Consider the following 72,089-nt stretch of genomic DNA (forward strand, 5'->3'; position numbering starts at 1 on the left):
TTAATTATTTATAGGAACTGTTAAAATTTTGTTGCATGAAACCAACTTTGGTATCTTATCTTGTTATGTGCCATATAATAGTGCAATTGCATAACCAAATTTTAAATTCTTATTAAATTCATTTTGTTGGATGACATCAAACTAACATTCTGTCACTTTTTTTTCTTTAGACAAAAAGTTTTATTACCAAACCCATCAACATCCTAAGAATGTTTTGAAATTTCATATGAATAAGATTCAATTATCAAATTATATTAGATTAACTATCACCATGATCTCAAAACAAAAACTCATCGTAAATTTTAGTCACCTTATTACTAATGAAATCTTTACAAATACAAAGTACAGCATTCTCTACTTACAACACACTGCATCTAATCACATTATATTAAACTTCTTCTTTTTTTGTTGTTGTATCAATTACCTTTCATTGTGTTACATTAGATAAATGAAGATCATCGATCCACACACGAAGAATGAGGCTGCAGGGAACATGCATGTTTTGCCAGCTCCATTTCCAATGAAAGGAGTTACAGGCTTTGGGCGAAATTAGTGGGGGTCTTGAGGTTTGACTGTTCTAAACGCATGTGAGGAGCATGATCCAATTAGGGTGTGGAAAGTGAATGCAGTTACACCATGACCTTTTACTTCATATGAATACTCAATAGGATAGCTCCACGTGTATGAAATGAAAGTACAAAGATAGGTTTATAATCTCTCAATTTTTTTATAATTTCAATAGTGGGAAGATTTGATTCTGAATGTTATGAAAACATTAGGAGGTAATAACCTGTTGAACTACAAAACTCTTGACATAATTATAATCTCACTTGTTACTAAGTAAAAAGGGTCTTTCGATGGTTTTTTTTTAATAGTCTTTTTGTTAAAATATGTTAAACAAAACTTAGGAATACTTAATACAGACCATAAACTAAGACAAGAATGGACTCCAACTACCAAGTAAAAGCAAACTATCCATATAAAACTAAAATCAAAATTGTACCTTTACATGGTAGTATCTAATTATCTATTATCCCCCAGCTCGAGTAAACAATGATCAGTGTAATTTTAATATTATTGTTATATTCACTTTTTTCTCACTTTTTTGAATAGCCAAGTTAGACCCCTTTATATGATTCCAAGATCCTAAAGTTCCGGGACATAATGCTCTAGTTATGAATGCCTTTTGCCTCATTATTATGTATGGTATGCTCTTTCCACCATCAAAAGCGCAATCTGCACTATTGTAGTCAACTATTTGCCCTTAACTTAAAAGAGTGATAGGATCTTAATCAAACCAATCATATTGGTGAATCCAATAATGCTATAAATTCTCCAATTAATTAAGCACCAAGAAGTTTCTCTAATCTAGATGCAAATAAAGAAGTCCAATTTGCTAAGGAAGACTCTGGTGATAAAGTTTCTCCAATATTCGAACAGCTCATAAAAATTTAATGAAGAAAGAGGTCTTAAAAGGACCCAATGTGGCAATGTGTAAAATGTGTGGTGATAAGGTTGAAGATGGTCCCTAAGTCCCTATGCTTTGTGGAATTTTGATATATACAACATGTGTGGGAAGAAACAACGATATTCTCAAAAGTCACAAGAGCTGGTGGAACAAATATGGCTAATTTTATTGATCTAGTATTAATGCCATCCAAATCACAACACTATTTGCTAGGGTTAAATAGTCGATCTTGTAGCCAAGAAACAAAATAGGCACACACAATCAGTGGATCTTGGATTGGATTGGATTGAATTAGATTGAGTGTGTATTGTGTAAGCGTGTGCCAAGTTTCACATCGGGTGTTATTAGATAATTATGAGGAGCTTCAATTATAACTTGACTAATCTTCTTAGGATATAAGCACAGATGTTACTATTTTTTTTTTTTTTTTCAAATCATTACACATACATAGGAAGATAGCCATTAAATTTATTAGAGATTAGAGAAAAGAAAAAATTAGGGGACAGATGGGGAGAATCGAGGGACACTTAACAACAACATAATTACTGTGGTGAGTGATGAATGTATATTATTATATAATTATCACTATATATTACATATACATACTATATGTGCTTTTTCATAAAAAAGTTGAAGAATGAGAATTAATCTCAAACTCCGATATACCCATTTGAGATGCTTCCCCAACCTGCCTACAACTCTGCTTGTTGTGAAGCTTTCTGCCTGGGGGTTGGGCATCACACATTTGATGGGTAGAAAGAGTGGGCAACCACTAAACTATTATTTGAGTCGAAATGGACATTGTGACATAGCAATGTTGGCAATGTAACTTGTGGTGATAGTTTATTAAGGGATTAAAGAAACAAAAATCAAATAAGAACTCCTGGACTTTGTGATTGATAGATCTGCATGTGGAGTTGGAAGTCTCTGTATTTGTTGTATTTTTAGCACGTAGGACCTGGATGTTTGCCATGTGTATGTATCATAGAACTTCGTGGTTAGCATTAGATTCCCCATTATTTCGGTGATATATAATACAATTACAACACACTTGAAAGAAAATGAAAACTTCGATCATTTAAACAATCAAAGGAAATGCATGATTGGTCCACTTTTTAAATATTAAATCTTTGAATCCAAGAAATTATTGGAGTTTAAATTAAATCAGGAAATAATTGTAAATTTGCTGAGTTTTTGACTTGGCCTACCATTGAACCAGTCTTCAATACAAGCCGAGTTTTTATATCAATGATAGCAACAAAAATAGTATGATAATCACAGATAAAAACTTTAAACAAAACCCAAGTCCAATCCCTAACGTATCATTGTACATTATTTTGTTGATAGTTTGAGATCTTCTACTCAACTTGACATCCCCAAAAGACAAGCTAACTCCTGGGTCTCTCATTCTGAGCGCACTCCCGTACAAAGTGGAATTGTTTGCACCTTGAACATTGTTGTTTATATAAATGTTAATGCAACAAGAATCATGGGACTCACCTCTAGGTCTACCGCGCATGAACATTGCTGCCCCAACGTTCCTTCCTTCCAAGCTGGGGTGTTCAAAGAAGTAGTCTTGGGCCTCTGGGCTGGCTTCTGGGTCCATGAGATATTTGATTGTTTCTGTTGGTGGTTCGAGATTTCTATTTTTTTTCCTTCATGTTTGAAGTGCATGAACATTTTAGTCGTTGATTTTCTCTCTCTCTCTCTCTCTTTATGATTCCTAACTTGTTTTATGAGTAAGGTTGTTTGCCTCTCCTACAAGGTAAGCCAATCCTATTGGAATATGGCTTAAGCCACTTTCCAACACAAAGAATCTAGTATTGCTTAAGATCCTTATTACCAATTGGCTTCTTTGGTATTGCTTTTTCTTTCTCTTCATTATCTTTTCTGTGACTATCTCAAACTCACCAGCACTTAGCACCAACAAAACCCAATGATCCAAAAATTAAGGAAAGAAAGGGTGCAGTCACATTTTTGGGCAAGAATGGGGACTAAAAAGTTAAAAAATAGTCAATAGAACTCTCACAAAAGTAGCTAATCTACCAAATTCTAAAAGGAATTTTCTTTTTTTTTAGAATACTAAGTATTTTATATTTTGTACTACATCTGACGTATTGTATATTTTACCCATACTCTAAAAATCTTAGACACTATAGTTTATTAAACTTGGTTGGTAAAGATAAATGGAAATTTCTACTTACATTTCAAAAACAGAAATATAGTTTGTCAAAGAAGCAATGTGAAATTGTTTAAAAGATCAAACAAGATGCATCCTTTTTTAATCTCTCTCTCTCTCTCTCTCTCTCTCTCTCTCTCTTAATGTTTCTTGATAAGTAATCCTAATCTCACTCTTTCAAAACTGTTGCAATAATTATTAGTTAGAAAATGAAGATAATTTTCAATCCTAATCCCAAAGCAAATTTTTACACAAGACTTCAACACAGACACCACCCTATTGAACTGTTCGATAATACTGGGACTCCTAGACATCTCTTGCACCTATCATGAGTGACAATAGCTTTAAATAACTATAAATTATTTTGGACAATTTTCCGACAATCGATAGGTACTTCTAGAAATATGATATATCACCATTTCAAAATGACATGTTAGAGCAGATAAAAATCATATAATAGTTGGTCTAGAAATTAGAAAAAATTTATAGGCCACAAGTAAAAATAGTACAAGTGAGACATACTAGTAATTGATTAAGTGGACTCTTTTATTTTTGTTCCCCTGAACTCTGAGTTGATTACTTGATTGAGGCCACAATGTTGCGACAGGAGGACAATATATTATTGCAACTATGGTTGACATAACTATTATTCATTACATGCCACAAACTCATGTTAATGGAAGTCACAATTGTTGCCGATCAATGGACAAAAAGTGTCACGATAAAATATTGTTGAGAACTGGGAAAAAAAATTGATGGCTTCTGAAACTTGAGGTGATAAATGACAGATAATAAAGAGTACCACCTTTGAGTGAAAATTTAGCCTCTTCGGTTAATTATAGTTGCTAAAATCCTGACTTATAGTCAGATTTACTAAGATTATCAAATATATATATATATATATATATATATACATATTTATATACCAAATATCTTTGATCCTTGATTAAACATAAACATCTTTTTGAGAAATAAAATATCCAATAAATTGTAATTGTTCATTAAGCTTCTTATAGTTGTTTAACATATGAGCTTTTCCTGTTTTATTCTCATTATGGTTTCTTACCATAAAAGTGGGACTAGAGTGAAGATTTTTTTGTTTCTTCTATCATTTTTTTTTTTTTAAATTTTTATAAAGTTTCTAAATTTGAAGGTCAAACTCATATCTTGTCTACTGTATATTATGGGTTTGACTATAATAATGACACTGGGATCTTTTAAATTACAAAATAGAGGGTTTCTTGACTGTAGTTTCTAAGAATTTTCACTGAAATTTTATTCAAGAATGATATAGATACAATGAGATGAATCTAAAACATTAATTGGATGAGACTCACCATGCTTTGTTGGTGCAAAGTCTTAAGTGCATCTATACTTGTGTTATTCAAGTAATTGAATAATAACAAACTCCTATTTTAGTGTTAATTGCCATTTGCCATATATTTCTAATGAATTTGCATCAAGTACAAAATTATTTAGGAAAGTACTGCATCATAAAAACTCTTCCAGCGTATTGGAACAGTATTTTTGGTAGGATAAATTTGTTCTTGTTCAACCAAATCAAAATATTCTTACTTTTAGTTTATAAGTCTACCATTAATTTCTTTGGACGGCAATAGAATTCTTCATAAGCATTCATTTTTCGGAAGAACATTCCACCTAAGCAAGTAAAACGTAGTGGCATTCTTCTTTTTAATGCTATTTTGAACTTGAATGCAACAATAAATTTCAATCACCAGGAATATTAACTATTATGTTCAACAGGCTTCACCAACATTTACCACACGTAAACTTTTGTAGTGAATAGTGATTGCCATTAGATATGAACAAGTATCCCAGCTTTTATTAATCATTGTTATTGAACATCATTGTGAATTCTACATATGAATGAAAAAGATACAACAGTCATGCGCTCAAAAATCTTTTTACCATTTGCTAAAAGAAATGGAGGCCTTACACGCCTGTTTCAAAGTCTTCAACTGGGTGAACTAAAAAACATTTGGGACCAAAAAATCCACAGAACCTCAAGCATAATCATCAGTAGAGACTTTTTCACTTACAGTAGAACCAAATTGGGGACCACCCTTACGAAATGCGATAAGAAACTCAATAGGGTATCCTTTCAGCTTATGAGGCACAAGCCCAAGATCACTGAAAGTCAAAGCTGCAAATTCCACCACCAAAATCAAGAGAAATGATAGAATAATATGACTGAAATGGAAGACTTATAGTTTACCAAAGCAAAGAAAAAGAGAGGAAAACTTCAGACAACAAACATGCAAAAAGAATAACAGGCCAAAGCTAAACTCACCATTCTCTGAAACGACTGTGTCTTTAGTTAATGCAAGGATCTGATCAAGGTTGAACATGAAGGGAACGGGTAATGGAAAGGGAACTTTATTAAGTAAAAATTCTCGTGGCATTGCAATAGCCTGAAAGCATTTACAAACATTTGTAATTAGGATTCACATAAAAAATAATAAAATAAAATAAACACATACACAAACATATAGTAATCCAATTGTTCAGCGTCTACCAGCTAACAAAGCAAGATACAATCATATACAGCAACATACATGCCAACAACTTAAAAAGACATGATAGCCAAAAGTAAGTCACAACACATATGAGAGCCTCATTAAGAAACAACTGTCAGGCACATATAAACACACACAATGCGTGCTGATTGTTGGAACATGTGACATCCTTCTATATTTTCAGAATTAGGGCTACAAAAAGAAATGTCATATAAGGAAACCAGTCTAATTTGACATGCAAGAACGCAGAATATGAGTTCCAGTATACATGTCTGATCGAGTTTTTGTTACGGCATCATTCATTAGTACATTTGAAGCAGACTTTACCCTGCTAGTCAATCATCAAATATATTTTTGGCTTCCAGAAAACAATAAGAAGTTAAACAAAACCTGAGAGTTACACAGGAAGTGCCATTTGAGCTAGAAGTCATTGGCAAAAATTCAGATTTTAGAGGAGGTATTTCAATGAAATTAAAATCAAGAAGCCTCCCCATACATCATGATCTATTAAGATGTGTGACACAAATTTCAGATGTCTGATAAATATTCACTTATAGATACTTCAAATAAGGTTTTCCTAAGGCAAATAAACCCAACCATCTAAAGTAACAGAAGCTAAAATGAGCTTATCAGTGGCACTAAAAACAGAAGATTCAAAAAGATTCGTTTCCATTGGCCCTAAAATATTGACACAGTCTATTTACCTTTGCAATAGGGAAAGGAACTTTGACATAGCGAGGCCATTCCCGGATCACATCATACATAATTTCTGCCTGGAGTTTGCAAAGATCTCAGTTAAAATCAGTACATATCAACAGGAAAACGGGAAAGATTAGAAAGAGATTTACCAATTCATGTATGGTATAGATATCTGGCCCACCAAGTTCATAAATTTTTCCCATGCTGGTGCCATCATCTTTCAAGGCCGCAACAATTGCACCAGCAACATCAATAACATATACTGGTTGGATTCTGCATATAAGCATTTATCAGAAAAATGTCCATAAAAATGGATGCTGTCATTTCTGCAGCATAATTTGTTGATTCTGCACCCTCATTAATGAGGGTGATATTAAGGTAAAAATATCAATTATATTACCGAAAATTCCCCAGACTAAAAACCCCATCCTGACATTGCTCAGCTTTACAAAAAAATATCTCTTGGGCTTAAATTGGCAAGTGCCCGTTAGTGAGCCCACAAGAAAGTTACACCTCTACAACTGGTGTGCGTTTGGGAATTGTTGAAAAAAGTTTAACCTTTTGCCTTTTGTTAGCTTTTTTGCAAATAATCTAGCTTTTAGCTTTTTGTAACAAATTTAACAAAAAAGTCCAAAAACTATATATTTTAATAAACACTATGCAAATAAGCTAACAAAAATAAGTAATTCCCAAACGAACACCTGGTATATTTTCATCAAGAAATTGTGGTTTGTTGTGGAGAGCCAAAGGAAGATTGGGGGACAATGAGATTGACCACCAGTGTTGGGTAAAGTCGGATCTCCTAGATGCCTGCGATCGAGTGGCACCAAACAAGGGGCATTAGTTTTTTTCATTTGTTCTCAATGTCACAATGGCTGTGGCTTCAAATTTGCATCCTTCTAATCTTACTATTTTATAGAAGATAGGACCAACGCACCAACCTCACATGAACCAATGGTCCCCACAACACCAATAACACAAATATATAAGATACACACCCCAAAAGATAACCCCAACTCCAGCAAGCTAGGGTTTTCTTTCCCTTTCCAATTAGGGTTTCCCACCACACTCCCAACCATCCAATTCCTCTCTCTCTCTCTTTCTGCACAATTGGATCAGATTTTGATGATGAATAGGTGAAGCCAGGAAAACACATGAAGGACATTGCAGCAATAACATACCAGTCAGGTCTTTCCTCAAGCAATGTCAATCTAACCATCTCTTCGAACAAAACCCAAATTGAATGTGCCACCAAGTTTTTGATCTTTACCCGCAAGTAGTAGCCAATTTAAACCCAAGAGATTATTTTTTAGGACCAAGCACTGTCAGGAAGGAGCTTATAGTCTCAGATTATTACGGTAATATAACAGCTATTTTGACAAAAAGCTGCTGCCCTCATCAATGAGGGTGGAGAAGCAGCAAATAATGGTTCACAATAACAGCACCCCCAAAAAATTAAAACTTAAAGAACTGCCATGAGTTACAATGAAAACTTTTGAAATTTAACCATTACATAATTTTATTACCAGACTGCAAATGATAGATTCAAGACATACTTGGTAGATCCACCACCAATGAGTGGAAGGAAGCCATAGTTTTTTGCAGAACGTGCCCAAGTATTCATAATCCTATCCTCTGTTCCAACCATTACAGCAGGTCTCATAATTGTGGCCTGCACAAGGAACTGCATGTCAGAAATTCTGTTCTCAAAGGCAGTGTGGTCAGATTTATAATTAAGAAAGCACATAATACAGACTTTTTTGCATCATCCAACCTCATATCAACAAGAAATATCAAATTTTAATGGATGAGTCCATAGCCGACTACATAATTAAACCACAAATACATTAACATTTCGCTTGAAGTTGATTTCATTTCATTTTTAAAAAATTACCTAGTGTTTGTCAAAATTTTCCTAAATAGTCATAAGCTTTGCTGCCCATTAAAGCTAAAATCATAAAGTCTCTTCTTTTCTTTTCTTTTTTATTTATCCTTGATAAGTTACAATAATCATGTAATTTTTTTTTTGGAAGCAAAAGAGAGAGAATGAGGGACCAAAAAAAATCATAAGTTTTACAAAGACTTTCACATCCTCCATCACAAAGAAAGACAGAGCATGTAAGAACTTTATAAAAGGCTAGCATATAACAAGACAAATGACATTATAATTCCACAAAAATGCCATATGTACAGTACATTTGTTAGGTGGGAAAAGTAAAGGAATATAAGAGGGTATAAAGAAAATGGAAGAAGGATTGATATTCTCTCATTTGTAGAGTAGAAGAGTTCTATTTGAACCCATCATTTTTAATCTTCCTAAACTAAGGGGAAATATGAGAAATAGTCTTACATAGGTGATTTGACAATATGATCCTTCTAGTTTATTAAAAAGGAGTCATACAAGGACATGATACAAAAATGCTTTGTTTTCTTTTTAAGTAGAAAGTGTTCCGTTTGTCCTTGTATAGCTTCTTTCAAAAGGGCTTCCGCTTCCACTTTTCTATTCCTTCAGACAAAGACTAATCATCAATCAATATATATATATATATATATATATATATAAGCAGAGACCTTATGTGGGAGAGCATGACGTTCTGCCATATAGTGCACTCTTTGAAAAGAAAATTGAATTACTCTTAAGCCACATTAGAGATAAGAACAAATTTAAAAATAGGGACTCTTTATTTCCTTTGGTTCAATATTTCAAGACTACTATTGGTTTCCTTTGATTCAATGTTTCAAGACTACTATTGATTTTCTTTGGTTCAATACTTCAAAACTTTTCCTCTCTCACATACACAAAACTCTTTGCATTTCCATTCACCCTTTTCACCCCTTGCACTTCTACTCCTTTATATACACATGCCCATAGCCCTTCATGCCATCCCATCTCAAATACACCCAGACCAAAAACGATGTCATTTACCTTCAACCTTTCAATGACATCTACATAACTCCAACATTGTCGTACCATTTGATTGTAACCTGTATGTATAGGATGTGACCAAGGAAGGGGGTTTGCATTTTTTATTCAATGACAATAGCTTACGGTTTTGATGTTGAAGTCGAATGTTGTGGATTTTGTGTTGATTTTGTGAAGGTTGTGATTGCCTTTTAAGTCTTTAGGTGTTTGGGATTTTGGTGTGAAAAAGTCATAACTGTATTTTATTTTAGAACTAAATAGAAAGAAAAAGAAACCTTCTAATTGTGATTATTTATGAATTTAGCTATTTTTTATTTTGTTTTAGAACACATAATTTGTATATTTTTCACTACTATTTTGTGCAGTATGAGCCATAGTGATAAAATAAAAATCAATGATGAAGTCAAAGAGTTTTTTGTGTTTTTAGCCAGTTTCTCTTTGTTTAATCACATTCTCTTTATGCTAATACTTATAAATGATTTTCTTAATTTCATTGAGATAATGAATTGGATGTTTGAGATTGGGATCTCCATATTTGGTTGTGAGAATAAAGCGGTCGAGGAATTGTTTAGGTTAGGGACAGAGCCACTCTCGAACAATGAGGCTACCACTTATATCACTTTTTTACATAACAATAACCACTGAACACATTAGCAAGTCATAAAAACGTTTTTAACTCTAGCATTTTCCTCCTTTTAAACGCTATAAAAAATTTATAGATCTAAAATCTAAAATAAAAAATAAAATATACAAGCCCAAAAAAAAGTAGCCCAGCAGCAAAAATTACCAATAGCAAAAATATTTAAAAATTAAGCTCAATCAACCAATTTTATCTAAAACAAACAACCTGGCCTTTTGAAAAAATTTAAACAAAATAATTTTGTCCTTACCCAGCAGTACACATCAAAGACACTAAAAAAAAAAAAAAAAATTCACAGTAAAGCCAGAGGCCAGAACCGCCACACCAGCAGCAAAGCCGCCCCCAAGTTCAAGTCCCGGCTCCATCTCTGGTTCATGTGGTTCCTTAAATTTATGTAATTTTAGGATATAAAAGTATTTTACTACTATCAATGTTATTTTTGGTCCTCCTAACCTTTTTTGTTCCCTCAACTTAAATCAAGTCACTCTGTTTCACTGGTGCATTAACCGCTCTCCTCTGAACATAAACTATCTCAAGTGATTCTCTCTCATCTTTTCATCAATAAGGGTCACTACTATCTTTAAACCACCCTCCCAAATGGATCTTAAATGTATTAGGTATTATTCTTTGGCTCAGCCATTGATTTAAACTAAGCATCTTGATCCTAGGTCCATTATCTCCTTTGTGCCCAAGACTGCAAATCAACCTTAGAGTAAAGGTGCAATATAAATTTTTATTTTAATGACATGGGACCTCACCAAGGCAGTACCCTTTAGACTCACCCCTGAGAATTAAACCATGGATACACAACCTCACTGACCAAAACTGTGTATAGGTAAGTTTAGGGAACTTCTAGTGGGGATCAAACCCAAGATGTCTAGATCTACAGCTCATCCCAAGCCTCCAACCACTAGGCTGCACCCTAACGGGTGGTGCAATATAAAGATAATAGTCCATCCTATGTGTAGCTAAACTAGTACATAGCTTTATTAGTTAAGATTGCTCTGGCTTGATTGATACTGTTTCAATCTTTTCTTTTATATACAAAAATGGGGATATAGCTAGCATTAAACCTGCAAGCATATTGGGTTAAGGTCACTAACCATATTCCTAGCAGTAATGTATGTAAAACTCACAAGAAGTGTCATTATCAGCTTAGGCTAAAGGAAAGAAAAGAGTTTACTTCAGGTATCTCTCTCAAAACAGCTTCCTCTGCAGCAGCTTTAGCCCTTAGCAGTCTGGACGGAGATGATGGAGATGCCCCCAAACAAGAAACTTGAATGAATCTTGCGATACCACCATGTTCTTTGGCAATCTGCACAAGTTAAAGACTAAAGAGTGAAATGACTACGAAGGAAAAGAAAACTACAAACTAAGTCTCCTGGAAAAACATATCATGAAACACCAATTCAGCAAAGTCTTTTGGTTATTTTGGTAAGAAAATTAAGTTACCTCTAGCTGGAATCCATTATATGTGGTATACCAGATAGTTCAGTTCCCACAGTGCAACTCTAAAGTAAATCACACTCAACTTACTTGCATTTAGTACTGAATTACTTGAGATGAGGTATCACCATGATATAAAGCATCACAAAGAGTTTATAGAGTAACATCCCCACCTCCCAAATAAATAAATAAAAAAAAAAAAAAAAAAAAAAAAAAAAAAAAAAAAGAAGAAGAAGAAGAAGACAATCTTCCTAATTTATATACATAAGGTAAGATTAAAATCCATAATAAAAGGTATCCCTCAACCCTATTTATCCCAAATTATATATTTTTCATGATATGAGTGATGAAATCATAGAAAAACAGTGAATAAGTTTGCATTTTTCTCATTTGTTATTGATGATGCTTCTTCAAGCCGATACAGAAGAGAAGAAGAGCAGCAATAGTTTTGGGAGCATACAGGAACTACAAAATAAAGACAATGTACACATAGGAACCTACCATTGCAAGTTGTTCAGCCATGGAAAAGTTCACTTCCTCAAAGCTATAGTTCCTTGTCTCATACTCCCTTCCTGTCAATGAGGGTAGTTACTCAGGTAAGTACATTCACAACCTCCAAGACTGAGAAAACAAGTGAAGAAAGTCTACCAATCAGATTGAGAACAACGTTAGCCTTCGCCATAACAGCCTTAATCGAGTTTTCATCTCTTGGGTCGTATTTCATTGGTACGATCTGAGCAATTGAACAATGAGACAAACAAGCAATGCAGTAGACTAAATAAATGAATGGTCAAAACAACCACAAATTGTATTTTCAAGCATATGAAAATATTACGAAATAATTTACCTGTCCCAAATCTCCCATCAACTTGAGATGGCGAGGATTATCCTCAGAACCTCGGAAAGGAACTAACACTTGAGTTCCTATTTTAGCTGTGGAAGAAAAGTAAAGTATCAGGCTATCAGCACAAATCACCATAAGAACTAACACTTGAGTTCCCATTTCATTGATTGCACTCAAGTTAATAACAGTTACATTCACCAACTGACCTAGCTGTTGAACCACATAACGACCAAGGAACCCTGTAGCTCCAAACACTGTAGCAACTATACCGCTGCAAAACACAGCATTATCCTTTTCAAATTTATATAAGCAATCACATCATGAACTCAACCATTTTCTGCAGAATCTAATCTGTTAATTTTATATTCAACCAGAAACAAAGACGTGACAAATTTTTCCCAGAAAAAAAAAAGCTTAATCTTTGTTTGGTTGCTGAGAAAATGATTTTTTTTTTTTTTAAATTTATTGAAATATTCTTCCTTAGGACCATGAATTACCAAAAAAAATCATTTGCTAGAAATCTCAGAATGACAATTTTTTCCTACATTTTCAGACCAACCAAACACTGTAGCAACTATACCACTGCAAAACACAGCATTCTTCGTTTCGAATTTATTTAAACAATCACATTACTAACTCAACAATTTACTAATTCAACCAAAAACAAAATACAAGACCAAAATTTCCCACAAGCTGCATTCCGAGGAGGGGAAAAAAAAAGATTAATAAGTTTAATCTTTGTTTGGTTACTGAGAAATGAAAGGAAAAAGAGCAAAAATTATTGAATTTTGTTTCCAAAGGTCCCCAAATTACCAAAAATAAAAAATGTTCATTAGGTAGAAATCTCAGAATGACAAACACAATATTTCTCTCAATGTTCCTACATTTTCCGATCAACCAAACACATTAAGAGGGAAAAGTGAAAAAAGCAAACCTAACGGAGGATCTTCCACCAGTGCCTTTGCGAACGAGGTGGCCGACGCCTTTGGTGGCCAAAGTAGATCCGTACCGTGGATGATCAGCTCCATAACCTGCAAGCAAGAAAGAAAAAAAATTGATAATGTCCAATTTGACCTTGTGAACGAGAGCAGAAATTACAATCGGAAAAGGGTAGAGAGGGAATGGGAAATTACGGTGATCGGAGCTGGAGATGGAGTAGAGGGACTTGAGGGATGAGATTGAAGCCGACGATGACTTCAGAGATTGCTGCTGCACTATACGCCTCGAAATGGCTTGCATCTTTGCTGCACCTCAGTTACAGAGAGAGAGAGTGTGGGTTGGGAAGAAGAAGTTTTGGAAGGTGCTAACTTGCGCATTCTGTGTGAAGTTTGGATTTCGGTCCATCGGTCTTGGGATTGGTTCCTAGTGGGCTTTGCTCTAAACTTTTTGGGATTTTGGGCTGACCCAATAAGATATATGATAATATGTTTGTATAAAAAATTATAAAATGATATTGATAATATCTTCTTCTTTTTTGGGAGGAACATAAAATGATAATATCTCTTGAAGGTTTTTGTTAATGCAATAATTAAATCAATGTCTTCTATCTTTTAATGAAGTATTCAATTTATATATATTTCTACATAAGCCATGGACAAAATAACCCTTTTTTTCTTGAGTTTGTACAAAGGACACTCTCATTTTAAGTTCCTACGAATGAGTAAAAATCTAACATTGTAAAATTGAATAGATTTATTTATTTGAGTTAATAGAAATCTTAATGGAAAGTGCAATTTATATAAATGAATAGGAAATCTCATTTCAATAAATCTTAATGAAAGTTGGTGTAATTTACCTGCAATTGAAGATAGGATAAATTACATAATTTTAATTAATTTTTAGATTTACAAACAAAATGTAATAAATCTTATAAGTTGTAATTATAATTTATAACCTACGTATACACCCAAAAAAAAAAAGCCTCCATGACACATAAAGAAAAAAGACTACAAAATAAATTTAAAAAATCTTTTTCTTTTTTTTTTTTTTTTGGAGAAGCAAATCTAAATAGATAAATATAGATTAATGAAGTTATGATCAGTTTGAGTGTTTATTTATTTTATTTTTTTTTGGTTAATAAAATACCACTTGTTGTTTATGTAACAGGTCTTTTAGTGCCACGATAGCCCTTATATGCAATTTACTTGATTTTTTGTAATAGCTTTTAATTAATATGAATTTCTGTTAGATGATGATTTAAATCTATGCTTAGAAATTTGGAGGAAAAAGATAGGAGAGGTTAAAAGGGAGATGCAGAGGAGACTAGAAGATTAGAAAAATGGGGAGTAGATAACTTTGTCTTTAGTTGAATGTTTTTAAAATTAGAAGGGAGGAGAGGATAGTAAGACGTTTCTTCACTTGTTCAATTGTTTGGTTGTTGGAGACTCGGATGGGAGTAATGTATTAAAAAAATTAACAATTATATCTTTAATTTATTAAACTCTATACTTTCTTTCTTTCTTTTTTTCTTTTTTGGATAAGATATTAAACTCTATACTTAAGAAAATATAAAGGGCAAATAATAAGTATATGAAGATTCATTAAACTTAAATCTCTCCTGTTCCAAATTCTCACAAATTGAAAATGAAAAATAAAAGGGATTTGGATTTGGAAGGTTACCTCAAATTTTTTTCCCATCCTTTTTTCAAAAACCATCTATATAATGAGAATTAAATCCATATCTCCTTCCCAATACTCTCCTCTCTTCTATCCCAATTATAGGATACTACAAAATTTATTATATATATCTTGCAAATTGTTACATACATATTTAAATACAATACAAAAAATAATTATTGAAGGGTCACATTTTTCAGCCCAAGCCCAAGATGTATGAGACCTTAGACCAGTGAGCCCGGTACAATGAATTTGTAGAGAGCGGACCAAAGAGCTAGGCTTTAGTGTATGGACAACGGTTAACACGGTGTTCTTCACGATCGAGCTGAGATGGACTGAGTTTACCAGAGAAGATTGGTCATCGGCATAGTTTGAGGAGCTTTTTCTGGTGCCTCTGGTGTGTTGGGGGGTCTTAGCCCCCTTTTTCTATCTTTCTCCCCCCCTTTTTATAGTAGTTTCCTTTCTACTGAATGGGGTTCCTAAGGTAGGTAATTGTCCCATCAGCCCTCCCCTCTAGTTGTTAGGAGTGGTTATAAAGGCAGAAAGGCATGGCTATGTCAGGCATAAGGCACTGAATGAAATCATGGCAACCTTTCCCTCTGACATTTCCATTTTCTCCGTTGTTCTTTTCTGCTTTAGTACTTTTTTTGTTCCGTGGAATGACCTGGAGTGTCACTACCAGTGGCAGGTTGTACCCTTTGTCCTCGACCACATCCATGCCTACGAAGGTTCTTTCCATGGCCGAGGAGGGGTATTTCCTTGGACTGGGCCCTTGGCCCAATGTGGAAATTGACATGGACCTCCTGGTCTTTTACCCCCCACAATAGCCCCTCAAAATCCTACTGTCTGGCTCCTCGGACGGAGAGGAGGGTTTTGGTGACATCGGGCCTATGTCATGGCCTGCCAAATCTTGCCCTCCATTAATGCTAGAGCCTTTTCGCTTGCCTGAGGCACGTTCTTGGCCGAGAGGCATTCTTTTAGTTTATCCAAGCCACGTTTCTGGCGTTTCGGTGCATGAGGCGCGCTTTCATTAGGATCTCTTCACAAGGCGACGCAAATCCAACGGTTGAAGACTACTTTGGAAATTGAGCGAGATTTATCTCGCTTGTAATTCCTTCTTGGAGATTTGGGCGAATTGATTGCCACCAGGCTTGCCCTCTATATTAGACACATGGGGGGAGATCATTCTCCTTTATTCGCAGACCCTTGAGTTTTTCAGGTTTCTAACTCCCTAAATGTTCCCAAAGTCCCCACTATGAGAGTGATTGAGATTTAGGGAGTGAAATGGTCAAGGATAGGGTGAGGGTGAAGGAACCAAACCCTCTTCAGAAGCCTCGGGTGTTTCCGAGATTCAGAATGGCCCAGTCAGGGCAAAGGAGACAAAGGCTAAAGATATTTCTCCCCCTCGATTGGATAAGAAAGAAGTCTCTCTTTCTTCAGCCAAAATCCGAAGCAAGTGTAGGTCGCATCAGATTTTTGGTGCGACAAAATTTGGACTTTCATCCGGCGTCGTGTGTCATGCATGTGAGGGTTTGGGTTTCCCATCTCCGGTATCATCCATACTTGCTCGATTGCTGCTAGAGCAATACTTGCTCGATTGCTACTAGAGCAAGTATGGAGATTTGGCGTTCCTGCTTCTTCTTCTCTTCCACCACCGATGCCACCCATACTTGCTTGATTGTTGCTGGAGCAAGATTGAGGATTTATCGTTCCCGTGTACCCCCCATTTTTTATAGTTAGCTTTTGATATAGGCTTGTCTAAGCCTTTTTATGTACATTGTACTTTTTATTTATCTAATAAAAAGACGATTTTATTTCATTTTGCGTATCCTTTCTTTTCTACAATAATTGTTTTATGAATGGATGTACCGGTGTCTTTTCTTTTGAATAGTACTTAGAACTAATGCCATTGATGGTAAAGAGTTGTCACTCTGAACTTATCAAAACTGATGGGCATAGCAACGCCGACTTTAAGTAAGTTAACTATATAAGACTAACTGGGAAAAACAATCGCATGTTCTGTTCTGTGAACAGGGTAACCGCTCGAGGACGTGTAACCTAAAGTAAGCTGTCTGAGGGGATCACCGGGTACTAGGGTTCTTTTCCACGTTTTCGATGATATTTATGGCTTTAACTTGTTTTAGGCGTCTGGTCCGAGTACCGAGGCATGATTGAACTTAGCTTAAACACTTAGAAAGGTACCATCGCATGTTAGTTTCCACAAAGCCTAAGGTCCAAGGATCACGCAAGACCTTCGTTCCGTCTAGGACTTAGGTTTTTCTCAAAGTAGCTAGTTTCCCCATAGGTTGAGTCCGAAGACCATGCAAGACCTTGATCTGTCTAGTACTTAGATCCTTTTTGGAGTAGCTAGTTTCCCAATAGGCTTGAGTCAGAGGACCATGCAAGACCTTGGTTCTGTCTAGTACTTAGATCCTTTTTGGAGTAGCTAGTTTCCCCACAGGTTTGAGTCCGAGGACCATGCAAGACCTTGGTTCTGTCTAGTACTTAGATCCTTTTTGGAATAGCTAGTTTTCCCACAGGTTTGAGTTCGAGGACTATACATGACCTTGGTTCTGTCTAGTACTTAGATCCTTTTTGAAGTAACTAGTTTCCCCATAGGCTTGAGTCCGAGGACCATGCAAGACCTTGGTTCTGTCTAGTACTTAGATCCTTTTTGGAGTAGCTAGTTTCCCCATAGGTTTGAATCCGAGGACCATGCAAGACCTTGGTTCTGTCTAGTACTTAGATCCTTTTTGGAGTAGCTAGTTTCCCCATAAGTTTGAGTTCGAGGACTATACAAGACCTTAGTTCTGTCTAGTACTTAGATCCTTTTTGGAGTAGCTAGTTTCCCCAAAGGCTTGAATCTGAGGACCATGTAAGACCTTGGTTCTGTCTAACCGCTTCAAAAGATTCTGGTTTGGCCTTCGGCTTTTTTCTCCGAAGGGAATTCAGCGGACCAAACTACTAGGCCCGCGAGAATTAGCCCCTTGTCGAGTGCACGAGGCACACATCTGATGTCAAAAGCCCCTAGAACCACGTTTCGCTTAACAATCCTTCCCGCGTAATCAACGCTTTGAAGTGTGGACTTGAGTGAAAGCTGAGTTACGACAATGATGGTATGTTTTTGGAAATAATGGAGAGGCTTTCGTGTAGCTTGTACCATCGCCACAATGGTCTTCCTGAGGGACTCCTGCTGATAGGAGCTTGATCCCACCATGTTAACCATTGCACTCACTAATGCACAAGCTCTCCCCATAAATGGCGCCAATTGTAGGGTCACTTTTTTTAGTCCAGACCCAAGATGTATGGGACATTGGATCAGTGAGCCCGGTACAATGAATTTGTAGAGAGCGGACCAAAGAGTTAGGTTTTAGTGTATAAACAACGATTAACACGGTGTTCTTCACGATCGAGTTAAGATGGACTGAGTTTATCAGAGAGGATTGGTCCTTGACATGGTCCGAGGAGCTTTTTTTGGTGCCTTTGGTGTGTTGGGGGTCTCAGCCCCCTTTTTCTGTCTTTCTCCCCCCCCCCCCTCTTTATATTAGTTTCCTTTCTGTTGAATGGGGTTCTTAGGGTAGGTAATTGTCCCATCAACCTTCCCCTCCAGTTGTTGGGAGTAGTTGTAAAGGTAGAAAGGCATGACTATGTCAGGCATAAGGCACTGAATGAAATCATGGCAGCCTTTCCTTCTGACATTTCCATTTTCTCCGTTGCCCTTTTCTACTTTAGTACTTTTTCTGTTCCGTGGAATGACCTGGAGTGTCACTACCAGTGGCAGGTTGCCCCCTTTATCCTCGGCTACATCCATGCCGAGGAGGGTTCTTTCCATGGCCGAGGAGGGGTTTTTCCTTGGACTGGGCTCTTGGCCCAATGTGGAAATTGACATGGACCTCCTGGTCTTTTACCCCCTACAATTATACAATAAGTATTTATTATGTTGCTGACGTGACAATAATCACATTCGTTGCTTTTTATTATTATTAAGAATCCATTCATTGCTATATTTGATTGTAAGCATTTTTGTAGTAAAAGTGACATTAGTTTTAACATTTTTTTCATAAAATGCTAAAGCCTACTATAAATTTTACAACAAAAAGGTCTACAAACTTATATGGCAATAAATGTGATTGATATGTCTTCAGCAACATAATAAAAAATAAATGTTTTAAATACCTTTTTATGACTAGTGATACCTTTGTAAGACTTTTTTTTTTTTTTTTTGGAAGGAAAAGACTGCTTAGTTTATTTTATTGAAAGTTGGCTAAATCAGCTTGGAAAACAGAAAAAAACTTGTGGTGGAACATTCGTTATCCATACAACAAAATTTGAGATATATAAAGCATATTGAGCTAGATTGTGAGCAACTTTATTACTTTCTGTCCTTGTACAAGGGTAATGTAATTCTATAAAAAGCCTAGAACAAAGACATTTATTATTAACTAATAACCTATTAGAAATCAAGATTTCCTTTTCGTGTTGTAATGCCAAAATCAGTGTTTGAGAGTCGCCTTCCAAAATAGCGTTAGAGAAACCAAGTTCTAGGGATAACGTTGCTCCTCTGTGTGCAGCTAAGGCTTCGGTCACTTCCGGACTGAAAGCTTGTTGTAGCCTCTCAGTTTGGGGGGCAAACACCAAACCATCATTGTTGCGAATTACCACCCCAAGAACTGCATTATTTTCCTTAGAAAACACTGCCCCGTCGAAATTGATTTTAACAAAAGCAGGTGGAGGAGGTTTCCATCGTATCCAAGGAAGAATATCTGGAGGTTTAAGGGGAGGTTGAATTGACAAAAATTCTTGCAATTGATCCTTGGCCAATTGAGCAAGTAGATGGAGAGAACAGTTGGGTTTATGAAGCCGATCCTGATTGCGTTGATTCCAAACGAACCACACAGTCAAGACGAAGAGTTCTAAAGATTTCTGTTGTTGAATGATCCATGCCATGAGTGATTTGAAGTCTGTGAATTGGACTATTTCTAGAAAATTCCACAGTTCAAAGCCCAACTAGACTATATCAATTTCTAGATAGGACCATAAAGCATGAATCACCAATTCTGAGGAAGCATGATAGCAGTCACACGTGGGATCCTTGATGATTGTTCTTCGCACCAAATTCGACTTTGTAGGAAGTGAGTTTCGACAAGCTCTCCATAGAAGGTTCTTCACCTTATTCAATACATTCAATGACCAAATGCCCTTCCATAATCTTTTATCCTAATTCACCTCATCAACTAGAATCAAAATCTTAGCTTCTTCTCTTAAAAAATGATGTTAAATCAATCAAATATTTTGTTATCAATTTAGTTAAATCAATCTGCGTATTTCCAATATTTGATGAATTTTCCGTATAGATAGCATTCTTGTAGATATGGAAGTTTTATATTTTTTGTGTCATGTATTGCTGATACTATTGTTGGGGTTGTTCTATGATAGGGCCAGGGGTGGCCCTAGACATTTTGGGGCCTAAGGCGAGAATTAGAAATATATGTGTATATGTATGTGTATTTATGTATGTGTATGTGTATGAGTGTGTATGTGTATGTGTATGTGTATGTTTATGTGTGTGTATGTGTATGTTTATATTTATGTTTATGTGTATGTGTGTTTATGTTTATGTTCATTTATATTTATGTATGTTTATATATGTGTGTATGTGTATGAATGTGTATGTGTATGAATGTGTATGTACGTGTGTATGTTTATGTATGTGTGTATGTTTATATATATTTATATTTATAAACATAAATATAAACATAAACACATATTTACATAAACATACATGAACACAAACACAAACACAAACAAACATACACAAAAACAAACAAACATAAACACACATACACATAAACACGCATAAACAAACATAAACAAGAACAAACAAATATAAACACACATAGACATAAACACACACACATAAATATAAACATACATAGACATAAACATACATACAGACTGAAAAAAAATTAAACCTTCATATAGACTAGAAAAAATTGCAAATTAACATCAATCTTCAAACAATTTCGTTAGTTACTTTAGTGTGCTAAATCGAGCTTTTATGTGTGTTTATGTTTATATTTAAGTTTATGTTTATATTTAAGTTTATGTTTACGTTTATTTGAGTTTATACGTGCATTCTCAACATTAGCAAAAGAGTAATACTAGGAACACAAATAAATTTATAACTTTTACCGCAACTTATCACGTAATGAGTTATAATAAAAATTGTGCATTTATTTGTGTTTCTATCATTTTCGGAAGCAAAAACCTCCTCTGCTTCATTACCCGAAAATCCCAGCCCACTGGTAGTGATTTGATTTCCTGTGAACAACCTCACTGCAAACTCCCAAAATTTGCTACTTCAATCCCTCCAAAAAAAACTTTTTCGGCCCAACCCGAAACAATTAAATCCAAGCCCAACGTGAAATTTAAACCTATGCTTGCCTGAAAACCTAAGCCCAACCCCAAGCCACAAGCATAATTTTTTAAAATTACAAATCAACCCCAAAACTTTCCAAAATCATAGAGTGTGTTTTGCAATTTATCCAAATTATAAAAGCTAAAACTTCAAAGCGAAAAGAACATTCACGAAAGAGTTTTGGGCGGAACAGATTTGAGCAAAAGAAGAGAAGAAAAAACACCACAGCTGGACGCCGGAGCTCGTCTCAGTCGCCGAAAAACCCTATCGGTGGGTCTCTCTCTCTCTCTCTCTCTGATTTTGCAAGTTATTTTTTCTTAACATGTTTTCAGATATGTTTCTAAGGCTTTTGATAATTGTTTGTATTTACTTTCTACATCAAAAAATTTATATATATATATATATATATATCATGATGTATTCACAAATATTTTGTTATCAATTTAGTTAAATCAATCTGCGTATTTCCAATATTTGATGAATTTTCCGTATAGATAGCATTCTTGTAGATATGGAAGTTTTATATTTTTTGTGTCATGTATCGCTGATACTATTGTTGGGGTTGTTCTATGATAGGGTCAGGGGCGGCCCTAGACATTTTGGGGCCTAAGGCGAGAATTAGAAATATATGTGTATATGTATGTGTATTTATGTATGTGTATGTGTATGAGTGTGTATGTGTATGTGTATGTGTATGTTTATGTGTGTGTATGTGTATATTTATATTTATGTTTATGTGTATGTGTGTTTATGTTTATGTTCATTTATATTTATGTATGTTTATATATGTGTGTATGTGTATGTGTATGAATGTGTATGTACGTGTGTATGTTTATGTATGTGTGTATGTTTATATATATTTATAAACATAAATATAAACATAAACACATATTTACATAAACATACATGAACACAAACACAAACACAAACAAACATACACAAAAACAAACAAACATAAACACACATACACATAAACACGCATAAACAAACATAAACAAGAACAAACAAATATAAACACACATAGACATAAACATACACACATAAATATAAACATACATAGACATAAACACAATACAGACTGAAAAAAATTAAACCTTCATATAGACTAGAAAAAATTGCAAATTAACATCAATTTTCAAACAATTTCGTTAGTTACTTTAGTGTGCTAAATCGAGCTTTTATGTGTGTTTATGTTTATATTTAAGTTTATGTGTGTGTATGTTTACGTTTATTTGAGTTTATACGTGTTTTTGTGTATATGTGTTTATGTTTATGTATATGTATATTTATGTGTATGTGTGTATATGTTTATGTGTATTTGTATGTGTATGTATATGTGTATGTATATGTTTATGTATGTGTGCTTATGTATGTGTATGTGTATGTGTATGCGTTTATGCGTGCTTATATTTATGTATGTTTATGTGTATGTGTATGTGTTTATGCGTGCTTATGTATATGTATGTGTATGTGTATGTGTATTTGTATGTGTATGTATATTTGTAGATCTCTTTGTCTTTTTCAGATTCAGGTGCAATACCCTGATGCAATTATAATTAATGGCTGAGATTAAAAGTTGAAAAAACAACTTTCAATCTCAACCATTAAATAAAATATATTAAAGGAGAGTTAAAAAGTTAAAAAAAAAGAGTAAAAAATGTATAAAAAAATACCTGCGACAGTGCACCTGATCTCAGTTCGTCTTTCTTCTCTCACTATTTTTCTTTTCTTCTTTTTTATGCGGTGCTTTGTTCTTCTTCCTTTTATTTCTCTTTCTATGTCGCCTAGGCTGACAGGAGAGGAGCGAGCGAAACGTCAAGAAAGGAAATCGAAGATTGTGCTGCCGAGCCAAAAACTATGAAAATCTCTTCCTCTCAACTCAGACGATCCATTTAGGTGAAATTGTGACTCACGAGACTTCACCAGATTATGGTGTGTGATTTTTATTTATTTATTTATTTGTTTGATTAATTTGGATCTAAAATTAGTTCAACAAGATGATTTTTCTTCTAAAATATAATAACAAAATCAATATATGTTTTTTTAATGGTGGGTTCACTTTCAGTGTTTTCATTTTGTGATTTTGGTTGTTTTGTGGGTTTTGTGTTTTGATTTCGGTGGGTGTGATTTGATTTGTGATTTGGTGGGCTTCTGGGTTTTTGTTGCGATTTGATTTTGGCTGGGTTTTGGCCGTGGTGGTGGTCGTGATTTGATTTTGCCTGGGTTTCAGTAGTGATGCATGATTAAAGGTGATGAGCTTAAAAAGCTCCGGCCATGGAGGTTTAGAAAGAGAGCTCGATGATCAGCCATGGAGCACGGTGTGACGTGGGTTGAGGCAGAGAGAGGATGAGAGGGAAATAAGGGTGGCCTTAGACATTTTGGGTCCTAAGGTGAGAACTAAAAATTGGGCATTTTTTTATACTTATATGTTAATTAAATTAATGTTTATTTAATATTTTTATATTATATTTTTCATAATTATTTTCATTTTCTTCTAAATTATTTTGAAGTTCATTATCAAGATTTGTTGTATTGCAAAATTAAACATCATCTTCTTCTAAATTATTTTGGTGAATTTTTTGCTCATTTGTGATATTTTCATCTAAATTTTGTGTTATATTTTGTTTATTATTAATAACAAATTTATTCATTGATCCTTTTTAAGACTCAATTAATTTTTCTTCTTTTTTTAAGTTTTTCATATCCAAATATATATTTTCTAGTAGACATTTCTAATCAAACAATATATTTATAAAGACTAAAAAAAAAAAAAATAACTTTCAAGTGTAGAGCAAATGAGAAATAGAACTTGATTTATATAAAAAGTATTGTTGTAGTTTCACTGAACAATAACAAGTTTTTAGCAATCTCAACCTACATAAATTGAAAAAAAAAATAAGTACAAGCATAACAAAAATTTAATCACAGCCATAACACTGACACAAGACTTATTAATAAGGCCACCCACCCAAAAAAAAAAAAAAAAAAAAAAACAAACAAACAAACAAAAAACAAATCCTATCTATAACTAAAAAAAAAAAAAAAAAATGCAGACTTTAAAAAATAATAATAATATAAAAAAATAACAAAAAAAAAAAAAAAAATCTTTAAGGCCCAAACTTAACGCCCAGTCCAGGGAGGGTCCAGGCAGCCATAATGATAAACTGATAAGTGATAAACAAAGTTACAAAACCGGCGATTTTGGCCCATTAGCATTGATTTTTAAAATATTTAGGCCCGAAACACTGTTTGGGAAATATATAGCGATATACCACTTTTTTAGGTACTCGAGCTTGCCAAGCTCGAGTACCATGTTTTTTTAATCCACTATCGGCCCATATTCAAGGAGCCCTATAGTGGCGTTTTTAAGCCCTATAGTGACGTTTTCGGGCCAAAAAACGCCACTATAGGGCCCCTTGAAACTGTTATGGGGACTTATAAAAAAAATTTGCAGGAAAACGCCGCTATAGGGCCCAAAAACGTCACTATAGGGCTTAAAAACGCCACTATAGGCCCCCTTAACCTGTTATGGGGATTTATAAAAATTTTTTTGCAGGAAAACGCCGCTATAGGGCTCGAAAACGTCACTATAGGGATTAAAAACGCCACTATAGGGCCCCTTGAACCTGTTATGGGGACTTATAAAAAAAATTTTTGCAGGAAAACGCCGCTATAGGGCCCGAAAACGTCACTATAGGGCCCCTTAACCTGGTATGGGGGCTTAAAAACGCCGCTATAGGGCCCGAAAACGTCACTATAGGGCTTAAAAACGCCACTATAGGGCTCCTTGAATATGGGCCGATAGTGGATTAAAAAAACATGGTACTCGAGCTTGGCAAGCTCGAGTACCTAAAAAAGTGGTATATTGCTATATATTTCCCAAACAGTGTTTCGGGCCTAAATATTTTAAAAATCAATGCTAATGGGCCAAAATCGCCTACAAAACCAGCCAGGGAGGGCCCAAACAAACAAAGTTATCTTAAGTTCTTAACAAATAAAAGCCCAAATATTTATAATTTTATACCTGATTCCTGAACCTCAGAACCTGATACGGTGAGGTGAGCGGTTGAGACTTGAGAGAGGCGGAGAGCAGAGAATCAGAGAGAGGCTGAGGCGGTTCAGCTGGAGACTAGAGAGAGGCGGAGAGCAGAGACTAGAGAGAAAGGTAAAATTTTTAGGGTTTTGAGTGGATTTATTTGTTTTGATTTGTGATTGTTTTGTGGTTAATCTCTTAGATCGGATTTGTAGTTTATCTGGTTGATTTTTGGTCAATGATTTTGTTTAGAACCAATGTTTAATAGGATTTACCAAAAATTTTTGTTTTTTTTGGTTAAAAGGATGTGCCAGATTATTTTTGTAATTCATTTGAAACTAAATCCTCTACTACCCGGTTGGTTCTTTTCTAAAATTTTGGGACTTGGGGGCCTTAGGCAATTGCCTAACTCGCCTAAGGGAAGGGCCGGCCCTGGATAGGGCTAGCCACTATGATCAAGATTGTTTATTTGAAATGTTTTAATCTTAAATTTTTATTTATATTCATGAAGGAATGATGAAGTTTAATAAAAAAAACTTGAAAATACTGATCATATTGGGTAGTGGGTACCATTTCCTTATAAACACAAAAGCCCCATAATGTAGTTCTTTTTTGTTGTTGTTGTTATTGTTATTGTGAAGTATGGAAAATAGAGGCTAGGATGCACGGATACTCTGATTTTGCTCAAATACCCGTATCTGATACGTATGGTATGGATAACTTTTCATGTGTTGCCCAATTCACTGATACGATACACCAGTGATATGGCTTGGATATGGTTGTAACCCAAACCTTGATAGTGAGAGAGAGCCGAAACTTGTAAGAGTTTTTATTTAAATTTTTTTATATATTGGTTTCAATATTGAATGCTTATCTAGTTATCTTTTATTTACCCTTTTGGATCTTACTTTATATTCTAAACATCATGTAACGGCCATGAAGTCACTTTATTATTCATTATTGCTATTAAATTGATGTATGCTTAACAATATATGAAAAATAAATGCTTAACAATATGTAAAAAATATAAATAAAATATTTAATAAGTAATTAATACACGTATCTCCGCCGCATTGTATCCTAGTTTTTCAGGAATTGTCGTATCGTATTATACCCATAAACATACCTGTACATGTGCATCTTAGAATAGAGTTTGGGCCTTGGTTCAATAGCAAGTGCCTTGTATCCAAAATGGCGGGATTTTGAGTCTCTGGAATCACCTTTGTAAAAAATAATTGGAGGTAGATTGCCTACTAATCACCTCTCTTAAACTCTATAAAAGTAGTTTTGTGCGTTGGGTACAATCTTTTTTTATCGAGAAGTATGGATTAATAGTGTAATGCAAGATTTCTGTGATGTTTTCGTATTGAAATGAGTATAAGAATAGGGTGGCTTGATGTGGTTGCAGTTTAGTTTAGGGTGATGGATGGTTATCAAGCAAAGCTGCTTGTGTTTGTTTCATCATTTTAAACTCTTAAACTAAATTCTGTGTGTTAATCTGGAGTAACTTCACTTTGGTGTCAGGTATAATATTGAGGATGGAAACACAGAAAAGTCCCGCTGAAAAACAGACTTCACCTGCTGCCACAACCCCACCACCTATCACTTCATGTCGAAAGAAGAAGAATGAGCAAGCCACATTCCTGGAGGATGTGAAGGACCACATCGATGAGTTCATCAATGCATCTATGGATGAACACAAATCTTGCTTTAAGAAGACTGTCCAAAAGGTCTTTTTATTTTTACCCCTTTCAACTTCATCCTCCTTGTGTTACCCGTCTTTGCTTGTTACTCATTGTTTAGTTGAAATTCAGTTTCAACTGTTTGTGTTTGTTACTGATCATGTAGTTGAAATTCAATTTCAGATGTTTGGAATGTCAAAGATTGTTGCAGAGAGGAGTTCTGAAACTAAGGAAGTTGTAAGCACTCTGCCCCTTCAAACAACGGTTTCAGATTAGAATCTCTCCCCTCTGTTGATAGCTTGCTGCTTGGTTTTAGAAACAAGATTTTGGTAAAGGATAACAAGTTGTGCCATATGTGACTGTTAAAATCTTAATCTGAATATCATTCTTGGATATTATGTAGAAGTTCCATAAACAACAGACACTGTTCATGAGCATTATGTGGTTTTGCTACTCAGGTCTTGTTTAGTGACTGCTCCTACTAATTGTTGAATCTAGTGGGGAATCAGTTTGTTGTCGAAGCTATTATAACCTCTCTGAAGCATATTTGCCTAAGCTCTCTAGGAAATGTTAGTGATGGTTTTCATCTCATGGGAGATCATCTAAAAGCCCTTGTACTTCTAAAATATGTTGACTTCTCCACATCTATGATTATGGCCTAGGTGTTACGAAAGGGCCTCTGAAAGGCACTTCCACACATATTAATGGGAAAGACTAGTATGAAATTGTGAAAGATCTCGCAAACGCTTTTTTTTTTTTGTTTGGGGGGGGGGGGGGGGGGGGCGGTGTGGGTAGGGTAGGGGGGAACTAGAAAAAGAAGAAAAAACATTTATAGTTTTATACAAAGAAAAAAATTGGCTCCAAACATGTTTGGAATTTTGGACTCCAACCACCAATAGGAATATTACATTTCTTCTTATCATGTGAAATGCACAATAAGACAATTTTTATTAATTTTCCTAATTAAATTAGCTTCTTTTTATTTTTTATTTTTGAGAAGAAAAACTGATGTCGTCTAATTTTGTAACGAAAATTATAGTGTAGCTAAGGTTGTCAATCCACTGAGAAAAGGAAAACAAGAACATGTCAAAAGCACCAATAATATGTAGAAAAATATGATTGAAACTTAGGAAAAATATAGTTTGGTAAATTCAGTAATTAAAATCACTAAGGTGTTAGGGTTTATCCACTAATATTGTTAGGCATCTTCTACCAATCCAATTTAGTACACAATCAGGTAAGTAAATATACAAATTATCCGATTGAAAGATTTAGAAATAAGCTTTATTAATAAAACTCTCTTTGGTTGATTATATTCATCAATTATTCCAACAATTTAGAGGCAATACTATATCTAACAAGATTACTATTTTTTACTAGAGAGATTATAAAACCCTATTTTGACAATAAGAAGATTTTCAAGAATAAACTTATGAAAGAATTATAAATCAAATATCAATCTAATAAAACAATTATAAAAAGAGAACAATTGATTTCAATGATCAAAATGTGAAAAACATGCTTGGATTGAATAGTGGACAACTTACAACATTGAGAATTTACCCCTAACCCTAGCTTAGGTTCTTAAACTTCTATAGAAAATAAAAACTCTCAAAATTAATGAAAAATAAGGTTTCCCAGCAGCCAAAAACGTGGCTGCCTTTGTATCCCTTTAATATTTATAACATTCAAAACCCTAAAATACATGCATCCCAAAAGGGAAAATATAAAATGTAATTCCCGTTTTTGAACAGTGGGTTAACTTCAAGTCGGTTTTGGCCTTTAACACGGCAGATTCTGAAGTTTTGGTAAACTACAAAGTTTTAGATCTTTAAGTCCTCTTTCCGTGGTCACAAGAATCAAGTCAATCTGATATCGGAGTAAAAAGATATGGCCAAAATACCAAAACTGGTCAGAAAATTTTCATGCCAGGATTTTTCCATCTTTGGCTCAAACGAATTTCTCTCTTTCCTTTTATGTTTCTACACATCTTTGACTCACTAAATTTTTCAAAAGCCACTTCTCAACTGATTTTCACCCTTGAATTCTCTTGGTTTCATGTTTGCATGCTTAGTCATTAGTTTAAATCTCCTACAAGAGAAAAATACACATAATGAATTTATTTTAGAGAATACTTGCAAACTCTTATATTTACATGTAAATGTGGGAGTAAACACAAAATAGGTATGATAATGTCTACCAAAACTAAGATAATATTGTACTTTTAAGTTATTATAAAAAATTAAAAAACTTTATTAAGACAAACTGTCTATGTCAGCCCGAAAAATAGAAGAACACTTTGGTGGAATAGTTTCCATCCACACAGGGACCGAACCAAAATTTTGATTGAGGGGGGGGGGGGGCTAGAATTGAATTTTTTTTTTATTTTTAATGAAAATGCAAATTACCGTCCATTTGGCACTAATAAACTATCAACACGCTAATATGCAATTAGAAAAATGCTAAAACTATTAGAAAATTAAAAGAAAAAATTACAAATTGATGTGGTAATTAATGTAATTAGTGTCATTTCAATAAAATAATAAATTAGTATTTATATTAATTTTTGTAATTGATAACACATCAATTTATAAGGCTTATATAGTAAAATATGTATTATACCAAATATCACTCATTCAATTAGGAGAATGAATGAAACCATGCACAAAGTGCTTGGGGGTCTAGGAAGGAAAGGGTTCGAGCTGTGAGGTTAGCAGCATGTTGTAATTATTTCTCAAAAAAAAAAAAAAAAAAAAAAAAAATTAGGAGAATGAATGAGAGTTGAGAGAGGGTAGAGAGCTCTCTACTTAAGAGAGAATTGTTTAAAAACAAAGGTTGTCAATTTCGTACGATGACCGTTTCGGTTTGGTTAAGGAAATAATGTGTTTGGGTATCAATCAAATACCATTTCGACATTATTTACAACAATAGTTGGGTATCAATCAAATACCATTTCGACTTGGTTTTTTTCTAAATGAATGGAACTCGACTGTCACAAAATACACATATGTGCTTATGATGAATGTTCAAGTTTTCAATCAAACCATGTAGCCAAAGAGCCCCCTTGATGACTACAATCAAACCCATGTATTCAGCTGTAGTGGTTGCCAATGCAATAGCCTACTGCAGTATCAACCTCCAACTCACCAATGCTTTAGCAAATGTAAGTAGCTCATAGTAGAATGGTGCTTATCTAGATCCTTGACATAGTCTGAATCAATGTGTCTTCTAAAAGATTCATCTCTCTCAAACTTCAAACCCAAGTCATCTCAAGATCCATATAGCAGCTTGCAAATGATCCTTCCTTAGATCATGCAAATAACAACTAACCATGCTAATAGCCTGAGAAATGTCAGGCCGCGTACATACCATTACAAATATGAGGCTGCCAACCAAACTGGTATTAGAGCTTCAATTATCACAAAAATAACAGAAAAGACATTTCTTTGTATTCTACAGTGTCAATGGTTAAATAGAATGACAAAAGAGAAGACATTAAATAACATGAGTTATTCTTTTCTAAGTAACTATGACAATGAAAAATGGTATACCGTTAATATCTAAGTTGGGATTTAGAGAACAAATTCTATTGTTGCAGCAGATTAGGTCACCAATTTTCCAGATTTGAGTCATTTATTTAGGTAGCAATGATTTCTCCACTGACAACCACACTTCACATCCAGATGCAATTAGCTTTTAATGTCCTGCAAGATACCAGCCTAAGGAATTGAAGAGCAGAATGACACTAAAGAGTATCCAACTCTTTCAGCTAGTCTAGTTTACATTTACCCGAGATTCTAGCAAATTTGTCAACTTCAGGACCTGCACAAACAAATATACGACATAAATTTAGCCATGGGAAGAATAAAAGTAAATTTGCTAGTGAGTTGTTTAGGCTACAAGATTAAGTAACGGAGTTAGTAATAGTAAAGCTTAATATTGACTGGGCATAAAGTTGTTCAGCCTTGATTAGCAATTAGCAACTATCACTGCTGCTTTTTGAATAGACTGCAAAATTAGTTTATGTAAGCAATTTAGATTTAGCATTCATATATGTATGTTTTTCCAGGAAAACTACACACTGTATCTTGCTTCAACTTATCATGGACAATATAGTTTTTGGTGTACGAACTACAACTTTTGATAAGTAATAAGCTTGATTGAGACCAAAATAGAATCACCCAAATCAGGCAGGAAGTAATTGAATAATACAATTAATTTAAAAACCAAATGGTGCTAATTGAATAATTGCAAATAATAGTCAACATAGAGAGAGGCATATGTTCATTGCCTTATCCACTCACTGTAGGCTAGTATCCTTCAAAATTTTGTATAAATTGGAGCACTCAAACTAGTTGACCTCTTAGTTAGGACAACAAGATTGACAAGAGGAGAAGGCTGTTAGAGCATTAGCATTGGAGAATGCTAAACAGCAGTATTGCAAATTTTTTTGCAATACTGCTACAGTGCAATTCTAAACATAGAATTGCACTGTAGCAAGTATTGTAAAAAAAAAAAAATATTTTATCTGACTCTCTCTCCTCTGTCTCTCATCTCTCGTCTCTGTCTCTCATCTTTGTCTCTCCATCGCTGAACCAAAAACCAACACCACGGTGAAACAGCCACCCAGCACCATATCACGCCAACCCAAAAACCGAAACAGCCACCCGCAACCCAGCACCACAGAGCACAACCAACGATCCACGACCACCCGCAACCCATATCACGAATTCGCAACCTAGCACAGCCAACGATCCACGAGCACCCCACCCGCAACCCGTAACCCATATCACGAATTCGCAACCCAGCACAACCAACGATCCACGAGCACACGCAACCTGCAACCCATATCACGAATTCGCAACCCAGCACAGCCAACGATCCACGAGCACCCGCAACCCATATCACGAATTCGCAACCTAGCATAGCCAACGATCCACGACTACAGAGCACAGCCACCCGCAACCCATATCACGAATTTGCGATCCACGACCCACGATCCACAACCGGAGTAGTGCGAGTACGAGCCACGATCCACGACCCATGAAGTTTTGGGTTTTATTGAAGCCGAGTTGTGAAATTTAGGATATTTTGTTTGTGGGTTTTGTTGATTGATGCGTTTTTGGTTGATCTATGAAGTTTTGGGTGTTTGAGTTGATGTTTATTGTTGGACTATTTCACCACCTTGCCGGAAATGAAGGCTTCGGCGGAAGTTACAGAGGGAAGAGAGCTTTTTTTTTTTGAGAAACAGAGGGAAGAGAGCTGAAAATGAGAGAGAGGAGAGAGATGGGAGAGAAGATATAATTTTGATATATATTATTTTATTTTGTAAATAAATTATTTTAATGAGTAAAAAAGGAAAATAGAAGTTTGGGATGTGGAGGTATTGTAAAATAAGATGGTATAATGATAAAGTAAGTTTTTAGAATGGTAAAATAGAATAGCATTAGAGCATCCACATCAGTTGGTGGATACTCTTCTATAATACAAAAACTTCCTCATTTTACACATTTTGACCAAAAAACCTCCCACATCAGCTCATGTAAACCTATGTAAAATCATCTAAAAATTTCCATGAGTTACAGTAACCGTGCATATATACACAGTTACTGTAGCTCGTCTATACATTATTATAATAATTTCTAATTTCGCTCGTTCTTTTCTCTCTCTTCTCCATTTGCACAACCAACACCCTCATCATCATCTGCTTCTTCCTCTGATACACACACTCCCACAGTCAAAATCAAAAATCAACCACAAAAATCAAAAATCAACCACAAAATCAACAACAAAATCACCCAGAAACACCACAAAACCAAACACACCCACACACGGACACACCAACGGAGACAGAGAGAGTGGATCGGAACTTGTGGCAGATCGGCGTGCTTGGATCGGAGTGCTTGGATTGGCGTTCTTCTCACCGTGCTTGGATCGGAGACAGAGAGAGTGGATCGGCACTTGTGGCGGATCGGCGTGCTTGGATCGGAGTGCTTGGATCGGAGTTCTTCTCGCCGTGCTTCGATCGGAGACAGAGAGAATGGATCGGCGCTTGTGGCGGATCGGCGCGCTTGGATCGGAGTGCTTGGATCGGCATTCTTCTCGTCGTGCTTGGATCGGAGTTCTTCTCGGCGCCGTGCTCCTTGCTTGGATCGAAAGTTCAGAATGTTTGGAATAGAGAGGAGTGAAAATCTTGGAATAGAGAGGAGTTTCAGAGAAACTCTAGAACAGAGTCTCGTGAGTGGAGAGAGAGAGAGAGAGGCTCGTGAGTGGAGAGTGGAGAGAGAGGGTATGGGGAGATAGACCAAGAGGGAGAGATCGGGTATGGAGAGATAGAAGAGAGAGAGAAAGCGCGTATAAAAACGGGTAATGGGTTAGGTGAGAAATAATAAAATAATTAAGAAAATTGATTATTTAAATAAGAGAGGTGATAGAATAGATGAACTGATATGGGTGTTTTGTAACAATGATGGTGTAAAATAGAAAAAATAGGTTTTTGGTGTAAAATAGACGGAATCTTTTAGACGAGCTGATGTGAATGCTCTTAGCATTGGTCCAATGCTAATGCTCTTACAGATATGTAAAAATCTATTAACTGAAGCTATTATTATTAAATTGCTCTGGCAGAGATATGCTGAAGCGATTTTTCTGTGAAACTATTTGACAATCAATCAAGTGTGCAAGATGGCTAACCATCAGATTCGTACCTTAGCTAGCATTGAAGTGTTGAAGTCACTGGAACAAAGGGCTCTAGCCTCTAGGTGAGGCCATGATAACAGATAAGATTTGATAGGTGGATGAACTGTTAGGGATTCTGTTTAGTAAAAAGATCCCTTGTTTAGTATATACATAGGGCATGGAAGAAACCTGTGTAGCTAACTTTGGTTAGCATCCTCCACAATAAATGTCAAGAAATCTAACCAACTTATTCACAAGAAACATATCTTACCAAAATGTAGAAATTCGAAAAACTTCAAAGAAGCCACCATACTCGTGAATATATGTAGCTTCTCTAGTGGCAAGTTCATTGTAATTGTCAGTTGTCACGGCCCAATTGAAACAAGAATATGCCATCCTGCCACTGTTGGAGTATGTCATGGATCTTGCCCTCTTCTAATTGGTTAGAGGAGTAATCAAAATCTCTCGGCAGAGTGGCCATTCACTGTTTTTATATTCATGAAACTCATAAATGACTGGATGTGTAAAACACTAAAACTTTCAAATCATTACTATGAGTAACAGAATGAAATTCTAAACTAAATTGTAATTTGAATAATAGCCAATAAAAGTTATATATGTCCATTACCTTATCTGCTTACTATAAAGAACTGTTCTTCCAACATTTGCAGAAATTGTAGCATCCGAACCAATTGGCCTTTTTGTTAAGGAAAAGCTTACAAGAAGAGAAGAACAAAACTGACATTAATTGAAGCTGGAAAGATATGAAGAAGAAATTATTTTGTGAACCATAACCAAAAAAAAAAAAAAGATTGAATATTTTGTAAAAAAGATCCATTACTAAGTACATAAGAGATAGCAGAAACCATGATGTAAAAGCTGGAAAACTAAGACTCACCTTAAATTTTGTTGGTTGACAGAGGTGGTGCTACCATGTAGAGTAAACTTGTAAACATTGCAGACATAGATGCAATATTATTCCAATTGGCCAGCAACCAGAAATTTCACACAAGTTAAAAAGAAGAAAAAGGAGAAGAAACCCAGAAAAAGTAATGACTTACCAAAAATTGTGTAAACTTGGTATCAGATATAAAATGAAAAGAGGCTCTTCTTTCTTGGGGACATTAAATAGGTCATTTACAGACAAGTCAAAAATTTCACAGCGTTTTGCTCAAACCCTCTGTCAGCTGGTTGAAGTTTGAAGGGAATGAAGCAGATTGAGTGCCTGTTGATCAAATGTGACCTTTTATTGGAACATTGAAAAATAACTAGCATCCAATATTCAACAAGGCACTGCACCACATCCAATGCTTATCCAGTGCTGGTATATGTTCCGGCTTCTTGCAACTGTTAACAGACAGATGATGTATAAATGAAATGTTCCCCAACTATAGAAGAAAAAAAAATCCATTCTTTCTAATTCTGTGGTTTTAACTTTTAAATATTATGGCGCTGTGTGCTGAAGTTGAGGCAGAGACTTGAGGTAAGCATAAAATCCCAAAGCATTTAGCCTTGTCCAACAGAAATTGATCTTTAGTCCTAACATACTAGGTATTATGCTACAATAGTGATGCTTTGGATTCACTGTCTAATGAAAACAACAATACGACTGCACATAAACAAAAAGTAGATATAAAAATTTCATTAAAGTTTACCAATTATATATCATTAAGTTCTTCTATAGTCTTAAAGTGTGAAAGAGAAAATCCCCAAGGTGCATAATTTCATTCCAATACATAGAAAATGCGTAAGAAAAAAAAAAAAGAGTAGCATAGAAAAGGATAGATTTATGAAACCTTCAAGAATCCAACTTCAATGACAATCATAATATGCGCTGGGTCCTCGACCTCTGACTTCCATCAATTTGCCACAAAAATTGAGCCTAACAAAAAGAATGATTTTAAGGCAGAACATTAGAAGATAAAGGATTATTTTTACAATATCAAGAAATCTAGTAAGCACACAAGATAGAGAAGAAGAGAAGAACATGAGATTGGAGGAAACTCACAAATTTTAATGAACTTAAACAAGATAGGAATCAAATTAACACCCTGGCATAACACAATTCTTGGAATGTCTATGTCCTCTATTTAACCTCTCTGGCAGCAAACAGTACGAAATATTCAGCTTTGTGTGTGTGTGTGTGTGTGTGTAAAGTGAGCATCAAATGGTAGTAAATTCTAACAAATTTTCAACCACTTTGGTAGACCTTCCTCTTAGCTAATACCAAAGAGCATCTCTATCAGAATGGTTTGCATTCCTTAATTTGCTCCAGAAATTAGCAATCTTGTACCACAAAATTCAGCTCTTAAGGAAAGGAAAAGTTACCCACCACTCCAGCAAAGCTTTAAGATCATCAAAATATGATGCGTTCAACTATGAATGTGCTTAGGTGTCCAAGTTTGACTGATTTGAAAACTATATCTCAGGTCACTGCAAGAAGAATAGCCCCCTATAAATCAAAAGCTACAAGTGGCTCATATATCAAATGAAATGCAAAGTACCACCCCTGAATTTAAAATTTTTGGAGTACAAGGCTGCAATGATATCAAAAAAACAAAAAAACAAAAAATTCATATCAAAACAAACAAGCGGCTCTTATATGGAAGGAAATGCAGAGTACTACACAAGATTTAGCTAGAAAGATGTTGTCTTTGTTATCCCTGTTTGCGTTTATTATATAAATGTCTATTATTCAATATGACATCATTTTCACTAAAAAGATCACCCTTTTTTTTTAGCATTCCTTCTCTCACAATTTTTTTTTTAAAATTGTGGCAGATGATATAAATTTTCATTTTAAAGATTAGATATTACACGTGTTGTTGATTTAGAATGCAATAGAAACAAAGACACTGGAGCAGGTTACCTATCATTAACGGTCAAAGCGAATGAATCAAATCTCCCCAAGTAGGGTTTGAACCTACAACCAATCAGTTGGCGGCAACCACTGAACCATTGAGCTACTGAAGAACAATGATAGATTAGAAGCATGATGATGGTACAAAGTAATGCTCCCATTGGACCTGATAATTGCATAATACAAAGCTAAGATTGTGAATGTAAACTAAAACTCTACGGCTACACTATTAAATACTTGAATGTTGGCTGAAGTGCTTCAACAATAGATTGCTAATATCAATATTGTGCTAGTGAAAATTTTCTTTTCCACGATATATAAGCAAACATAGTTTTATTGAATTTCCCTTGCATTCTGCTATATTGGAAAAGAAAAAATAAAATGCCTCGGGAAAAAGAGAAATCAAAAGTACCTGAACTTTTTTTTCACATTAACGCATTTCAGTTCTTTCCCCAGTTCCATAACAACCATGGAATAAGCTACAAACAAGCACATCATTTAATATTTGGTTCCTTAAAAAAAGGTTTACTAGTAAAGAAGAGGAAAAGATCAGGTTTAGATGGAATTACCACATTATTTCTGTAAAATTGGAATATGGTCAATGTTGGGCCATTTTTCTGTGATTGGGGATGCTGAAGTGAAAATTCATCAGCTTCTCTAATTTGGTGATGCATCGCAAGGAGCTCTTGAATATCAGATGATTCGATTTTTTTCCATTCTTTTGATAGAGAATAAGGAATGTATATATATTAGGAAAAGTGAGTAGAGGAATAAAGAAATTAAGGTTGAGTATGAAAATATATAATTTGTTCATTCAAACAAATGTATAAGAGAAGAGGATTTGAGGAATCAAAAAACTTACTGCTCATCTGTCTTGGACCAATCTGCATAGCTACCAGAACACGACGTTTGGAATGTGGGAAATCTTGAACCACTCTGCCCCGCTTGCACATCTTTCCTGTAACTTGTAGCAATTTCGAATTTCTATTGTTTGTAATCTGGTGAGCCATTGCATGGTTTGCGCTGTGGGAAGATACATTAGGTTATTGCAATCATGTAGAAAGAGTTCTTGAAGAGAAGAAAGGTAGCCCAACCACTCAGGCACAGCTTCTATTCCATGAAATTCATATATTCCCAGAGATGTAAGGGAAGTTAAATATTGAATTTCGTTTGGGATAGCTTGTATACCTGGAAAACAGCCATATATTTTCAACTCAGTTCCCCACTTCAGGAAAATGAAGGCGTCCGGTATATAACTCAGTTTTATCTCGAGTGATTGGCAACAGAAAAGCTGTTGTGGCACAAAAGCAAGTTCTGGCACTTCATAAATACGGGCGGACGTGAGTGTTGTAAGATTGCTGCTAATACTTTCCAATGCCGTGTAGCTGATTTCAGAAACCTTTAATCTCTGTAGAAACGGAAAATTATATGGGGCACTCATCAGTTGAGGACACTTCTCAATGATCAGCAACTCAAGGCAAGGAAACACCACACTTGCTGGTGTCACCTCCAGCGCATCCTTCCACTTCCTTAGATTTTGCAAATTCCTAAAAATGAGTCTTCCTAATGCCGGGAACAATACATTACTGTGCACGCCGTAGAACTCAACTCCAATACATGTCACATTATCCATTCCCTCTATTTTAAGAACCTCGAGGCATGGTAGATGGCCGAGGGTGGGAACTTGTTTACATTTGTTGCAGTGATTTAAATTTATCTTGATCAAATTGTAAAAAGGCGACAAAGCATCCATGGCATTACGACTTGTCAACATCCATGATGGGAATTTCTTTCCACCAAAGCCATCAATTGTTAAGGATTTCAGATTTTGATGAGGATAGAGGGCTTCCAGCACTTCTTCTTCAATATGGTGGTTGACTTTTCTATCTGAACCATCACTCCAATAAAATCCTAATTGGTTTATTTTGTCCAATTTTGCCAAATTTGCACTTCTAGCTTCTTCTTGATCTCTCACATTCTCCAGATTCTCGATGTCTAATTTTCCACTTAGTTGATTCAAGGACCCCAATTCATTGATCTGATGTCCTTCATCTTTGACCCACAATGAAAAATGACAACGTTTGTAGAAAATTCAACTCCCCCATATCTTTTGGTGATTGATGGATGTAAGAAGAATCATCAACGTAAATATGGCTCAAGTTAACCAATTTGTTTAGATCTTTTGGAAGTTCTTCGAGACTATAGCACCCTTGAAGTCTTAAAGTTTGCAAATTGTAGAGCTTGGTAATGGACTCTGGTAATGCTTTGATCTCAGCCCATAAGATGTGAAGAAGCCTCAAGTGTATTAAGCAACCAATTGATTCTGATATCTCTGTTATGCTATTCCCAGATAATTTCAGAACACGCAAGCACTTAAAATTAGATAATAAGTTTCCAAACGTAGCATTCTCTGAAATAAGTGTGCGCAATCTCCGAACACTATCTTTTGAAAGTGGAATTCTTGGTTTTGTTTCCCAATCATATTGGACTAATAAACGGCGCCGTACATGATGGATATCACCCCTCGAATCATCCTTCAAAATCAAGGTTTCAAATTTTGAAATTGAGCGGGCAAGATCATGTACCAAATCATGCATTTTGCAACTTGTAATATTATCATACATATCCTTTTTCACATCTTGGAATAATGAATTCTCTAAAAGGATATTAAAATACTTGTTACCAATATCCTCCATTACCAAACTGCTTCCTTGAGCTGGTTGAAGGAACCCTTCAGCCATCCAAAACTCAATTAATTCTTCCTTTTTAATCTCATAATCTTTAGGAAAAATTGAACAATATGCAAAACATTGTTTAAGAGAAAGTGATGGAAGATGATCAAAGCTTAATTCTAATATTGGGAGCATTTCATTACTATCATGTAGATAACTCCAAACTTCACTATTTTGAATTGTCAACCACTTACTTTTCTGCTTTTTACGTGACATTGTCCCTCCTAAAATGCTTGCTACCAATGGAACCCCTCCACATTTTTCAGCAATGTCCCTTCCGATCGTCTCCAAATCAGGAGTTAATGGAATGCTTTCATTTTTTGATACAATTTTCTTGATTATGGACCAACATTCATCTTTTGATATCTTTTCCAAGTATTGTCGAGGAACTGTTTCCATGATTTCTGCCACCTTGTCACTACGAGTTGTTACAATAATATTATTTCCAGTATTTGAACTAATTGTTGACAAGCAACTCTTTAAATTACACCAATTTTGACTCTTTTCATTCCATACATCATCAAGTATGAGAAGATATCTTTTAGCTTGCAACTGTGTTTGAAGACGTTTAATTATTGCACCCTTATTATTTGATGTCCATGATTCTTCAGTAATGGATTCAAGAATCTCTCTCAAAATCCTTTTATCATCAAAATCATCTGAGACGCATACCCATATCCTTTCATCAAAATGTCTTATTACTAGCTCATGATTGTACACTAGTTTTGCTAAAGTTGTTTTTCCCAAACCTGCCATTCCTACTATAGGAATGACTGAGAGTTGTTGATTGGTTGCACTAAGCAACAAGTTTACAATTTCTCCAACGTGATCTCTCCTTCCTACAATTTCGGAATAATCAAGACTGGGGTCTGTCTCTCGGTTTGGAATAATCTTAGGATTTGAAATTACAGAGCTCACTTTAGGAAGTCTAAATTGATTTGCATCATCATTAATCCCTTTTAGCAATTCACCAATAGCCTTAACTTTGTTGGCCATCTTGATACGAAATGCAATAGGGTTTGAAAATGAAAAGAAGGAGTGTACCTTTCTCTTCATTTGGTTCCGGATCTCTACCTTTCGCCGGAGAATCTCATAAGCAAGCTCGTCCAGCAAGTCATCAGCATCATAAGCAACATCTTCAAGCCTCTGCAGCCAAAGCCTTGAGGACTCTTCTCTCACTTTCCTTCTCTGTGCATCAGCCAGCACAGCCTGAATCATCTCTACAGACCCACGAAGCTGTGTCAGCTCCTCCTTGAAACCCCAAGCAAGGCTGATCTGCTCACTAACAAGTGGAATCAGCTTGCTTAGAATTCCCTTAGCAACATCAGCAACGAAAGCCTCAGCCATGTTTTCTTTAGTACTCAGGTAAAAGCAAAAAATAAGCTGGAAAGTATTGGGAAACTATAGAAGAATCAGGATGCTAAAGTCTATCAGCAATAATAATCATATAGAAGATGGGAGCATCAGATCACCAACTTGCACATATCTATTTGTTCTGTGCGGGGACAAAACCATGTGTTGGAGCTTGGTCATCATCATTAAATATTTGTTCAAGGGCCAATTCAGATATACGTTCACATTTTGGCAGACTCAAAATTCATATTATATGGTAAACAAAGTAATATATAACACAGACACCTGCATTGTGAACTGCGCATCAACGTTCTTATAGCACCATCTACATGTGCAATTCTGCAGCATCTTCAATATAACATTTTTGTTTAATAGCCTATGCACAGATATACATAGAGAGAGAATATTATATATATATGTATTGCTGCTCATACACGAACATTATGCACATCGCGCTCATTCTCATCATGGTTTTGTAGAAGTTGCGGAGAAATTCAGGTTTCTTCTATCTTTGATCATTCTCATCATGGAATGGGGACATAAACCATTTGGTGATGGAACTAGCACATCTTCATTAAATATTTGTCTAAAGGGCCAATGCTGCAGGAATACGTTTTGAAAAACTCATACGCTCATCAGTCAAAAAATTATTACTATATATACACAGCAATATATCTGTGACTGTAACCATGTGCGCGAGTCTTGCGCAACAACACCTGAATAAATCACATGTTACCTTTATAATTTATGTAATGGTCCTGGAGAGGTGGCGTGGCGACCATTCTCAAGAACAAAGAAAGACTGAGCACATCTAAAATTGAACCCTACATTTTTTAACATTTTGATTTGACAGTCTTTGTAGTTTGTAATGTTTTATTTGTTCTCTATTTTTCTTCTTTGGATTTACTATATATTAATTATGTTAGTGCAATTTAATTTATTAGTATTTTTATAGGAACCCCATATTTATTAGTTCTCGTAAGCTGTCCATGCCATACACTGATAATTTAAATGGTAGTGACTTGTGTTGTTGACAACATGAACCCAATAGTACCAAGGTGGCACTACAATGTCATTTGTTATACCACCTAATTGCTTTTTATTGGATTAGTTTTTAAAAAAAAAATTCAAGCATTGAATTATATGTTCATTTTGAACATGTTCTTAACACATACTCCAAGTTTCATGTCAATCAGTTTCAAAAAAAAAAAAAAAAAAAAAAAGTTTCATGTCAATCAAATGTCATTTACCATTTAATCTAGAAGCCCATATTTAATGCACAATTTTAAATGCAAAAACTTAAGATTTAAACACTAGTTATTGATCTTAGATAATCTTGAAATTTTGCAAAAATGTAGAGTATAAAAATAGAATTTAATCCAATGATTGATTTGTTAAAATTGTCATCCAATAAAGAAATATTGAGTGGTGTAACTTAATTTAGAGTTACACTAGTTGTAAATTTGTAATTTGAACCAAACCCAACTAAATTATGCAAAACAAAATTAATTGAAACCTAAAGTCATCAATTGAAACATTAATGTGTACACCACTCATCCAACTTTAGTAAATAATCCCTAAAAATTCAATAACTCAATGTTAACAATATGTTGGCTATTTAATTTTAGAAAAAAAAAAAAAAAAGCGTTAATCAAATCCAAACAGTGAAAATAAAAAATAACATAATTACACGACAAAAAAAAAAAAAAATCACAAATACCTGTAGACTTTAAACTTTCAATATAAACGCTCAATTCAACATTGACAAATAAATCTGACTTTTTACAACAAACATTTAAGAGGTTATAGATTTTTTTCTTTTATATATGGATCATAGCTGCATTGAAAAATCAACCATTCAAAAGAATATAACTTTTACTACAAATACTCAAGGGCTAAATTGGAAGAACACTAGCCGATAAAGTATAACAAAATTTCAAAGTATAGAAATAATAAGAAATTAGAGATGCTAATTCAAATAGGAAAAGCAACGGCAAAAACTTTGAATTGCAAAAGACATATTTGAAGATGGAAAATAATAATGTTATGCTGATCCTTGGGTATATATAGAGAGGAAACGAAACATACAAGAAGTGCAAGAACTAAAGATGTCAGAGTAAAAATTGAAAGGAGGAAGAGGTTTTCTATTGTTGTTTTGTTTTTACCGAATTGATACATCGTTTTTGCATTGGGGTGTGCCGATTGTTTAGGGATGTGGCGTTTCAAAAGGAGTAGAGTTCGTCTTCCAAGTGATGAGAAAGTGGATGATCTTGAACAAGAACATCCTGCGGATACCGAGATTGAAGCGGAAAGCGGAAGGACAACCACCTTCTTCAAGAAGAGGTGGTGGTCATGGAAGGAACCAAGCTTCATTGTCTTCATTAGTGCCTCCAGATGCTTTTCAGATCATTCTTGAGAGGATTGATGGCTTAGGGATGTCCAAACTGAGCACTCCAACAAACTTACAACCATGTAGGACCAAATCAACTTGCTCACAGCTAAGTTTGATAGCTTCACGAACCAGCATTAGCCCTTTGGCCATTCCAGTAAAAAAAAGGGAGTAGTATGGAGTAGCTCTTGAGGGGGGGCCTATCTTAAGAGGGAGAACAGTTTAAAGTTTAAAGTTTTTATAGCTATCTTATAGTGTTTCTTTATAGCTTTTATGGATTTTCATAGCACTTATTCTAGTACTTTGGTTTTTAAGTACTATATGACTTTTATACTTTGGTTTTAAAATATTTGGATATTATGTGTTATGGATGCTTGCATTTTTAGCTATTTAAACTATTCCATATGTACCTTTGCTTTGTAGCTTTTTAGTACTTTTAGATTATGTTTGCATTATCTTTAGTACTCTTGTGCCTTTGTTGGATCTTGAATCCTTGATGCATTAACTTTAGTGTTCTTATATCGGTTGAGTGTTGGACATGCAAATAATACTTTGCATTGAGCTTATTAGCTTGTATGTTTGGATGTTCATTCATTGTGTGAATGATCATTATGGTCACTATTTATAGTGATTGTTCTTGTTTGGTCAAGCCATGGTTTATTGTTATATTCATTATTGCTTGATCGCATTGTGATTGCTTGATCGCATTGTGATTGCTTGATCACATTGTGCTTGCTTCATATGAATTTCAAGATTTCTGCTTACAATGAACTTCTTGTGTTATTGTTTTCAGGAAAACTTGTTCGTATGGTTCAAGAGCTTAACAGAATCTAGAGTTTGGTGTGAGTGAGTTTTGGCAATTGTTCCTAACTCATATTTTAAGTCTAGAGTCTGTTTTAGGGTTTTCTCACGGAATAGCCAAAGGGGGAGATTGTAAGGTTGAATTTATTTAACCTTGTGTTGGCTTTATTCTCTGCCAAATTTGCTAGATACCCTGTATTTAGGTGTGAATCATGTAAGAGTTGTGTGTGAGAGAATGTGAAGAATTCAAGTGTGTGTGAATTTAAGCGGATTCTCGCTATTGGATCTCGCGAGTGGCTCGCGACTGTTGACTCGCCAAAATACTACACATGTGAAGCATGCAGGAAGCTGAAGGGTTATCATAGCTGGAGCACTACAGGACAAAAAGGACAGTCTGGCTAGTCAGTTATTTCGCGATTTATCCCAGTCGTGAGTGAGTCACCAGAACACCCTATTTTGCAGAAAAATGTCTTTTCACATTCCTCATGTACCCTACTATATATACCCTTATACCCATGAAATGTAGAGAGCTTCTAGAGATAATTTTGAGAGAGAAACCCTAAAGAATAACAAGATTGACTCATCCACAATCTTATATATTTGATTCTCAAATTCGTCTACTCTCACCCTCTCAATTGACATACCCTTGAGAGGTTCATTGTCCAAATCCTTATCTTACTATACCCATATATGTGAGGAGGTTATTTGGTGCTTAGGAGGCAGTTTAGAGATGACCAATTCGTTTGGTTGATGCAATGGGCTTATTGCGGGATCCGGAAAGCTAAAGAAAACACGGTTAGACTTAACCTTGTTGGAGCAAGAAGCTTGGAGGGCTTAGGTGCATCGGGTAGATCAGGCTTAGAAGGTCTATTGCTATTCGTGTATCCCAACTTTATTCTTTAGTGGATCATTTTACCGCTTGGAGAGCGGTGGAGAGGTTTTTAGCTGAGTTCTTCGGTTTCCTCTTCGAATAACACGTGCTAGTGTTATCTTTGTGTTTGCATCTATCTAACCCTTACTCTTTACCTTTAATTGCTGCTGTGTTGTGATTAATTATGGTTTAAAGTAGTTTGTTTATTTGGGTATTGCTTGTACTTATCATTCCACACATATATTGTTTGAGTATAAGCTTGTGTTGGTTATTTTGAAATTAGGGGCCTAAACATTCACTAGTGTTTTATACACCAAGTGAACTTTTAGAATTGATCATTGAAGCTTCACTCTAGACTAAGGACTATTCCACATTTGATACACACACACAACACACATGCCTAATATTCAATGAATGTCTTATTCATTTGTTCGATTGTACTTGATTAAATGTGTTGTATGTGTGCTCAACTACATGTTTGATCAAACTAAAAAGATTTTTGATCATTTTATATGTATTTGGAAGTGATTTTATCACTCTTTGTGTTCATGTTTAGTGCTTACTATGTTTTTCATTGTTTTTAGCATGTTTTGTGTTGAGAAACAAGTGTCAAAATTTTTGGCTACTCATTTGGCAACTCATTCATGAGTAGCGAGTTTTGGCGACTTACTGGTGAGTAGCGAGTTTTGGCTACTTGTTTTGGCGACTCACTCACGAGTTGCGAGTTCATCTAGAGGTTTTCACGACTCACTGGCGACTCGTCTCTTAACTCGCCCAATTGCAAAATTCCTAGAAACAGTTTTTTAAAGGGCTTTTCATGGAAAATCTATTTTAAACTTCCCTCATCCTCTTTAAAACCCCTCTTTCAACATTTTTACATCAAAACCCAACCAATTGGAATGGTTTTTCATTCCATTAACATCTCTAAGGTAATTCTAAACTCTTTTCATTGATTTTGATCTTTAGATTATGTTTTGGAGAGTTTTTGTGCTCTTGGTTGGGATTTTCATCTTAGGGGTTGGGAAAACTTAATTTTTGTCAAATTTTTTGTATGGGATATGTTTCTTTTGATGATTTGCTTTGGATGTTAGCCCCTTGTGGCAAAAAGAGCATGTATTAAGGGTGGATTTCATGATGTTCATGCATTGTTTCATATTATTGTTCATAGTGTGCACACTAGGTGTTTAATAAAATGCCTCTTAGGCATTTTCTCACTTGTTTGGACTCCAATGAGTACCAAACTTTGGGATTTCTCATGTTTCCTCATTAGGATCATGTTTGGTTCATTGGTTGTGTATTTAACACAACTTGCCCCACATGTGCATTTTCCATGCTTTGGTCATGCATTGCATATACCTACCTCTTGCACACACCTTTGCTACCCTTGTCATGCATTGGTCTATACCTTATTTCTTCATCCTAGCATGTCATGTTTACCTTATACTTTGTAGCATTTTGTTTTGTTTTTTGTTTGAGCTTCATTTCTCATTCATCTTGCACCCCTCATGCATCATTATCCTTGTTCATACCTTCATCTCTTGCCCTCATTTCTCCTTGACCCTTTGTCTATTCGTGTTAAAAAAGGTGAGAGTATACTCTAGAGTAGTATATCGGAGAGTTTTTTCATTTCTATATGACTCTTGTGCACATTCTTAGGGGAAGAAATTCTATTTCTTGTAAATAGTTTCTGAATATGTGTACATGGCCCAATAATCAATGTGAATATTAACGCATCCGTGAGAAATTGTTATTTTGAAGCAAACATTATTCATCACGAAAGTCCTAGCTTATGTATATCAGGTGAGGGTATTCTCTACAAATTTTGATATTTTCCATCCCAGCTCACTTTTCCATTTGGGGGAAATCAAAATTCATTTGAGAGTGATACAAATTTTGAAATTTTCTTTCACAAGTCAAAATCTTAAATTTTTCCAAGCTTACAAAGCAATTTTTCTGGACTTATGACTTTGGGTACATGATTTCTTGTACTAGACTAAGATTCACTAAGTTTAGATTTTGATTTAAGACAAACTGGACAAGTGTGTTTAGTAGCACCACAATGTTGACAAATAGGAACAAACTTTGGATCATTAATTGTGACAATTTGGTCTTGGTTCTTACCTAAGAAAATGACAATTTGGTCTAATGTAACCAACAACAACATAATTGTGACAAGTAGCTAGCATAGATATATCTTGAAGCCAAGGAAAGGGCCTGGACATGGGTTTCAGCTTAGGCGCTTCTACCATAGGTCTCTTACCTAGTTACCTTTGTCTAGCCTAGCCAAACTTGCTTTTATCTCCTCTTTAAGATTCCTCTTGAATTCAAGAGCATGCACATTTTTGCCTACGTTTATCATACTAGATTGACGTTCTATATCAGGCTTGACACTAGACACTATTTCCAAGTTGAGAGAGAGAGAGATAGAGAGAGAGAGCTATTCACTAACTTAAAGTTTATAGATGTTTTGGATGCCCTTGGGCCTTGATATGTGCACTTCATCTCATCATTCATTGCTTAGAAACTTTAAGTCAGTGAATAGCTCTCTCTCTCTCTCTCTCTCTAATGATTACTCTTTCTTTTCTTAAATTTCTTTCATAATTTCTATTAAAAATAAATAATTCTTGATTTGTTGTAGATGATTGTGTTAGGTTCTAAAGATTTAGGATTAAATGTTTAGAGTCCTAATGTGTTTATTTTGGCAAATCGAGAACAAAAACATGTCTAAAATAGGTGTTAGACATTGCTCAAAGTGTTTCAAATTTCAAGTCAAGTCTCAAGAACATTCAAGTTGTAGGAAAAAGAATTAAATTTTAGTGAAGCTCGATAGATCGAAGGACAGGCTCGACCGATCAAAAATTGCAGAAAAACAAATTCTACAGAATTTAAATTAGGCCCAAGCTTGCGAAAACGTTTAAGGTTTTAGTTCAACATTTCTAAGTATAAAAGGAAAATCCTAACTATGTTTTGAAGACTCTTGGAAGACTTGTGAGTTACTCCAGTGAGGTCTAAAAGGTTCTGTGCCTTTTAACTCTACAAGTATCTACCGGAACAAGATCTACAATCAAGTGATGGTGGAATCTAGTTGCCGCAAGATCAACAAGTGGTGATATGAAACATTTGAGTGAGATCTCAAAGTCATAAGCGTGGGAGCTTGTGTGCTACAAATCTAAGAGAGAAGAGTCCGTGGATTTGGAGCTTGCACTTAGTCGTGTCAATAAATTACTACTGAAGGTAACAATAGATTTAGGGTTAAATCTTATTGTAAAAACTTCAATTCTCTATTAGTGGATTTATTTACCTTGAGGATAGTTAGGTAAAATCCTTCCAAGGTTTTTACCTTAAAACGGTTCGTTTCATTGGTTTTTCTAGATGATCATATCTGTGTGTTATTTATTTTTTCACTGTTTGCATGATACGATCCTTCACTATTTAACCTAGATATCATAATTAACCTAAATAATCACTTGGCTAATATATTCGGTTAAACAATCTACTTTAAGAAGTCTAAATGAACAAACAAACAGGTTGAACTAAAAGCACAACAAAGATTCAGTTTAGATTTTGAATCAAAGCAAAACCACATGGTTTTATGAGGCTTAACAAAGTTATATAGATGGAAGAATTACACTAAAAACATATTTAAGTTAAAGCACTAAAATGAAAAGAAAAAAAAAACGAAACTATAGGAACATAATTGAAAATAGTTCAAAGTTATAGGGTGTGAGTTGTGATTTAGAGTATATAATACTATTTGTTTATATGTATTCATTATTCAAATATTTGTATATAAATTTGACATTAGATTGTGATAGTTTGTAAATAAGTTTATACTATATCAAATGATTTTGATTTTTTGGTAATTTATTGGCAATAGAATAGTCTATTTCATATTAAAAATTATACATTATTTTTAACAATGCAAGGTTGGTATTGATCTAATTTTTAAAAATAAATGATAAGTTAATCAAGTAATTCGTCAATAAACTTGAACTTGTTAGATAAGAAAATAAACTAAGTATGAACATATAACATAACTTAGTGATGAGCTCGAAGTTGAGTTGTATATGAAACCAAATTAATTGCATCGATCTTGAGTTGCTAATACTCATCTTAACTTTGATCACTTGTTTACAAAAGAGTACATGTTCTACAAACAACAGATGGAGTTGGAAACTATGTCACATGCCCACCAACCAACGTTTAAATTCCTCAAATGGAAAGGACCCACAAGGCTAATATTCATCAATGAAATTACAAAGGTAACAGTACAAATAGTCCAGGATGGGAACACTCAAACATTAACTGGATTCAAATTATTACACATAATCTCTTTGTAAATCAAATTGCTTAATAGAAGGCATAGCTCGTAATATCGGTGCAGAGAGAGAGAGAGAGAGAGAGAGAGAGCATATACTCATTACCCACACATGTTACAAACGACGTCTGAGTCTTGACACTTGTTTTGACGTGAGTAACAGTAGTAGCAACTCCTGATATTAGCACAAAAATAAGAGAAAAAAAAACCATCAAGACTAACTTTAGCTACAAAATTAGCTATAGTTTAGGAGTAAAACCTTACTTAATAAAATAAATATTACTATATATTTTGAAAATTTAACAGTTAAATTACATTTTCTTTACATTCTTAATATACATATCAAATTTTGTGTCAATCGGATATTATTTACTATATAATTTATAAACTTATATTTTATGCATAATTTTAAACTATAAAAACTTACAATTTAAATAATTTATTGACGACATAGCTATTGATCTATAATTTTTTAGAAATTTTGTAATTAAACTTTGTCTAGCCATCAATCTAGATTCACTAAATAGCAGTAGAACTACTTCATGCATGGTGAAATTTACCACCGGGATTAAGCTTATGGCCTTCAGCACTGTTATGCAACCTTATATGCAATTTGAAATACGTAAATCACTCGTAATACTTCTTCGGCATGTGCCGAAAAACCAAGAAATTGCAAGATGAAAGGGAAAAAAACACTAAATTAAATTGAAACAGATTAAAGACCATTTTTAAAAAATAAATAAATTGTAAATGCCCATACTACAACAAAATGTATTTTTAGTGACAAAAAAATTCGTCACTAAAAGTCTAGTTTTTCATCACTAAGGACCTTTAGTGATGAAATTGGACTTTTAGTGACGAAATTCATTTTGTCACTGTAGCCCCGTCACTAAAAGTCCTGGTGACGAAAAATTTAGTCACTAAAAGTTTGATTTGATTTTTTTTTTTTAAACTTTTAGTGACGAAAATGTTTTGTCACTAAATGTTTTCCTCACTAAAAACACTTTAATTTACTAAATCATATTTAGTGAGGAATAATTTCGTCACTAAAACTATGTTCGGGTACATATAGTGACGAATTTTTTCGTCACTAAAACTATTTTTAAGAAAATCCAGGCACATATAGTGACGAAAATTTTCGTCACTAAAAGCATTTCTTACAAAATTTTGCTATATTTAGTGATGAAATTTTCGTCACTAAAACAATTTTTTGTTGCTATATTTGTGACAAAAAAATTCGTCACTAAAACTTATTTTCTGTTTTTATTTTTTTGTGACTTTGATATTAACCTGTAACCTGTCATTATATTATTAAAACCTCACATTTGAATAATACATTTATTTCAACAACACATTTATAAAAAAAAATCCATACATTCCACAAGTAAAAAATAAAACAAGTATCCAATTCAAACTCCTTCCATACAATAATTGTTTGCAATACATACAATAACTCCACCTAAACCCTATTTTAAAACTAACGGAAGATATCCCCATATGTCTTCAAGTAATACCAAAAGTAAATCCTCTAAAAGCCACCAATAAGAAATCTGCACAAATATAATAACAATACTTCGTTAAAATTGTAAAGTAAAAACATTAACTATGTTATAAGAAACATTTCTAACAATGTATTAAGACCAATAAATTAAAATCACAACTCCTAATATATAAGTTGTAGAAAGCAAATAAAGTACTAACCAAAAAGTGTTTTAACTTGAAGTTGAACCACCTCCATAAGTAAGAGCATCATCATAACCCTTGCTCCTCAAAAAGTTAAGAATATTCTTTTGGACCTCATCTTGCTTAGTTTGTGCCTCTTGGTCCTTAGCTCGCTCCTCTTGATCTTTAGCTCTTGCCTCTTTGAGCTCAATTATCTCATTTTCTAACCGTTGGATATACTCCACCGATGAATTAGAGGAGACGGTGGTTACTAGAGAAGAGGAAGGTCTCATGCCAAGTCCTTTTACAATACTAGACTTCTTCTTAAACACCAAGTTTGAGATCTCCTCTTGTGTAAGGAGAATTGCATTAGGATCTTGACAATGATCCGCTTGCACTTTGAAAATATTTTCCTATCATTTGAATGAGAGAGAAACAATCAAAACATTAATACTACATATGTTATAGCTTTACAAACATGATAGGGATGGAATGAAACACATACATATGTTGCTTCATCCTCAGGATGTATCCACATATTTGTATTTGGATTGAAATGAACATCTTTGAAGATTTTTGCCAATTCAAGAACTTGATCATCATTATTATTTGTCTGATTAATTAACATTCAAGTGTTAGATAGATATACTTAATTAATCACAACATGCAATATACTAAGGCTTAAGAAAATGAATATTCTTTATTCTTTATTCTTTATTGGGGGATAAAGAAAATGAATATTAAGCGTTCACCAAAGTGAAAGAGAGCTGGAGATAAAAGAAAGATAACTTTTAGTGGACCAAATTTAAAATACATATTCTTTATGTTTTTTCCCTTGGAGCTAAGTTTTTAACACCAAGTGGAGCAAAGCATTTATCTTCACATCAAAATCTTTTGGTGGCACCCTAAATTTATATATAAAACAATATGCAAAAAAACAGTGTGATTTAAATTTCATTTCAAGTTGTACACTAAAATCATAGATCATGACCCATCTTGGTATAAGTTACATATAACAAAAAAAGCCTCTAAATTCAACTCCATTAACTCTAACTAGAGTTATATCTTCTATTAATAAACAAAGAGGGATTGGCTGACAATGACCACAGGGACTTAATTCATAATCAAGCAGCAAGGATTCATGGGAACCCCTAACGTTAGTTACCAAACAGGACAGACTAGCATTGTTAAAATAAATATCTGAAGGTTACATGCATACAAATTTGACCTAAACAAATATACTAAACTCCCTATATATCCGTGCCTATTGCCCCCAAGCAATCAATTCCACACTCAAAATTATTAACATATATTCAAGTGCATATATAAATCCACATAAACTGTGCAAATCAAACTTCAAATTTGTTGGTCCAATAAATGACATTCTTATCAGACAATTAGATTGAACAGAAAACACCATGACCCTCAAATTTTGATCAAATCAGGAACCAGAACCTGCAGTACTTCAGTACCTCAACATACTCGCATATAATTAATTAATTCTATGTATATATCATAAACAACAATACTTTTTTCAAAATTAGGAACCAAACCAGAATAGCCTATCAAATTATAAATATCACTAACACAATTCCAAAATTCTTCAAATTGCAAATGCATTAAATAATCTCAAATCACACTCAAAATTAGTATTCTGCATTGACAGGCTATTTGAGCTAAAACTACCTCTTCAACTTTAGTTTTTCCAACAACAACCTTGTCCTTGGTCTCCTCAACACCTTTCCTAAGCAGAAAAATTAACATCAACTGTTTAGAAACAAAAATTAACAAAAAAAATTAACTCAAAAGGAAAAAAAAAAAAAAAATATCGGAAGCATCGCGAACTGAAGCGTCGTCGGAAGCGTCGCGAAGGATGAAGTGTCGCTGAAGGATGAAACGTCGCCGGAAGCGTCGCGATTGCATTTGAAGGAAGGCGACGGTGAAGCGAGCGAACCATCGCGACGATGAGGCTGGGTTTTGGCAACGGTAAGGAATGCAAAGGGTCGCTGGAAGTCGAAGCGTCGCTGGAAGTGTTTGGGAGCTGAATCGTCACGATTGCGTCTGAAGGAAAGCGACGACGACAATTTATTTGCAACCGTCGCGAGTTGAAGCTAGGTTTTGGTAACGGTGAAGCGAGCGAACCGTCGTGACGGTAAGGTTGGGTTTTGGCGATGGTAAGTAATGCGAAGGGTCACCGGAAGTCGAATCGTCGCCGGTTTGAAGGAATGCGAAGGGTCGCGATTTGGAGTGGGTATCGGCGATTTGGAATGGGTATCGGTGTATATTTAAACATTGATTATGATTTTGACTGTGAAAGGATTTATTTGCAACCGTTGCGAGCTGAAGCGTCGTCGTTGAGTTTAATTGGCGATGGCTGAGCTCAACGGCAACGGTGGTTGGAGTCGTTGTCGCCTAAAGGAGCTGTTTTTTTTTTTTTTTTTGACCGAAAAAGTGACGGTTTGTTTTGTGGCTCTTTGGTTTTTTTGGGAGGGCTGGTTATTGAAATTAGGTGTCTTTAGTGACGAATTCCAGTTTCATCACTAAAGACCGGGCCTTGTTAAGATTTTTAGAGACGAAATCCATATTTCGTCTCTAAATCATACTTTTAGTGACGAAATATGAATTTCGTCTCTAAAAACATATAAGTGCAAACTTATTATTATTTTTAGTGACGAATATTTTTCGTCACTAATTCTTCCTTATAGTGACGAAAAGATTTTCGTCACTAATACTATTCACAGTAATATCTATAGTGACGAAATATTTCGTCACTAAAAATTTCAACTTTTAGTGACGAAATATTTTGTCACTATAGATTAATTAAACTTGCACCAAAATTTCCCTCCACTGGCGCCTATTTTTCAGATCACAATAGTGACGAAATTTATTTTTTGTCACTAAATGTTATATATTTTTTTCATTATTAGTGACGAAATTCATATTTCGTCACTAAAGCTGTATTTTTAGTGACGAAAAATATTTCCTCACTAATTTTCGTCACTAAAAATACATTTTGTTGTAGTTAATATCAATGAAAAATCAAAACTAATCTCATAAACCATGTTAGCTGTATGTTTGTTTTAAGGTTAAAAAAAAAACAATTAGTTGTATTTTTATTTTGTTTTAAGGTTTTAAAAAATTAGTAATATAGGTCTTACACTCTTACCCTGTTAACCTGACTTGATCATCATCCATGCCTCTGAAACTTCCTCCACAATCTTGTCATGTTCACTGTCATTGTTACATAGAGCCAATCCTTTGTGTTGTCCAATAATAAGAAATAGGCATGTCTCCAAGAATGCTTTAACAGCAAAGAACAACTAACACTCCAAAAACCCAAAGGAAATCCAAATTCCATTCCGAAATAAAACCATTTTCGAAATTCATTTCCATTCTCTTCATTATCTTTAGTAGTTGTTTTACTTGGGTTTGATGTTTCTTCTCCTGGACATTTTTGTTTAAGCGGAGGCCCACAAAGTGTTGTGTTTCCAATAAAATCATTTGCATTCAAGCTTTGGAGTTGAGTGCTTGAAGGAATCTTTCCAGACAAATTATTGTAAGATAGGTCTAGGTCACTTAAAAAGTTTAGATCTGACATGCTAAATGGGATTTCACCTGAAAACTGGTTCCTTGACAAATCAAGTGATTCTAATTGCTTCAATTGACCAATCATGTGAGGAATCTCTCCAATTAAGTTGTTTCTCGATACATTCAGCACAACCAACTCCAAAAGGCCCGAGATTTCGCTTGGAAGTTTCCCACTCAATTTGTTACTTGAAAGGTTAATGATCTTTAATAGGCCAAGATTATTACTATACACATACTCCTTTCTTTTCAACACAAACATAGCACTATAAACATATTTGTGCAAATAGGCCAAATTATTACCATGTATAATAGTTACAATGGTATCAATGGAAAATTTCCCTTTTTGAGCCATGGCAGTGAAATTATTGATGCATTCTAGTATAGTTCCAGATATGTCATTTAAACATAGGTCCAAGATTTGTAAATGTTTCAGCCAACACAAATGCAATGGTATGCTTCCATAGAATTTATTGGAACCTAGTAATAGAAAAATCAGCCTTGGCAAGCCTTCCCCAATCCATGCTGGTACTTTTCCAGAAAATCTGTTATTTCCTAGGTCCATAATTGTCAAGGAATTGCAATTTCTCAGGGATGAAGGTAAGTGTCCAGAAAAATTATTATCATTTAGACACAATGTTTGGAGTTGAGACAACGAACCCAAAGAACTTGGAACTTCCCCAAAGAAATTGTTGCCAGCCAAATCCAAAATGATTAGCTTATGCCAATGCATAAAACAATTAGGGAGTTGTCCAGATAATATATTATGGGATAGGTCTAGGAGAGTCAACAACTGACCATTGATTTTACAAAGAGATGAAATTGACCCTGAAAACCGATTTTTTGAGAGTTTCAGGATTGTGAGATTTGTTGGAAAAAGTGGTAGTGGACCCTCTATACGATTAGCACTCAAATCAATTGCAAGACCATTCAATCTCTTTGCTGACACATTTGGTAACCGTCCATGTATTTGGTTGCTAGAAAGATTTAAAACTCTTATCGTAGGAGGCAAATCTTCTAACCACTCATCTAGGATGGTATCCGAAATGTTAGCATCATAGATATCAGGGAAGGAAAGTTTCCTTTGAGTTCGAATCCAATTTGGAAATCTAGGCCCTAAATTACAAGATGTCAAATACATTACATCCAGTTGGAAAGGGGGAACCCAATCGAAGCTGAATTCCAAAGAAAGAGAATTATTAAATAGGAATAAAGATTGTAATTTGGAGAGATTTGAGAAAAGAGATTCAGAGATCACGCCATGCAAAAAGTTTGAAGAAACACTCAAAACCTCTAGTTTATATAGGTTTCCAATGCTTCTGGGCACAGTATCATTTAATTTGTTGTGTGAAAGATTTATATCTTTCAATGATGGGAATATTGCAAAATTAGGAAATGATCCTGTAATTTGATTCAATGATAAATCTAAAACCTCTAATGAGTTTTTTGCACATTCAGACAAGTTATTCATAAGCTCAACGAGTTGTCCATTAAGATTATTTGAGGACAAATACAATTCACGTAATGTACATATATCCCCAAAAGATTTTGGAATGTGGACAAGCTGATTGTGATAGAGATCCAGAATTTCAAGAGGAGCAAAAGATTTCGAATAATTGAAATAGGAAAAAGCTGAAAAACTCATTGGAGGTGGATCACACCATAACATTCTCAAGGATGTTAAATTAGGGAGATGACTTACAACTTCTAGCCAATCATTGGCAACATTACTAAGATTTGTGGAACTTAGGTCAAGGTATTCTATGGAAGATAGACGAGACAACCATTCAAGATTTTCAATAATTTTCAAATCATTCCAACCAAGATTGAGATATTGCTAGTGGGAAAGGTTTTCAAGTTGATGTGGAACTGGACCACTGAGATTGGCCCAAGAGAGATCAAGGTAATTTAAGTTACTAAGAGAACCAATGAACTTTGGGATAGGGCTCTCATTAAAATCATTGCCACTGAGATCCAGAAAATTCAAATGATGCAACTCAAGTAGTGAAGGACTAATATTCATACCTAGCAATCTTTGGAATCCATCAATTTGATAAGCATTGAGATGTAGCTCGAGTACACGACCTGTTTGGTTGCTGCAGTGAACTCCTTCCCAATTGCAGCAATTCTTCTTTTCATCTTCACTCCCCCATGAAGAGAGCCTACCATGGTGATCAACAAGGCCTTTTTTGAACTCAAGGAGGGCTTGTCTCTCCCTCTCTATGCACATAACGCTATCATCTCCAACTCTTGAAGTGAATCCAATGGCTGGTTTCAAATGTAGTAAAAACGTTAAAATTGCATAGAGAATTATTAGGGACCTTTCACCCATGATTATTATCATCGCCAATGAAGAGCGATTAAAATTAGGATCAAGATGAGAAGAAGCACCCACTAAAACATTTAGTGTTGCAAGTTTGATTTTTTAATTTCTTGAGCTCTAAAACCCCCCCAGCATGACCTATTTATAACCATAACTGCATACCACGTGCTTTAAGGGGGAAAAAAAAAGTGTCAAAATCTCTACCAATAAAAAAGTGTCAAAGTCAAATTGACCCATTATTCCAATTTGAATTTAAAAACATGCAGCTTGACTTTGGATTGATAAAGAATAATTCTATTTGACACTTCATTTTTTCAACCCTCTAGACCTCCCCTATTCTCCAAAATACTCAGCCCCTGTCTGTGTCTTGACTTTCCTCACTCTACCGATCCTCCCTCTTCACCCTTCACTCAACGGCCAAATCACGCACGCCACTCTCACACACGGAAGACGAAGGTGATTGATTTTGTACGACATGGTGGAAAAGACCTCTGCCTTGGTTAAGATTGCCAAATTGAAGGCTGGCGAGGAGGCATGCACCAAATCAAACGGAGGGTGGACGGTTGGGCTTGCTCAGAATGTATAGAGATGTTCACTTGTTGGCTCAAATCACATGGCTCATTAAAAAAAGTTATGGGGTTAAAATTCTACATAAATAATCTTTTCAATAGTTGCATATTGGGATAGAGAAAAATAAATCTGGAGTTACATTTTCTATAACAATATAAGCCAATGAAATTTTGGTACTGCCATATATGACTTAATTATTGGATTTGAAAATTCTTTTCAGAATGACATTATATGTCTTGGTCTTACTCCTAGTAGATGCTAGATAGATCTACTTTGATTTAACTAAAAGACATATTAATTGACTGATGATGGAGAAAATGGAATTCCAATGGCCACTTTCTCAAGGCGTATATTTTCCTTCTCCATTACCAAATCCTCCATATAGTGGTTCTCATTCAACCCATCAACTCAACAAAACCCAACTAATTGGATTGGCTTTTATTGGTTGGGTTGTAATTCTAATTTGAGTCTTAGGTTGGGTTGGATTGAGATTATTAGTTTTCCCAACCAATGCAACCCAATCCGACCCACTATATATATATATATATTAGTTTATTTATATTATTATCCTTATTTAAATTTTTTTTTTTTTTTTAGTTTGATTAACTTTTGTATCTTGAGGATCAATTTTGATGAATTTGGAATATAATTTAAGCATATTATGTGAATTATAATAATTTATTGAAAAAAAAAAGGTGCTTGAATAGTTTATGAAAGTTCAAATTTGTATAAGACATGAAACAAATAAACGCAATTAAATTAACCCAACCCAACTAGACAATTGTGGATTGGATCGGGTTAAGTTCTACACATGTGATAGATTAGGTTGAGTCGGGATTTTTTTTTCCATTCGAAAAGGTCGGGTTGTGTTGAAAAAAATCCTCCAACCAACCCATGCACTCCACAAATTATTAGACAACATGTTTTGAAATTATTTGTACCCCCATTTTTTTTATAAATAAAAATAAAATTGAAACACCCTTAAAATTTTGGGTGAGCCAAGAGTCGTTTAACTCAATTGAGTCAATTGACACCTAATAGTATTTTCAAAGAAATAGCCACGATTCAAATCTCTCCATTATTGTGCCACTTAACCTTTAGGTTATTTTTTTATGAGTAGACTATTAAATATCCTTTAAAATAAATAGTGAAATGCTCATGTAATAACTTGTGATGACCATATTTAGAGTTGCATTTCACATAAAACAATGTCCATTGGTTGGTTGGGAGTATGAAAATGTAGGAGGATATAAAATGTTAAGAAAGAAAAGTGAGAGGCTAGAAAATATGTGTGTTTTTAATCATGTGTGTTTAGTAGAGACTAGAAAGAATGGAAAGGTGAAGGATAAAGTGTAATTACTATTATACCTTTATTATTAAAAATAAAAAGAATGAAAAATTTTTATGTAGTTTTATACTTCATAATTAAGAAGATATATTTATTTGTAACTTTATATGTTTACATTGTACTTGCAAATTGCAATGTACAAGGCATTCTTGTGTTTTTGTTAAAGGAGCTGTGAGACATTTACTATACACACTATCAATTTGCAAACTTGAAAGAGAAATACTACGTTTACAATATTATTCTTACAACAAATTCTGAGTGGAAAGTTGTTAATGACTATTACTAGTGGACAAAAAGTAATTTCAACAATGAGTTTAGATTATAACTAATAGAACAAGTTGACACCTAAATTCTGAAATGGTTATGAAAATGTTGTGGATATGACATTACTCAACTTAAAATGCACACACGCCACTAATGACTTTGACCTAGACTAATGTTTCTAAGAAACAATGGATCTGATTGCAATAATTAATAAAAACACGGGCAACTAATGACTTTGACCTGGTCTAAGTACTAATGACTTTGACCTAGACAACTGTTTCTAAGCATGGTTATGAATACCGTTTGGGATCTCATTTTTGTTTGTCCATTGGAACGGAATATTTCAGTACCGATCAATATTGGTCAACACCAGTGTACTATTTCGGAAGTACTATCATAATATATATATTTACCATTTTGATATATATTTTTTGTCAAACCTATAAAAATTACCATGAATCTTAAAGTTATAAGCCCATATTTAATATAAATTATTATTATTATAATAACTAACAAGTTTTTTAAAATATAATAACAATAATATTTACTAGACCAGAAAAAAAAAAATCACAGAAGATTGAAAAGACACAAAGCCTGCAACCTATTAACTCTCCTTTAGAATTGTATTATTATAATGCTAGTCACGTGGAGTGGCTCACAAAACTAAAAAATTGGAACAGAAATGCCAAAATATAAAGCTCAATGAAAAAAAGTGGAGGGTAACTAAGTAAGCAAATGGGCGGACAACTAAGAAAATGTACAAAGAAAAGAAGAAAACGGAGAGGACGAAGTGCAGAAGAAAAGAACTGAAGAAGGCCAAGTTGTTGAGGCTACTAACGAAGTGAGATGAACTGCGATGGGTGGCTTTATTCAGGTAATAGCTATTAATTAAACTTGTAAAGGTAAAATTTTTCTGCATTTATCAGTAGATTTAGTACTGGCCGAAATATGTCTACTGGCCAAAATGGGCCAGAACGAACCGAAATTTGGTCCGAGGTGGAACAAGAGGGTGATTTGTACCAGTTTAAGGACTGGTACAAAATTTTCTGACCGTTCCGGCCGGAACATAACGGTATTAATAACAATGTTTCTAAGAAACAATGGATCTGATTGCAATAATTAATAAAAACACTGGCCACGTACTAATGAATAAAATGCATACAGCTAGACTAATGTTTCTAAGAAACAATGGATCTGATTGCAATAATTAATAAAAACACTGGCCACTAATGACTTTGACCTGGCCTAATGTCCTGACACATTTTGGACTCTTATATAACATTGTCAACTTCTCCCCGGAAGTTTATCATCTAGTCTTGATGGCAGACATTGGACACGCAATGAATCTATCTCTTGTAAAAAGTAAGGAACAATGTACATGCATCTTGTATCATTTTCAAAAAAAAAATTTGCATATCGGTTTTGTACTAAAATGATTTGATATAGCGGAAAGGTCAATTTTGTGATACTAAATTGCAGGTTTAAATTTTTAATCCTAATTCTTGAATCTCAAATACTGCATACGGTGTGAGACAACTCAACAACATCAATAATGAGTGGAAGACTTTCACCATAATTGCCTTTGCAAGAGGCATATGAGACTCAAGTTCAACTGTGAAATGGAAACATGTTACATCGATCAAACAGTCATAAGTATTTTGTTCTACTATTTTTCTTAATATTTTCTACTTCGTCATTCAATTATTCAATCCTTAACCCAATGCAACTGGCAAACCCAATTAACCATTGGGTGTTCTCAAACTAGAATAAGTAATTAATTGAATGTTCAAATAATGTGTAAAACACCTATGAACGTTTAGACTCTCAATTTATAAATTACCAACACAAGTTTATAATCAAACAATGTTTGTGCGGAATATGAAAATAAGCTAAAATAGAATTGGTAAAACAATCTAAACCAAAATTAATCACAACCCTAGCAGTAATTAAAAGGCAAAGATTAAGGGAAGAGATATACAAACACAAAGACAATATAGCGATGTATTATCGAAGAGGAAACTGAAGTCCTCGGCAAAAAACCTCTCTGTCGTCCTCCAAGCGGTCAATAATCCACCAGAGAATAAAGTTGGAATACATGAATAATAGAAGACCCTCCAAGCCTTATCTACCCAGTTCACCTAAGCCCTCCAAGTTTCTTGCTCCAACAGGGTTACGCCGAACCTTGTCTTCTCTAGCTTACCAGATCCCGCAATCTCCCATTGCATCAACCAAAATGAATTGGTCTCTTCTGAATTGCTTCCTAAGCACCGAATAATCTCCTCATAGATATGGGTATGGTGAGATAAGGATTTGGCTAATGTACCTCTCAAGAATGTATCAATGGAGATGGTGAGAGTAGAAGAATTTGAAGAATCAAAAGATGAAGATTGTGGATGAGTCAATCTTGTTTTCTCTAGGGTTTTTCTCTCAAAATTCTCTCTGGAAGCTCTCTACATTTCGTGGGTATAAGGGTATTTATAGTAGGGTGTGTATGGAATGTGAAGAGTCAATTACAAGTCGCGAGTTTGAGTTGCGAGCTAACTGTCTGGCCAGACTAGAAGTTTTGTCCTGTAGTGCAACAACTGGCGTGACCCTTCAGCTCCCTTGCATGCTTCAGACGTGTGCCACTTCTGCCGACTCGTCAATCACGAGATCCAGTCGTAAGGCTCTTCTTGAGTGCACAATCTTGAGCTTTTCTTCATACTCTCTCACACACTACCCTTACATAATTCACACCTAAATACAAGGTTTCTAAATGTTGAATTACAAGAAAATTTGGCACAGAATAAAGCCAACTAATAATTGAATAAATTCAACCTTACAATCTCTTCCTTTGGCTATTCCGTGACAAAACCCTGAAACAAACTCTAGACTTAACATGTGAGTTGGGAAAAATTGAACAAAACTCACTCACACCTAACTTTAGAATCTATGAAGCTCTTGAACCTTACTAACAAGTATCTCCTAAAAACAACAACACAATACGATTATTGTAAGCAGAAAACTTGAAATGCATATGGAGCAAGCACAATGCGATTAAGCAAAAAGGAATGAAGCAATAAAGCATGGCTTGACCAAAAATGAACAATCACTATAAATAGTGACCACAATGATCATTCACACAAGGAATGAACATTCCTACATGCAAGCTAATAAACTCAATGCGAAGTATCATTTGCATGTCCAACACTCAACTGATACAACAACACAAGGAAATTGCATCAAGGATATAAAATCCAACAAGGCAAGAGTGATGTACTTAAAGAAATGCATAACATTAACAACAAATATTAAGCTACAAAGTATGGGTACAAATCAAAATACTGAATATCAATTGAAATAATTAAACCAAAGTATTTAACAAAGTGCTGTGCAAACCTATATTAAAATTATCCAAACATAACAGCAAAAACCATAGACAACATAAAGTAAAATGCTCAAGGTTTTTCTCTCCCTCAAAATAGTGCTCCCCCTCAAGAGCTACTTCTCCCCCTTTTTGATCGGAATGGCCAAAAGGCTACTGCTGGGTAGTGAAGCTGTCAAACTTTGCTGAGAGAAGATTCATCTGCTCTTGGATAGTAGCTAGCTTGTCAGATTGCTCATTTTGGACGTCTCAAAGCCCGTCAATCCTTTCAAGGATGATCTGAAATGCATCTGGAAGTACCATAGAGGATGATGAAGTTTGGCTCCTTTTGCCCCAACTTCTTGAACTTGAGGGTTGTCCTTCAGCTTTTGTTTCAGTGTCCATAGGTTCTTCTTGTGCTTGATCACCCACCTCTTCATCACTTGGAAGACGAACAATGATCTCTGTAATGGTTAGAGCATTGATAGCTGAAGGAGTAGGCATGAGACTAATGTCTTAAGGAATTTCCACACCCTTTGCTCGAAAAAGCCTCATGAGTAGACTAGGAAAAATCAGCTTTGCCCTTGAAGTGGTTCTTGTTTCATCAGCAATAATGGAGAAGATATGAGCACTAATATCAATATAAGTGTTCTCCCGGAGTTCCATGAGGAATATGGCTCTAGCATTATTAATGGTGGTCATCTTCTTCACCAGGTACAGGTTGAACATCATGATCACAATAAGGCATCTCAAATTAGGTGGAAAAGCAGTAGTGTTTAGGCAGCTTCCTTCTCTAACTCCACCAATGTAAGATTGAACAGTTTCTATGGAGAGCATTCTGTCCTTGTAGTTTGTGAAATCATGGTCCAACTCCTCAAAACCAAGGACTTCATCAATGTCCTCCAAGTTAATGTTGAATTAATGACCTCTTATCCAACAGTTGATTTCATCCTCTCTTAAGACTGCATTGGCATAGAATTCTTTGATCAATGGTTCACATACCCCACGCAGATCACCAAGAAGCTTATCCCAACCTCTGTCCTGAAAACAATCATGAATGAAGTAGTCTTTCAAATCAACCAAATCCACAAATCTCTCTTGGATGATAGGAGCCTTCTCATAAAATTGATTGTATTTCTAAAAATGTTTGGTAGACCTGAACCAGGTATTATCCATTTTCTTCCTTTTGTCAACCTTTTGTGCAATAGTCTTCTTCTTTGGAGTCATTTGTAAATACATAGCAGCAAAAACCACAAAACAGAGCACAACATATGGTAACACCAAAAATTAGTAACAAGTTAGTAGCAATAAAATGGACTTAGAATCAGATCAAAGATTTGATCTACAACACATTTCAGCAACAACTTAACATGAGAAAAACACATGGCATCAATGCTTAACAAAGTTTTATCATTAAGGCCACAATCAAATCACATTGTGTGTGTGTGAGCAAATATCATCATGTAAAGGCTAGGGCATGTATCAAAGCATAGAACCAGAGATGCAACTTTCAATCATTGAAAACCATGAACTTCTTACAACCATTGTAATCCATGAAATCTTCAAGAACACAAGAAAATGCCTCTGAGACATTTTACCATGGGTATAATATGCACAACACAACACTAGCAAAATATACAACTCAAGAGTGAGAAGTAAGCATAAATAAGCATCATATTATCAATATCAACAAAACCTATATAACAAACTCGACAAAAGTAAACCTAACCCATATTTGAACATCACATTTTTCAAATCTCAACAAAAACTCAAAACTCAAGAAATCAAAGGCTATAGACATGAAATACTTTGAGAAAAATAGAAAACCCATACCTTTTTTTAAAGTTTGAAGTAAGAGATGATGATGAAAATGGTGGATTTTTGGGGAGAACACGGTGAGTTTGTGAGAGAGATGAATGGACAAGACAATGAACAGTCACAATGGGCGAGGGAAAACTGAAAAGTTTTAAAAACTGTCTTGAAAAAGGCCTTTAAAGTGCAACACATGCATTTTTTGCAACTGACTTGAGTCGCGACCAAGTCGCCAGAAACCCCATGAAACAAAATTTTAAAAATTTGTCTAAGTGTTTTTCGAGACTAGAAGTTCCACTCGCGAGTGAGTCGCGAAGGGAGTCGCCAAACATTCTGAGTAAAACTCGCGACTAGAGCTTCCATTTGCGAATAAGTCGCTGAACTGAGTTTGCAAAAATTCTAAAAACCCAGATTTTTGAAAATTTTCTAAGTCTTTTTCGTGACTGGGGTCTTGACTCGCTAGAGAGTTGCAAGGAGTTATTGAGTAAGCTCGCAACTAGGGCATGCGACTAGCTTGACCCGCGAGGCAAGTCGCAAGAATAGGGTTGCACAGTTTTTGAAATTTTTGACATTTTTCAAAACAAAAACACTTTCCAAAAACAACTAAAACACTCAAAAATATTTTTGTGTTTGATCAACATATAATTGAGTATGTGCAACATACTTAAACAAGTACAATTACACAAATGAATAAGGCATTCATTGAACATAGACTTGTGTGATGTGTGTGGGTACCAAAACCGAGATAGTCCTTAGTCTAATGTGAAGCTTCAATGATCAATTCAACCAAGACATACACAATTAGTACGAGGAAAAGTGATCAATCTCAATTATAGAAGTATGCATATATGACCTCCCACATAAACTTGAAAACATAATTTTGAAGCTTTTCATTTGGCTTCATTCACATCATAGCATTTGATCTTTTTGAATCAATACATCTCATTTTGAGATTGATGAACAAGCTACGCTCGTAAATACACAAAGCCATTAGTACAAAGGTACAAGGTAAAACATGCTTGTGACAATACACAATAATGTTGATCAAACTTTTTGGATTTTCTACTTTTTATGTGTTTTTGGATTTTTGACACAAAAGTAAAGATTGAAAAAAAAAATGTAAAAACATTTAAAGCAAAAAGCAAACAAACAAGCAAAAATTTTTAAAACTTGTTGGAGAGATAACACAAATCACACAACCAATCAAAGTCACAAACCATAGAAAGTATTAATGCATGGATATGTTGTAATGCTTATGCATGATTACCCCTTTTCACCCACACGGCACGTGCGTTTAGGGTGATATCCCTAAAGGATTGGGTACTATTGTTTTGGCTTTCAAACCTTTTGTTGAACCTTGTCAAGCATGTGGTGAATGCATCAATCATTTTCATTACATCTCCAATGTTAGACACAGTTTCTCCCCCTTCGATTGCTTGGGGTTCCCTTTATCCTTTCTTTGTCCACTTGGCCTTTGATGGTTACCATTCTTTAATGCCCAAAGTTTATGACAATTTGGTCTGGTGTGTCCTTGAATTCCACAGTGATGGCAGAAATGTTGAGTTCTTGGACCTCTTTGTGACTTTGGGAGTGATTTCCCTTGAGCCTTAGGTTTGACCACTGATTGGTTAGGAGGTTTAGTCAAAAACCGTTGGTCAGTCACATTCTGCTTCTTCTCCGCCTTCACTTTCTCAACAGTAGTGATTTCCACCATTGGTTCCTTAGCTTTCACAAACTTCATTTCCTTGGATATATTGGCAGCCGAACTTCTCTCTCCGGTGTATCCCAATCTGCTTTTGTAGGAGAATGGTTTTTGATGAGCAAGTACATCATCAAGTTTCTTGGAGGAAACCCGCTCTACTTTAGCATTCGCTTGAATCACTTCAAGCTCAAGAAATTTGATCTTTGAATAAGCTTCGGTTAACTCTTCGTTCAGTGTCTCCATTTCACATTTGGTCTCCTTGTATCACGCTAAAAGACTTCTATAATCTTGTTCTGCTCTCTTAAACTTTTTAATGGCTGCCTTAGCCACTTTTGCATATTCACTGTTCTTCTCAAGGAGGGAATTGTAGGTCTCTTGCAGTCCCACTGTTCCTTCATCATCAGATTCCTCTATTATCCCTATTGACTCCAATTCAGTGTGCTTACCAAGCTCTTCCACTAGCGCACCCAAATCATTCGAAGATTCCACAGGAGCAATGGTCATGAATGTAGAGAAGTTTCCCTCTCCATCACAGCTTTCATTTGAATTTGAATTAGAGGAGTCGATGTCACTAAGAGTAGTGGCATACACTTTGCCCTTCACTCTCAAATAATTGGGACACTCTTTCTTGAGATGTCCATGTCCGTTGCATTCGAAATACGTGATTCCTTGAGAGGATTGAAAGTCCTTCCCATCTTTCCTCTTGAAATCCTTTTTCTCCTTTCCAAAATTTGGGAATTTTCCCTTCTCAGCAAACTTTCCATTCTTCTTGAACTTCAAGAACTTTCAGAAATTCTTCACAAGATATGCCACATCTTTATCGACCTCATCCTCATTCGATGAGTTGTGAGCTTCCACCCTCTCATTGATCGTTTTTAGAGCAATGGATTTACTCTTCCTTTGTGAAGGTAGAGACAGCTCATATGTTTGAAGTGAGCCAATTAGTTCTTGAACTCTGATATCATCAAGGTCCTTGCTCTTTTCAATTGCAGTAACCTTTGCACAAAAGCTTTTCGGCAATGCTCGAAGGATCTTCCTCACTATCTTTAAGTCCTTCGTCTTCTCACCCAAGTTGAACTTGCTAATAACCACCTCATTCAGCTTGCCATAGAATGAGTCGAATGACTTGTCTTCACTCATTTTCAGCTCCTCAAATTGAGTGGTTAGCATCTGCAACTTAGTGTCCTTCACCTTCTTCGTGCCTTCATAGGTGGTCTCCAATATTTGCCACACCTCCTTGACAATTGTTACGTGAGAAATCCTATGAAACTCATTCGGAGATACACAACAAAAAATAGCATTTAGTGCCTTGCTATTTGCATTAGTTGCCACGAGGGCTGCCTTATCCCATGTGGATTTGGCAGCCTTCGGCCTAGTCCATCCTACATCTACCGCATCCCAAACACTTTCATCAATTGAACACAAGATTGCCCTCATTCGGACTTTCCAAAAGGCATAGTTGCTACCATCAAAATATGGTAGAGCATTTAGAGATTGAGATCGATCCATCTCAAACGGGGTCAAGGATCGCACTTAGGTAATTAAACTATAGCAAGTGCACCCGCTCTGATACCAATTGAACGTTCAAATAGTGTGTAAAACACCTATGAACGTTTAGATCCCCAATTTACAAATTACCAATACAAGCTTATAATCAAACAATGTATGTGTGTGGAATATGAAAATAAGCTAAAATAGAATTGGTAAAACAATCTAAACTAAAATTAATCACAACCACAACAGTAATTAAAAGGCAAAGATTAAGGGAAGAGAGATGCAAACACAAAGACAACACAATGATGTGTTATCAGAGAGGAAACCGAAGTTCTCGACGAAGAACCTCTCCGCTGCCCTCCAAATGGTCAATAATCCACTAGAAAATAAAGTTGGATACATGAAAAGTAGAAGACCCTCCAAGCCTAATCTATCGAGTGCACCTAAGCCCTCCAAGTTTCTTGCTCTAACAGGGTTACGCCGAACCTTGTCTTCTCTAACTTACCGGATCCCGCAATCGTCCATTGCATCAACCAAAATGAATTGGTCTCTTTTGAACTGCTTCCCAAGCACCAAAGAACCTCCTCACAGATATGGGTATGATGAGATAAGGATTTGGCTAACGTACTTTTCAAGGATGTATCAATGGAGATGGTAAAAGTAGAGGAATTTGGAGAATTAAAAGATGAAAATTGTGGATGAGTCAATCTTGTTTTTCTCTAGAATTTTTCTCTCAAAATTCTCTCTGGAAGCTCTCTACATTTCGTGTGTATAAGGGTATTTATAGTAGGGTGTGTATGGAATGCAAATAGTCAGTTACAACCAAATAGGGTGTTCTAGTGACTCGAGCTCGCGACTGGAATGAGTTGCAAGTTTGAGTCGCGAGCTAACTGCCTGACCAGATTAGAAGTTTTGTCCTGTAGTGCAACAGCTGGCGTGACCCTTCAGCTCCCCAGCATGCTTCATATGTGTGCCACTTCTGGCGACTCATTAGTCACGAGCCAGTCGCGAGATCCAATCGTGAGGCTCTTCTTGAGTTCACACTCTTGAGCTTTTCTTGACACTCTCTCACACACTACCCTTACATGATTCACACCTAAATACAGAGTTTCTAAATGTTGAATTACAAGCAAATTTGACACAGAATAAAGCCAACTAATGATTGAATAAATTCAACCTTATATTAATATATTTGAAATATGTAATAGATAGACTTCTATTAAATTATTTTTTCTATATTTGAAATATATTTTTCTATATTTCAGAACTGCAAAAATTGCTTAGAAATATAAGTTAGTTATCTTTCTCTTCTTCCATAAATAGTTACTCTTTCTTATATTTTTCTTTCTTTTCTCTGCTAATTTCTAATAATTATAATACTAATAAATAATTCTTGTTTGAATTTTTTTTTTTTTAGGAAATTTTTTTGAAGTATATGATTAAAGTGGAAGCTAAACATAGATTCAATTTAGATTTTAAATCAAAGAAAAACTACATTGCTTCTTAGGTTTAATGATATCGTTGGAAGGTGGACAGAAGGACTATATTTCTTTAAAACACATTTAAGCAAATAGAAAAAATTGAAACTTTTGGGATGCAAATGAAAATAATATTAACAGTTAGAGGGTATAATTTGTAATTTATAATATTGTATGTTTATATATTTATGTTGTAAAACTATATTTCTACAAATTTGAGATTGAATTGCATCGGTTTGTAATAAGGTATTAAATTATCATTATATGATATTGACCGTACAAAAAGTCTATTTTTTTAGTAAAAATATATTTATTTTTGATAGATATACATGATTTGGTAAATATAATTTTATAAGTCCATAAACCAAAATCCTCATACATATCTAATTAACGCAAATAACACAATTGCAACTATAATTTAGTTATTAATACTAACATATGTTTGTAAAGGGATAAAAACTAAAATAAAAAATAGTCCATGGCTTTTGTTATATACTGCATATAAGAAAATGATAAGTTAATCAAATAATTTGTGAACAATTTCAAACTTGTTTTACCAAAAAAATAAAAAGAAATCAAATTTATATATCAAATTTTAACAAGCTAAAACTAAAATTATCTCTCTCTCTCTCTCTCTCTCTCTCTCTCTCTCTCTCTCTATATATATATATATATATATATATCAAATTTGAACGAGCTAAAACTTAACTCATCTTGTACAAAATAAAATTAAATAAATCAATTCTACGATCAACTTGACCACTTGTTTACATCACTAGTGGGAAGTTGTAACATGAACAAGTTGCGCTGAATAGTCAATTGCAATATAGAGTATAGACATATTCTTCAGACTACGAAATACGAATGATGTTAGAAACAAGCATTACGCGTTTTGTTGAGCGAATTTTTTTATTTAAAAAAAGACTTATTTTCTTAAAGTTTGTTTGTTTTCTTGTGTTTGACTGTAACATTGAAAATGAGGGACAAAGTTTGTAGTCAATGACTACAATTCTCACTAAAAAATTTAATATAGTTATATGTTTTGAAAATTTTGAACTGTTGAATTATACATTTTTTATGTTCTTAACATGCATATCAAATTTTGTGTCAATTAAATGTTAGTTATATTATTCGATCCATACACTTATTTTTTATGCATAATTTTATATTAACAAAAAATTGAAATTTAAATATTTGATTAATGCATATCTTTTTGTCTTTGATTTTCTAAATTTTTTGCAAGTGTGGAGGATATAGGAAGAAAATGTAATCAAATTAAGAAATTTATCAAAATTTCCATTCAATGAAAAAAAAAAAAAAAAAAAAAAAAAATATATATATATATATATATATATATATATATATATATATATATAAATTGAGTGGAAGTGTAGTTATTAGCAACAAACTAGTTTGTTGCCAAATTTTGTCAAAAAATGAGATAAAAAAATATTTGTCATGTGAAATTTATTTTGAACAATGTTTGGTTACAAACTTAGTTATAGCCAATGAGTCAATGACCAATATCAAATCATTCCCACCAAGATCAAGGTACTGCAAGTGTAAAAGGTTTCCAAGTTGTGGAAATGGCCCGTTAAGATTGGCCAAACTGAGATCAGTGTGTCGAAGTTATGATTTTTTTTTTTTAATATATAGAGTTTCGGCCTATGATGTCTACTTTTAAGCATTCTTTATCATCAAACCAAGATATCAATTGATTTTTGATATAGGCAGAAACTGAACCCAGATATTTTATTCAACCATTAGTGATTTTACTAATTAAGCTACTTGAAACCCACTGTAAGTTACACTACTAAAAAACAGGCCTAAGCCATTGTTTTTGTGGTGGCGTTTTCAAAAAACACCTCCATAGGCGACCTATGACAGTGTTTTTGACAAATGCCACTACAAAACTTGACCTATAGCAGTGCCTTAGAGTGTTGCAATATAGAGGAGGTCTATAGTTGTGTTTTTAAGTTTGGGTAATTTGGTTGGATTGTTTTTGTTTTGGGTATATAAGTAGAGAGGATATTTGGTGTACAATGTAGAGCCATATTCTACCATGATTTTAAATCATCTATAAGACACATGCATAAGCATTTGCCCACACTATATCTTAATGTCGCACTATTAAAGAGTTAAAGATGGTGAGAGCGTTGGACATACATTTATTTCATGGTATGCAATCTATGAATACAACACAAATTAGTTGATTTTTATGCTACTGTTACTCTTTTGCATTTATTTTTGGTTTTATGATTTAAAAAAAAATTAATATTACATTTAGAAGGCTACAAATGTGTAGTGCAACTACTAAACAAATTTTTAATATCTCAAAATGTATATGTTTCTTACTCTAATTTAGTTTAAAAAAAAATAATAATAATATATGAACAATATTCTTCAAAACTGTCTTTCATAATAAATGTTTAGGTATACCTTCGTCTAACATAAATAGTGAATATCTTCATAAATTAAATTAATAGGTTTTTTTATTATTTTATTTTAATAAGAATCTAGTTAACAGGACCTAATAGGCTAATATTATATGAAGATAATATTATATCACTTTACTTTCAAAATATATAATAACTAATTCTCAATATGTATATATATATATATATATATATATATATATAAAATAACTAGTTATAGACCTATGCATAGAAAAATTTGACGATTTATTTTTTAAGTCCATGTAGAGTTTGAAATTCTTACAATAAATCGTACTATGTAATAGAAACGATTAAGACAATCCAACTAACTGGCCTAAAATTTCAAATTTGCAGCCCCACCGAAAGAAAAATCTTCCACTGTTTCAATTATATATATCCATGTACTTCAATAGGATCTTTTAATATTGGCTTTGAGTGGAGTAATTTTACCATGTTTCCGTTGCATGCTTCCGCTCCCTCACATGAGGGTGAGCCCCCGGAAACACAGTAAACCTTCTCCTTTGAGTGGGCTCAGGTACTTGGCCAACTGAGACCATCCAATCATGATTTATGAACGTCAAACATT

At 34.6% G+C, this 72,089-nt stretch overlaps 4 protein-coding genes and 3 long non-coding RNA genes across 8 annotated transcripts; 1 reads left to right on the forward strand and 6 right to left on the reverse strand.

The window, feature by feature from the left end:
• Positions 1-5,470: 5,470 nt before the first annotated feature.
• Positions 5,471-14,118, reverse strand: LOC126698594 (NADH dehydrogenase [ubiquinone] 1 alpha subcomplex subunit 9, mitochondrial). The gene is made up of 12 exons (XM_050395934.1): positions 13,870-14,118; positions 13,671-13,767; positions 12,943-13,007; positions 12,740-12,825; positions 12,541-12,625; positions 12,394-12,464; positions 11,630-11,761; positions 8,440-8,555; positions 7,033-7,156; positions 6,889-6,957; positions 5,959-6,079; positions 5,471-5,811 (listed from the first exon to the last, which is right to left on the reverse strand). Exons 1-12 carry the CDS (start codon positions 13,973-13,975, stop codon positions 5,672-5,674), a joined length of 1,212 nt encoding a protein of 403 aa, XP_050251891.1. The 5' UTR covers positions 13,976-14,118; the 3' UTR covers positions 5,471-5,671.
• Positions 14,119-25,767: 11,649 nt separating this feature from the next.
• On the forward strand, positions 25,768-28,040 carry LOC126698595 (uncharacterized). Its single transcript, XR_007646508.1, has 3 exons — positions 25,768-25,935; positions 27,328-27,533; positions 27,669-28,040. It is a non-coding gene; the product is annotated as an uncharacterized LOC126698595 (long non-coding RNA).
• Positions 28,041-30,320: 2,280 nt separating this feature from the next.
• LOC126698596 (uncharacterized) lies at positions 30,321-34,948 on the reverse strand. Of its 2 annotated transcripts, XR_007646510.1 has the most exons (5): positions 34,792-34,948; positions 34,435-34,647; positions 34,193-34,352; positions 31,037-31,307; positions 30,321-30,870 (listed from the first exon to the last, which is right to left on the reverse strand). It is a non-coding gene; the product is annotated as an uncharacterized LOC126698596 (long non-coding RNA). The 2 variants fall into 2 exon arrangements; XR_007646509.1 differs by having other exon boundaries at positions 34,193-34,647.
• Positions 34,949-35,029: 81 nt separating this feature from the next.
• Positions 35,030-36,599, reverse strand: LOC126700236 (uncharacterized). The gene is made up of 3 exons (XR_007647088.1): positions 36,496-36,599; positions 35,960-36,045; positions 35,030-35,510 (listed from the first exon to the last, which is right to left on the reverse strand). It is a non-coding gene; the product is annotated as an uncharacterized LOC126700236 (long non-coding RNA).
• An 834-nt stretch (positions 36,600-37,433) lies between these two features.
• LOC126701080 (putative disease resistance protein RGA3) lies at positions 37,434-41,102 on the reverse strand. The gene is made up of 3 exons (XM_050399218.1): positions 37,886-41,102; positions 37,593-37,741; positions 37,434-37,502 (listed from the first exon to the last, which is right to left on the reverse strand). The coding sequence occupies exon 1, from the start codon at positions 41,100-41,102 to the stop codon at positions 39,072-39,074; it is 2,031 nt and encodes a 676-aa protein (XP_050255175.1). The 3' UTR covers positions 37,434-37,502; positions 37,593-37,741; positions 37,886-39,071.
• Positions 41,103-50,909: 9,807 nt separating this feature from the next.
• Positions 50,910-51,687, reverse strand: LOC126701081 (uncharacterized). The gene is made up of 3 exons (XM_050399219.1): positions 51,655-51,687; positions 51,220-51,562; positions 50,910-51,037 (listed from the first exon to the last, which is right to left on the reverse strand). Exons 1-3 carry the CDS (start codon positions 51,685-51,687, stop codon positions 50,991-50,993), a joined length of 423 nt encoding a protein of 140 aa, XP_050255176.1. The 3' UTR covers positions 50,910-50,990.
• Positions 51,688-54,336: 2,649 nt separating this feature from the next.
• On the reverse strand, positions 54,337-56,403 carry LOC126701082 (receptor-like protein EIX2). Its single transcript, XM_050399221.1, has one exon. The coding sequence runs from the start codon at positions 56,401-56,403 to the stop codon at positions 54,337-54,339; it is 2,067 nt and encodes a 688-aa protein (XP_050255178.1).
• Between the last annotated feature and the right edge of the window lie 15,686 nt (positions 56,404-72,089).

The sequence above is a fragment of the Quercus robur genome, chromosome 9 (genome assembly GCF_932294415.1).
Source record: "Quercus robur chromosome 9, dhQueRobu3.1, whole genome shotgun sequence".
Lineage (NCBI taxonomy): Eukaryota > Viridiplantae > Streptophyta > Magnoliopsida > Fagales > Fagaceae > Quercus > Quercus robur.

Bases quoted from the DNA above. Each gene is read 5' to 3' on its own strand.
- LOC126701080 (XM_050399218.1), bottom strand. From the start codon at position 41,102: ATGGCTGAGGCTTTCGTTGCTGATGTTGCTAAGGGAATTCTAAGCAAG.
- LOC126698594 (XM_050395934.1), bottom strand. From the start codon at position 13,975: ATGCAAGCCATTTCGAGGCGTATAGTGCAGCAGCAATCTCTGAAGTCA. The intron at 12,826-12,942 runs GTCAGTTGGTGA...TTTCTTCCACAG, and splicing joins TTATGTGGTTCAACAGCTAG to CTAAAATAGGAACTCAAGTG. The intron at 8,556-11,629 runs GTAAACTCTTTT...TTCCTTGTGCAG, and splicing joins TTTTGAGAGAGATACCTGAA to GCCACAATTATGAGACCTGC.
- LOC126701082 (XM_050399221.1), bottom strand. From the start codon at position 56,403: ATGTTATGGTGTGATCCACCTCCAATGAGTTTTTCAGCTTTTTCCTAT.
- LOC126701081 (XM_050399219.1), bottom strand. From the start codon at position 51,687: ATGTGGATACATCCTGAGGATGAAGCAACATAT. The intron at 51,563-51,654 runs GTATGTGTTTCA...TTCAAATGATAG, and splicing joins CTGAGGATGAAGCAACATAT to GAAAATATTTTCAAAGTGCA. The intron at 51,038-51,219 runs GTGGTTCAACTT...ATATTTGTGCAG, and splicing joins TGATGCTCTTACTTATGGAG to ATTTCTTATTGGTGGCTTTT.